Source organism: Musa acuminata, chromosome BXJ3-4 (genome assembly GCF_036884655.1).
Source record: "Musa acuminata AAA Group cultivar baxijiao chromosome BXJ3-4, Cavendish_Baxijiao_AAA, whole genome shotgun sequence".
NCBI lineage: Eukaryota > Viridiplantae > Streptophyta > Magnoliopsida > Zingiberales > Musaceae > Musa > Musa acuminata.
The window spans coordinates 21700939-21771202 of NC_088352.1; the positions used below are offsets into that span (position 1 = coordinate 21700939).

Here is a 70264-nt window from a genome sequence, read left to right on the forward strand (position 1 = left end):
CCGCCTACAGTGTTTTCAGCCCGACTACAGAGTTTTCAGCCACTAGTTGGGCTTCAATCTTGGCTCTCTAGTTCGCTGGTTTAGCTTACTTTTTAGCCTAAACCAACTCTGACTTTGGGCCCAGTTGGCCCCTAACCAAGATATAGGATTATCTCTTAATCCTAATCCTAATTACAAGTGGACTACATAACCAAAACACATCCTAAGCAAATTTTCAACCGCGAACGTCGAGTCTTGTTCTAGCGAGCTTTCCGACGAACTTTCTGCCGACGGGCTTCTAGCAAGCTCCCGAACTTGTGATGACTTTAATGAGTAGCCGAGCCTTCTCGGTGATCTCCATGAACCTCCGACGATCTCTTCGGTGAACTTCCGAAAATTCCGACAGGTTCCCGATTTCTTCTCGGTTGGTTCTGGTAGCATCTCCGACGATTCTTCGGACTCTTAAACGTTCATCGAACTTGACTCAGGTATTCTTGCTTTGTGTTTTCTGGTTATCATAGTTAATCCTGCATACTTAACTCAATAATATGGATTAGATCAAATAACCCATCAATTGATTTTATCATCAAAATCCGAGATTCAACAACATTCTCATCAGCTTCTACACTAGCTTCAGCGGATTCAGTAGTTTTCTTACTAATTGTTTCCTTTTGCTTTAATTTATATTTTAATTTAAAACAATCAGCCTTAATGTTCCCCATTTTATGACAATATCTATATTCCAAATTTCTATGTCTAGATTTAGATCTAGATTTATATCTACTACGGTCAAATTCTCTTTTATCCATTCTACCCCTGACAACCAGACCCTCAACCTAATTCGCTCTACTTTCCCTAGTGATATCTCTGTCTATCTGCTCCTTAGATTTTAGTGCAGATTTAATTTCCTAAAACGAAATTGTTTCTTTTCCATAAATCATAGTATCACGGAAATGCTTAAAAGATTGGGGAAGAGAACACAAAAGTAAGAGGGCCTTATCATCATCATCAATTTATGCATCTATATTCTCCAAATCCATAACCAAGGAATCAAATTTATCAAGATATGCGCGTATAGATGTACCTTCAGTCATCCGAAGCATATACAAATTCTGCTTTATGTAGAGACGATTCTCTACTATCCTCTTCATATACAAGGCTTTAAGCTTATCCCACATGCTCTTAGCAGTAGTCTTCGTAGCTACCTCCCGTAAAACATCATCAGAGAGATTTAGAATAATGCTGGATCAGGCCTTTTTATCCATACCCGCAAGATCTTCCTTTGATGTATCATCTGAAATTTTCTCAACGACCTGTAGTGCCAAATCAACTCCGTCTTGAACCAAAATGGCCTCCATCTTGAGTTGCCACATGCCGAGGTTGACATTTCTATCGAATTTCTCGACAACAATCTTTGATATTGTTATCGTTGCCAAAAGATCCCGAAACCAGGCTCTGATACCAGTTTGTTAGAGCTAGCCCCAGGAAATTTACTAAAGGATAATTTTGGCAACCCAACAAAGACAATAAAGCGAAAAGAATAAAAGCGACAAGAACACCATATTTACGTGGTTCGGTCAATTGACTTTGACCTACATCCAGGGACGAAAGAGGAGCCAATCACTACTATAAAATGGACAATTACAAATACCTTAGGAATATTTTCCTATGCCATAAAACACCCGAAAATACTAAACAAGAAAAAACTCAAACTATAAGCCCAAACTATTTAACTGAGTGTAGACTTAAACCCAAAGCAAACACTTAGTTTTTCTTATAGTGCTACTTGTGGTGCATCTAACTTCAAAGCTCAGTCCCTTATTTTCAGTTCTAATAGGAGATAATAAGCTTGATTTTCCCGATGTGGGACTCTGGGACTTGCCAAACTAACAAATCTCCACCTTGGCATGTCCCAACAAAACTTGCTCCACCTTCTTCACAAAAGCCCCAATGGGCAATCACTAACAATGAACATCAACCAAGTATAAGAACTGCTTAAACTTGTAAACTGAAATAGGCTTTGTAAGCATATCAGTTGGATTGTCCTTCGTATGAATTTTCTGAACAAAGACCTTTCCCGCAGCAATAGTATCCCATTTGCATCCAACAATTTTCTTACCCGAAGGCGGCTTCACAAGATCCAAAGTTCTATTTTGATGAAGAGATTCTATTTCTTCATTCATCGTAATCAACCACTTAGCGGAATTATCATAAGAAACTGCATCTGAAAAGGTAGTAGGCTCATCAACTTTACTTATTTCTTCTGCAACAGACAAAGCATATGCAACCAAATTTGCATATCTTTGTGGTGGTCGAATATTTCTCCGTGGTCTATCCTTAGCTATGGAATATTGCTCTTCCTCTAGATCATCTTTGTCAATAGATTCCGGACCATCTATTGGCATTCTCTGAGAAGAAGAGTTAGACTGAAAAGAATTAGAACTACCAATCTCAAGCTCCACCTACTTCTGCGCACTATCATTTGTACAACTAGTAGATTCTACTTTAGAAGATAACACAGACAATTCATCAAAAGTAACATCTCTACTGATTACAAATTTTGGGGATTTGATATTAGAACACCATAATCTGTATCCTTTCACCCCAGAAGCATACCCAAGGAAAATGTATTTTTTAGCTCGAGGCTCTAATTTTCCTTCATTTATATGCATGTATGCTGGATACCCAAAAAATTTTAAATCAAAGTAATCAGCAGGAGTACCTGACCAAACTTCCTCCGGAGTTTTAAAGTTAAGTATTGCAGATGGAGCGCGGTTGACAACGTAACATGCCATATTAATCGCCTTTATCCAAAAGTCCTTTGTCAACTCTGTATTTGAGATCATACACCTTGCTCTTTTCAAGAGTGTTCTATTCATTCGTTCGGCCACACCATTTTTTTGAGGCGTCATCCTAATAGTGCGATGCCCAACGATTCCTTCATTTTTGCAGAATTCATCAAAGTCACATTCACAAAATTCCATGCCATTATCTTTTTGAAGCCGCTTAATTTGTTTACTTGTTTGCTTCTCAATAAAAGCCTTCCATTGTTTAAATGTTAGAAAAACATCATTTTTATACTTCAAAAAATAAACTCAAACTTTCTTGGAATAATCATCAATGAAAGTCACCCTATACCTAGCACCACCCTTAGATTAAACATAAGTTGGACCCCAAAGGTCTGAATGAATATAGTCAAGAGTACCTTTCTTTTTGTGAACTACCGGAGAATTGAAGCTGACTCTTTTCTACTTTCCAAAAATGTAATGTTCACAAAAATCCAGTGGCCCAGTACACTGTCCGCAAAGTAGACCCCTTTTGCTTAATATGCTCAAACCTTTTTCGCTTATATGACCCAAACGCATATGCCATAATTTGGTGATGTCAGAATCAGACAATGATGATGATAAGACTACAACTGACCCTATGATAGTAGTTCCCTGCAAAATATATAAGCTACCAGACCTACAAGCTTTCATAACAACAAGAGCACTTCTAGAAATTTTCATAACTCCAGCTTCAGCTGTGTATTTACACCCAAGGCCTCTAGGGAGCCTAAAGATATTAAATTCATTTTTAAATTAGAAACATGTCTAACATTAGTGAGCGTCATCACAATACCATCATGCATTTTAATTCGGATTGTTCCCTTACCAACAATATCACATGCTGTATTATTACCCATCAAAACAATTCCACCATTACAAGATTCATATATGGAAAACAAATCTATATTATGACACATGTGATAAGAACAACCTGAATCTAAAATTATTCATTTTTAGACCTCGTCCTATCATCAATAGCAGAGAAAATATTTCCAATATTCTCAACAGCTGCTAAACTAGCTTCAGCGAATTCAGTAGTTTTCTCAATAATTTTTTTCTTTTGCTTTAATTTATTTTTTAATTTAAAGCAATCAGCCTTAATGTGCCCCATTTTACGACAATATTTGTATTCCAAATTTCTATATCTGGATTTAGATCTAGATTTATATCTACTACGGTTAAATTCTCTTTTATCCATTCTACCCTAGACAACTAGACCCTCGGCCTGATTCGCTCTACTTTCCCTAGTGATATCTCTGTCTATCTGCTCCTTAGATTTTAGTGCAGATTTAATTTTCTAAAACGAAATTGTTTCTTTTCCATAAATCATAATATCACGGAAATGCTTAAAAGATTGGGGAAGAGAACACAAAAGTAAGAGGGCCTTATCCTTACCATCAATTTTTGCATCTATATTCTCCAAATCCATAACTAAGGAATCAAATTTATCAAGATGTGCGCGTATAGATGTACCTTCAGTCATCCGAAGCATATACAAATTCTGATTTATGTAGAGACGATTCTCTACTATCCTCTTCATATACAAGGCTTTAAGCTTATCCCACATGCTCTTAGTAGTAGTCTTCGTAGCTACCTCCCGTAAAACCTCGTTAGAGAGATTTAGAATAATGCTGTATCATGCCTTTTTATCCATACCCACAAGATCTTCCTTTGATTTATCATCTTAAATTTTCTCAACGACCTATAGTGCCAAATCAACTCCGTCTTGAACAAAAAAGGCCTCCATCTTGAGTTGCCACATGCCGAGGTTGACATTTCTATCGAATTTCTCGACAACAATCTTTGATATTGTTATCGTTGCAAAAGATCTCGAAACCAGGCTCTGATACCAATTTGTTAGAGCTAGCCCCTGGAAATTTACCAAATGATAATTTTGGCAACACAACAAAGACAATAAAGCGAAAAGAATAAAAGCGACAAGAACACCAGATTTACGTGGTTCGGTCAATTGACTTTGACCTACATCCAGGGTCGAAAGAGGAGCAAATCACTACTATAAAATGGACAATTACAAATACCTTAGGAATATCTTCCTATGCCATAAAACACCCGAAAATACTAAACAAGAAAAAACCTAAACTATAAGCCCAAACTATTTAACTGAGTGTAGACGTAAACCCAAAGCAAACACTTAGTTTTTCTTATAGTGCTACTTGTGGTGCATCTAACTTCAAAGCTCAGTCCCTTATTTACAGTTCTATTAGGAGATAATAAGTCTGATTTTCCTGATGTGGACTCTGGGACTTGCCAAACTAACAAATCTCCACCTTGGCATGCCTCAACAAAACTTGCTACACCTTTTTCACAAAAGCCACAATGGGCAATCACTAATAATGAACATCAACCAAGTACAAGCACTACTTAAACTTGTAAACCGAAAGAGGCTTCGTAAGCATATCAGTTGGATTGTCCTTCGTATGAATTTTCTGAACAAGGACCTATCCCTCAGCAATAGTATCTCATTTGCATCCAACAATTTTCTAACCCGAAGGCGGCTTCACAAGATCCAAAGTTCTATTCTGATGAAGAGATTCTATTTCTTCATTCATCGTAATCAACCACTTAGCGGAATTATCATAAGAAACTTCATCTAAAAAGGTAGTAGGCTCACCAAATTTACTTATTTCTTCTACAACAGACAAAGCATATGCAACTAAATTTGCATATCTTTGTGGTGGTCGAATATTTCTCCGTGGTCTATCCTTAGCTATGGAATATTGCTCTTCCTCTAGATCATCTTTGTCAATAGATTCCGGACCATCTATTGGCATTCTCTGAGAAGAAGAGTTAGACTGAAAAGAATTAGAACTACCAATCTCAAGCTCCACCTACTTCTGCGCACTATCATTTGTACAACTAGTAGATTCTTCTTTAGAAGATAACATAGACAATTCATCAAAAGTAACATCTCTATTGATTACAAATTTTGGGGATTTGATATCAGAACACCATAATCTGTATCCTTTCACCCTAGAAGCATACCCAAGGAAAATACATTTTTTAGCTCGAGGCTCTAATTTTCCTTCATTTATATGCATGTATGCTGGATACCCAAAAAATTTTAAATCAAAGTAATTAGCAGGAGTACATGACCAAACTTTCTCCGGAGTTTTAAAGTTAAGTACTGTAGATGGAGCGCGGTTGACAACGTAACATGCTATATTAATAGACTTTGCCCAAAAGTCCTTTGTCAACTCTGTATTTGAAATCATTCACCTTGCTCTCTCCAAGAGTGTTCTATTCATACGTTCCGCCATTTTGTTGAGGCGTCATCCTAATAGTGCGATGCCGAACGATTCCTTTATTTTTATATAATTCATTAAAGTCACCTTCATAAAATTCCATGCCATTATTTATTTGAAGCCGCTTAATTTGTTTACCTGTTTGCTTCTCAATCAAAGCCTTCCATTGTTTAAAGGTTAGAAAAACATCATTTTTATACTTTAAAAAATAAACTCAAACTTTCATGGAATAATCATCAATGAAAGTCACCATATACCTAGCACCACCCTTAGATTGAACATGAGTTGGACCCCAAAGGTTTGAATGAATATAGTCAAGAGTACCTTTCATTTTGTGAATTGCCGCATAATTGAAGCTGACTCTTTTCAACTTTCCAAAAATGTAATGTTCACAAAAATCCAGTGGCCCAGTACTCTGTCCGCAAAGTAGACCCCTTTTGTTCAATATGCTCAAACCTTTTTCGCTTATATGACCCAAACGCATATGCTATAATTTGGTGATGTCAGAATCAAACAATGATGATGATAAGACTACAACTGAGCCTATGATAGTAGTTCCCTGCAAAATATATAAGCTACCAGACATACATGCTTTCATAACAACAAGAGCACTTCTAGAAATTTTCATAACTCCACCTTCATCTGTGTATTTACACCCAAGGGCCTCTAGGGTGCCTAAAGATATTAGATTCTTTTTTAAATTAGGAACATGTCTAACATTAATCAGCGTCCTCACAATACCATCATGCATTTTAATTCGGATTGTTCCCTTACCAACAACATCACATGCTGCATTATTGCCCATCAAAACAATTCCACCATTACAAGATTCATGTGGAAAACAAATCTATATTATGACACATGTGATAAGAACAACCTGAATCTAAAATCTATTCATTTTTAGACCTCGGCCTGTCATCAATAGCAGAGAAAATATTTCCAACATTCTCATCAGTTCCTACACTAGCTTCAGCGGATTCAGTAGTTTTCTCAATAATTTTTTCCTTTTGCTTTAATTTATTTTTTAATTTAAAGCAATCAGCCTTAATGTGCCCCATTTTATGACAATATCTGCATTCCAAATTTCTATGTCTGGATTTAGATCTAGATTTAGATCTACTACTGTCAAATTCTCTTTTATCCATTCTACCCTTGACAAACCAGACCCTTGATTCGCTCTACTTTACCTAGTGATATCTCTATCTATCTGCTCCTTAGATTTTAGTGCAGATTTAATTTCCTGAAACGAAATTGTTTCTTTTCCATAAATCATAGTATAACGGAAATGCTTAAAAGATGGGGGAAGAGAACACAAAAGTAAGAGGACCTTATCCTCATCATCAATTTTTGCATTTATATTCTCCAAATCTATAACTAAGGAATCAAATTTATCAAGATTTGAGAGTACAGATGTACCATCAATCATCCGAAGCATATACAAATTATGTTTTAAGTAGAGACGATTCTCTACTGTCCTTTTCATATACAAGGCTTTAAGCTTATCCCACATGCTCTTAGCAGTAGTCTTCATAGCTACCTCCCGTAAAACCTCGTCAGATTGATTTAGAATAATGCTGGATCAGGCCTTTTTATCCATACCCACAAGATCTTCCTTTGATGTATCATCTGGAATTTTCTCAACGACCTGTAGTGCCAAATCAACTACGTCTTGAACCAAAATGGCCTCCATCTTGAGTTGCCACATGCCGAAGTTGACATTTCTATCGAATTTCTCGACAATAATCTTAGTTATTGTTATCATTGCCAAAATATCCCGAAACTAGGCTCTGATACCAGTTTGTTAAAGCTAGCCCAGGAAATTTACCAATTTATAATTTTGGCATCCCAACAAAGACAATAAAGCGAAAAGAATAAAAGCGACAAGAACACCAGATTTATGTGTTTCGGTCAATTGACTTTGACCTACATCCACGGACGAAAGAGGAGCAAATCACTACTATAAAAGGGACAATTACAAATACCTTAGGAAGATGTTCCTATGCCATAAAACACCCGAAAATACTAAATAAGAAAAAATCCAAACTATAAGCCCAAACTATTTAACTGAGTGTGGACTTAAACCCAAAGCAAACACTTAGGTTTTTCTTGTAGTACTACTTGTGGTGTATCTAACTTCAAAAGCTCAGTCCCATATTTATAGTTCTAATAGGAGATAACCAGCCTGATTTTCCCGATGTGGGACTCTGGGACTTGCCAAACTAACAAATCTCAACCTTGGCATGTCCCAACAAAACTTGCTCCACCTTCTTCACAAAAGCCCCAATGGGCAATCACTAATAATGAATATCAACCAAGTACAAGCACTGCTTCAACTTGTAAACCGAAAGAGGCTTCGTATGCATATCAGTTGGATTGTCCTTCGTATGAATTTTCTGAACAAGGACCTATCCCTCAGCAATAGTATCCCATTTGCATCCAACAATTTTCTTACCCGAAAGTCGCTTCACAAGATCCAAAGTTCTATTCTGATGAAGAGATTCTATTTCTTCATTCTTCGTAATCAACTACTTAGCGGAATTATCATAAGAAATTGCATCTGAAAAGGTAGTAGGCTCACCAACTTTACTTGTTTCTTCTACAACAGACAAAGCATATACAACCAAATTTGCATATCTTTGTGGTGGTCGAATATTTCTCCGTGGTCTATCCTTAGCTATGGAATATTGCTCTTCCTCTAGATCATCTTTGTCAATAGATTCCGGACCATCTATTGGCATTCTTTGATAAGAAGAGTTAGACTGAAAAGAATTAGAACTACCAATCTCAAGCTCCACCTACTTCTGCGCACTATCATTTGTACAACTAGTAGATTCTACTTTAGAAGATAACACAGACAATTCATCAAAAGTAACATCTCTACTGATTACAAATTTTGGGGATTTGATATCAGAACACCATAATCTGTATCCTTTCACCCTAGAAGCATACCAAAGGATAATACATTTTTTAGCTCGAGGCTCTAATTTTCCTTCATTTATATGCATGTATGCTGGATACCCAAAAATTTTTAAATCAAAGTAATCAGCAGGAGTACCTGACCAAACTTCCTCCGTAGTTTTAAAAGTAAGTACTGCAGATGGAGCGCGGTTGATAATGTAACATGTCATATTAATCGCCTTTGCCCAAAAGTCCTTTGTCAACTCTGTATTTGAGATCATATACCTTGCTCTCTCCAAGAGTATTCTATTCATACGTTCGGCCACACCATTTTTTTGAGGCGTCATCCTAATAGTGCGATGCCGAACGATTCCTTCATTTCTGCAGAATTCATCAAAATCACCTTCATAAAATTCGATGTCATTATCTGTTTGAAGCCGCTTAATTTGTTTACCTGTTTGCTTCTCAATCAAAGCCTTCCATTGTTTAAAGGTTAGAAAAACATCATTTTTATACTTTAAAAAATAAACTCAAACTTTCTTGGAATAATCATCAATGAAAGTCACCATATACCTAGCACCACCCTTAGATTGAACATGAGTGGGACCCCAAAGGTCTGAATGAATATAGTCAAGAGCACCTTTCGTTTTGAGAATTGCTGCAAAATTGAAGCTGACTCTTTTCTACTTTCCAAAAATGTAATGTTCACAAAAATCCAGTGGCCTAGTACTCTATCCGCAAACTAGACCCCTTTTGCTCAATATGCTCAAACCTTTTTCGCTTATATGACCCAAACGTATATGCCATAATTTGGTGATGTCAGAATCAGACAATGATGATGATAAGACTACAACTGAGCCTATGATACTAGTTCCATGCAAAATATATAAGCTACCAGACCTACAAGCTTTCATAACAACAAGAGCACTTCTAGAAATTTTCATAACTCCACCTTCAGCTGTGTATTTACACCCAAGGGCCTCTAGGGTGCCTAACGATATTAGATTCTTTTTTAGATTAGGAACATGTCTAACATTAGTGAGCGTCCTCACAATATCATCATGCATTTTAATTCGGATTGTTCCCTTACCAACAACATCACATGCTGCATTATTGCCCATCAAAACAATTCCACCATTACAAGATTCATATGTGGAAAACAAATCTCTATTATGACACATGTGATAAGAACAACCTGAATCTAAAATCCATTCATTTTTAGACCTCGTCCTGTCATCAATAGCAGAGAAAATATTTCCAACATTCTCATCACCTGCTACACTAGCTTCAGCGGATTCAGTAGTTTTCTCAATAATTTTTTCCTTTTGCTTTAATTTATTTTTTAATTTAAAGCAATCAGCCTTAATGTGTCCTATTTTATGACAATATCTGCATTCCAAATTTCTATGTCTGGATTTAGATCTAGATTTAGATCTACTACTATCAAATTCTCTTTTATCCATTCTACCCCTGACAACCAGACCCTCAACCTGATTCACTCTACTTTCCCTAGTGATATCTCTGTCTATCTGCTCCTTAGATTTTAGTACAGATTTAATTTCCTAATACGAAATTATTTCTTTTCCATAAATCATAGTATCACAGAAATGCTTAAAAGATTGGGGAAGAGAACACAAAAGTCAGAGGGCCTTCTCCTCATCATCAATTTTTGCATCTATATTCTCTAAATCCATAACTAATGAATCAAATTTATCAAGATATGAGAGTATATATGTACCTTCAATCATCCAAATCATATACAAACTCTGCTTTCTCTATTGTCCTCTTCATATACAAGGCTTTAAGCTTGTCCCACATGCTCTTAGTCGTAGTCTCCGTAGCTACCTCCCGTAAAACCTTGTCTGAGAGATTTAGAATAATGCTGGATTAGGCCTTTTTATCCATACCCACAAGATCTTCCTTTGACGTACCATCTGGAATGTTCTCAGCTCCCTGTAGTGCCAAATCAACTCCGTCTTGAACCAGAATGGCCTCCATCTTGAGTTGCCACATGTCGAAGTTGACATTTCTATCGAATTTCTCGACAACAATCTTTGTTATTGTCATCGTTGCCAAAAGATCCCGAAACCAGGCTCTAATACCAGTTTGTTAGAGCTAGCCTTAGGAAATTTACCAAAGGATAATTTTGGCAACCCAACAAAGACAATAAAGCGAAAAGAATAAAAGCGACAAGAACACCAGATTTACGTGGTTCGGTCAATTGACTTTGACCTACATCCACGGACGAAAGAGGAGCAAATCACTACTATAAAAGGGACAATTACAAATACCTTAGGAAGATGTTCCTATGCCATAAAACACTCGAAAATACTAAATAAGAAAAAACCCAAACTATAAGCTCAAACTATTTAACTAAGTGTGGACTTAAACCCAAAGCAAACACTTAGGTTTTTCTTGTAGTACTACTTGTGGTGTATCTAACTTCAAAGCTCAGTCCCATATTTGCAGTTCTAATAGGAGATAACAAGCTTGATTTTCCCAATGTGGGACTTTGAGACTTTCCAAACTAACAAATCTCCACCTTGGCATGTCCTAACAAAACTTGCTCCACCTTCTTCACAAAAGCCCCAATGGGCAATCACCAACAATGAACATCAACCAAGTACAAGCACTGCTTAAACTTGTAAACCGAAAGAGGCTTCGTAAGCATATCAGTTGGATTGTCCTTCGTATAAATTTTCTGAACAAGGATCTTTCCCTCAGCAATAGTATCCCATTTGCATCCAACAATTTTCTTACCCGAAGGCGGCTTCACAAGATCCAAAGTTCTATTCTGATGAAGAGATTCTATTTCTTCATTCATCGCAATCAACCATTTAGCGGAATTATCATAAGAAACTGCATCTGAATAGGTAGTAGGCTCACCAACTTTACTTGTTTATTCTGCAACAGACAAAGCATATGCAACCAAATTTGCATATCTTTGTGGTGGTCGAATATTTCTCCGTGGTCTATCCTTAGCTATGGAATATTGCTCTTCCTCTAGATCATCTTTGTCAGTAGATTCCGGACCATCTATTGGCATTCTTTGATAAGAAGAGTTAGACTGAAAAAAATTAGAACTACCAATCTCAAGCTCCACCTGCTTCTGTGCACTATCATTTGTACAACTAGTAGATTTTTCTTTAGAAGATAACAAAGACAATTCATCAAAAGTAACATCTCTACTGATTACAAATTTTGGGGATTTGATATTAGAACACCATAATCTGTATCCTTTCACCCTAGAAGCATACCCAAGGAAAATGTATTTTTTAGCTCAATGCTCTAATTTTCCTTCATTTATATGCATGTATGCTTGATACCCAAAAAATTTTAAATCATAGTAATTAGTAGGAGTACCTGACCAAACTTCCTCCGGAATTTTAATGTTAAGTGCTGCAGACGGAGCGCAGTTGATAACGTAACAGGCCATATTAATCGCCTCTGCCCAAAAGTCCTTTGTCAACCCTTCATTTGAGATCATATACCTTGCTCTCTCCAAGAGTGTTTTGTTCATACGTTTGGCCACACCATTTTGTTGAGGAATCGTTCGACATCACACAGGTAACAGTGTGATGTCGAACGATTCCTTCATTTTTATAGAATTCATCAAAGTCACATTCACAAAATTACATGCCATTATCTATTCGAAGCCGCTTAATTTGTTTACCTGTTTGCTTCTCAATCAAAGCCTTCCATTGTTTAAAGGTTAAAAAAATATCATTTTTATGCTTCAAAAAATAAACTCAAACTTTCTTGGAATAATCATCAACGAAAGTCAACATATATCTAGCACCACCCTTAGACTAAACATGAGTTGGACCCCAAAGGTCTGAATGAATATAGTTAAGAGTACCTTTCGTTTTGTGAACTGTCGGAGAATTGAAGCTGACTCTTTTCTGCTTTCCAAAAATGTAATGTTCACAAAAATCCAATGGCCCAGTACTCTGTTCACAATGTATACCCCTTTTGCTCAATATGCTCAAACATTTTTTGCTTATATGACCCAAACGCATATACCATAATTTGATGATGTCAGAATCAGACAATAATGATGATGAGACTACAACTGAGCCTGTGACAGTAGTTCCCTGCAAAATATATAAGCTACCAGACCTACAAGTTTTTATAACAACAAGAGCACTTCTATAAATTTTTATAACTCCACCTTCAGCTGTGTATTTACACCCAAGGGCCTCTAGGGTACCTAAAGATATGAAATTCTTTTTTAAATTAAGAAAATATCTAATATTAGTGAGCATCCTCATAATACCATCATACATTTTAATTAGGATTATTCCTCTACCAACAACATCACATGCTGCATTATTGCCCATCAAAACAATTCCACCATTACAAGATTCATATGTGGAAAACAAATCTCTATTATGACACATGTGATAAGAACAACCTGGATCTAAAATCCATTCATTTTTAGACCTCGTCCTGTCATCAATAGCAGAGAAAATATTTCCAACATTCTCATCAGCTGCTACACTAGCTTCAGCGGATTCAGTAGTTTTCTCAATAATTTTTTCCTTTTGCTTTAATTTATTTTTTAATTTAAAGCAATCAGCCTTAATGTGTTCTATTTTATGACAATATCTGCATTCCAAATTTCTATCTCTGGATTTATATCTAGATTTAGATCTACTACTGTCAAATTCTCTTTTATCCATTCTACCCCTGACAACCAGACCCTCAACCTGATTCACTCTACTTTCCCTAGTGATATCTCTGTCTATCTGCTCCTTAGATTTTAGTACATATTTAATTTCCTAATACGAAATTGTTTCTTTTCCATAAATCATAGTATCACGGAAATGCTTAAAAGATTGGGGAAGAGAACACAAAAGTCAGAGGACCTTCTCCTCATCATCAATTTTTGCATCTATATTCTCCAAATCCATAACTAATGAATCAAATTTATCAAGATATGAGAGTATAGATGTACCTTCAGTCATCCGAAGCATATACAAACTCTGCTTTCTCTACTGTCCTCTTCATATACAAGGCTTTAAGCTTGTCCCACATGCTCTTAGGCCTTTTTATCCATACCCACAAGATCTTCCTTTGACGTATCATCTGGAATGTTCTCAGCTCCCTGTAGTGCCAAATCAACTCCGTCTTGAACCAGAATGGCCTCCATCTTGAGTTGCCACATGTCGAAGTTGATATTTCTATCGAATTTCTCGACAACAATCTTTGTTATTGTCATCATTACCAAAAGATCCCGAAACTAGGCTCTGATACCAGTTTGTTAGAGCTAGCCTTAGGAAATTTACCAAAGGATAATTTTGGCAACCCAACAAAGACAATAAAGCGAAAAGAATAAAAGCGACAAGAACACCAGATTTACGTAGTTCGATCAATTAACTTTGACCTACATCCACGGACGAAAGAGGAGCAAATCACTACTATAAAATTGACAATTAAAAATGACTTAAGAAGATGTTCCTAGACCATAAAACACTCGAAAATACTAAACAAGAAAAAACTCAAACTATAAGCCCAAACTATTTAACTGAGTATGGACTTAAACCCAAAGCAAACACATAGGTTTTTCTTGTAGTGCTACTTGTGGTGCATTGACTTCAAAGCTTATACCCATATTTATAGTTCTAATAGGAGATAACAAACCTGATTTTTCCGATGTGAGACTATGAGACTTGCCAAACTAACAGAATAAATTATCTTTTGATTATAGGAAAATATTATTTTTATTTTCTAAGATATCAGTTTAGCTTTGATATGTTAAACGTAAGAATTAATCGATGTGAGTTCAGTTTGAAAAGCAGCATAATAAGAGTGCCACACACACACACACATCTACATAAAGATTGGCATATCCGAAAAGAGTATCATATATGCATTAGAGCATCTGTCATTTCGTCCTTGTTGAGGATAGAAACTTACGTTTGTCTTGTATTTTCATTTCACTTCACTCTCGCTCTTAATCATGTGGTATGACTTAATGTGAACTCGATACTTGACATTCTATTATGTAGTTTCTTAAATTTCTAACTAGTCTGTTTTTGTGTGTATAATTTGGTAGAAGCTTCTAAGAAATAGATTATGTGTAAATATTAGACTTTGTTTCTTCTCGACAGCATCAGCAGAAGCTTGTAATATAACTTGTCATGCTGTTGTTACAACACATGCTGTGTGAGGAGGAAGCTACAGAAAATGTTCAACATTAGGGTAACTTCGATTGTTCTTGTTTCTAGAATGCTCTCTTATTTGGTAGTTAATAATTTTAGTTTTTTTAATCTATTTTTTGAACTTGGAAAACCAACATACGCTTTACTGATTTTATTTTATGGGTGGGTGCCTGTGGACACCTTAAACAAGTGACTTCACATTTGTTTTTCCGATGTTTCATGTTTTTGTGCTTGTCTGTAGCTTAGCTAGATCAGGTAAATGTGGTAGTATCTGCTGCAATGTAAATTGATATATAAGAAAGTAACAAAATTGATCAAATTTGTTTCGTATATTTGATAAAGAGATTTCTCAACTGCATAGTTGAGAAAATCTCACTGCTTCGTTGAGAAAAATTCTTTTTTTTCACCATGTATAAATATACAACACCATATAACACTAATTGAAGTGTGCATTTCTTGTTTTTACAATTTTATTCTTCATTCTATTAATATTAAATTATAAATGATAAAAAAAATATAGAAACTATAAAAGTTATAAATAGTATATTTTTACTAGCTACAAAAAAGAGCTTGTGGAACTAGATTTATAAAAAAATATCCTTCTTCTTATACTGAATTCAATTTCATGGTCAAGCTTTCAAGGGTTTTGTATCCTTATTTAAGGGACCTATTCTCATATATCTTCCTAATTTAGAAAAGCCTGTTTCAAAGTAAAAGATTTTAGATGCGGTGAACATGTCCGGTCCATTAATTTGTGTGCACCAAAAGGTATTGGCATCTATGGGTACGCAAGTGGTTGACAGGGTTTATTTCTGTCATCTTTTCTTGAATAGTATTGGCATTTTTGTTTTTTGTTCCATTTTCCAGTCAGCTTTTTGTAATTTAGTGCTTTCTTTTTTGTTTTTAATCCTCAAAGAGTTCACTGTACAACTGTCACAAAAATTTGATTCATTCCAAACAATCTTTTTGGTTTTTGGAGTTTGCTGATTTATTGCTACTTTTCCTGTACAACTTCTCTGACTTCCTTCGACTTACTTGGGTCTTTCAGATCATTGATACTACCCGAGTCAATAAGAGTTACTCGCGCATGTTGTGTCCAACATCCACACGCTATTTATTGAGCATTTAACTTGACATCAGCTTGAGATTTCTGTGCAAAATGCTCAAAGAAGAACAGTGATGAAGTTCCGAGTCTACAGTGTCAACAACAAAAGTGGAGATCCATCCAGAAATGCCATTATCTACATCACTGGATGCAGATTTCATTTCTCACAAAATCATCAGATCCATTATTAAAAACGAAGGTAAGATAAGATTGCGTACATTCATTCTCCTCCTCGTACAAATCAACCTCGTCCTCCTTCCTTTTTTCTATATCTAGTGCTCGAGGAGAGATTCAACTCAATCCCCTTCCAACATCTGGTCTAACAAAGAACGAATCAAACTCAGGCCGCGTACTACTTCTTCGGGACGCACTTGGCCTGCACTGCAAGAGTGGCCATCGTCTCCGGACACCCAACGTCCGCACCGTATGCCTCCGGCGCCACCGGCAACACGCAGGACTCCTTCCCCAAGCAGGCCTACCATGGCAGAACAAGATGAGTCAGCTCAGTATCGCAGAAGCCGTGCAGGTATCAATGTCAGCAGAGAGCCTTACCTTCTCGGCTACAGCCTTGGCCTGCGGAGTATGGCAGCTCCCTGTGGTGAAGTTGCCGCACATGCCGCCGGGGTTCCCAAAGCTTGCGAAATCAATGGACTGGATCACCTTCTTCCCCGTGCACTTCAACCGAGCCTCCGGCTTCGCGTCGTCATCGACGCTTCGGATCTTGCTGTTCTCCCTCGACCATGACCTGACGTGTGCGGGGTGGAGATCGGAGACGACGGTGCAGATGTCGTCCCTCTTCACCGTCATGATCTGTATGTCCTCCGGCTTCCCGCCGTGCTCCTCGAAGACGACCATGAGGTTGTCCTTCGGCTTCAAGAAGGACCGCGGCACGTGATACCTGAAACCTTGGTTGCAAAGTTCTCAGAACTGCACTCTTCCAAGGCGGCCGCAGTTTTAGGACGACACTGCCACATTACTCACACTGATTGAGAAGCCTTCCCGAGAGGATTGAGGTAGGAGATCCAGTAACGACCGATGCTTTCGCCGTTGATCCACACCAGTCCTTTCCCCATCGAGTTCATTTCCAAAGCAACTGGATCATGTCCGGATGGAGCATCGAAGTATCTCTGGAACGAAGCTTATTGCAATCAGCATCAGAACACATGGAACAAAGATGACTTCCTCCTCACCTTGTACCACATGACTGGGGTATCACTCTTAGCCTCCTCCCACTTGACAGCATTCACTCCCTTCTCAGAGAAGATGCCCAACGTCTCCCCGGTCAATCCAACCTGTGGGGATGAGAAATGTTCTTATGTCGTTACAGGACCGTCCAGTTCTTCTCTGTGACAAAACAACAAGCACCTGGTGCCCCCACACGCTGTGCGACAAATCCAACGTTCCGGCGTTGAGACCTTGGATGACGACGGTATGAACGCCGGCAAGTCTGTGTTCCAAGTACGCTCCACTATCCTTCATGGCGGAAGGATCAAAGTTGAATCATTATAACACACAGGAGTACAATCTCTACGGCGATTCAAGTTCTTACCGGCAATCCAACAGTCAAGCCTAAGATTGCGATGTGGTTGGTTCCTGCATTTAGATCCATTGGCTTCTGGAAGACAAAACTTTTCTCGATCTTAGTTCCATGCCCAGATCCTGCAGCAAGTACCGGACACGAACACCACTGGGACGCATCATGCTGTGGCTTCGGATGAACCGACCAGTGGAATCGAACACTGTAAAGATAAGATACCTATGTATTTGCCATTGACGAACGCATGCATTGCATGGCCGAGGTTTGAAACTTGAAGCACAGGTCGGATGTCCTGTCGCCGAGGTAGATCGTCAGCATCCAACTTGAAGCTTCATTTGCATGGAAAGGGGAAGCAACAATGAGTGCCAATTCAAGTAGAATTTAGCCAGCAATCAAGCCCGACGGCATTTCATCAAACACCTACCTTGTTGTGTACCACAGATAGTCCGTGGTGTCCTTGGTCAAGTTCATCAACTCCAGGGGCCCTTTGGATATAACCGAGGCATGGCGAAGCGTCGGGATGAGGTCGCTCGTCATCTGCCATTGGTTCTTCATGCTGGATTCCTTCGCTACATCGAACGTCCTCGCATTGTGCTGAGCGTTGACCTGTGGCAAACGAGCACGAGTTACAACACCTGCAACATCCTCTGTTCTCCAACGAAGAAGGGGTAGAAGTTATACTTAACTCTCTGGCTATTGAACACCACAGTCTTACAGTCCGGCAGAATGCTGATGGAGCGGCGGGGGAGATAGTACTCCTCGCCTCGGAAGCTCACCGTGCCGTCTTCTTTCCTGTTGGTGTTGGTCAAGAAGGCAACGCATACATGGCTCTCCGGTATCTCATACAATCTGGCCTGCAACTCCACAAACTCATCTCATCTTCGAAGGTGATCTCTTGAACTGGATGCTGACAGTGTTTGATCTTCTTCTTACCTCAAAACCCTTGTCAAAGGCTTGGACGGACGGCGTCCCCCAGAGCAGACCCTTCCTGCACAGCTTCAGTGCATGGTGCAGGTCCCTCAGATGCCCCCATTTGGGCTCCTTCTCCATCCCTGGATCAGCATGAAGAACGGATGTCAGTGCGATGACGAGAAACCCAGATCGAAGCTTCCGAGGAGTCTGCCTACCGTATTCATCCAGGGGAGCTTCGTCGTAGTATCTCGTCATCATAAAAGCCGCGCCGGTTCTTCCAAAGTTGGTTCCTCCGTGATACTGAACAGGAGAAGCGAAGGTTAGAAGATCGCGCTGCCTTCCGACATGTCCTCAGGGAAGCAGCAGTTCCATACCATGTAGTAGTTCGTGAGGGTGCCGTTCTTTGAGAAGAAGCGTGCTACGGAGTATGCAATATCCTCTGCTGACCTCTGAGATGGTGGATCACCGAAGACCCTGTACCTGAAACAACCAGAGAGCGTTTGGTAGTGCCATGAAAGCCTCAAACTTCCAAAGGGACGATTTGCTACTCACTGAGCAGTCCAGTTCTCAGTCCACAGCGAAGGCTTGCTCGGATGGTTCGGCCCTGTAAAGGTATCGCCGCAGTTCCTCCCGTTGCATGCATTGATCTACGTGTGAAACAATGGCGATCGGATCAGCATATTATGACTGTTGTTGTCCGGTATCAATCTAATAAGTTTCATGCAGCTGAATCCAACGTAACAATACCACGGGACCGGGAGCGTCGTTCTGCTTGCACATCACCCACGGCACGCCGGCGCCGAGCCCCACGGCCATGTTGCCTGCCCACTGAATGTATTTTGAGCCGCCCTCGAATGCTCGCGCCACGTTGTTGTACTCGTTCTCGATCTGTCGCAAGAACAGCAAGGTTAGCACTTTGAGGCAAAGAGACACGAGCTTCTTCTTCTTCTTCTTCTTCTTCTTCTTCTTCTTCTTCTTCTTCCTGATATGATATATGCAGCAGGGACTGCAGGGAACAATATGGGTGAACCTGTAATAGGATGATGGGACCTCCTTGAGAGGCAAATAGCTTCTCGTCCTTCATCATCTGCACAATCGTCCTGGCAAACCTTTCCATATGATGCTGCATGAACCCACAAAACTACCACATTAAGTGTCTTGCTGGAGCAGAAGAGACCATGACCAGGGTTTCCAGTCTACCTTGAAGGGTTCGTTGTCTGTTCGGAAGGTGATGTTGGCGACCTCCCGAAGCCAGAACGGGAACCCTCTGCCATGATCAGAGAAGCACGTCAAAAAACAAGATGCGGAAAACCAGAGCTAGAGCTCCCTGTTACACACCCATGATTCCATTCCGCTTGGATGAAGGGACCGAGTCGGAGGGTCACATACATCCCATTCTTCTGCACCAGCTTTATGAACCCCACCAAGTCATATCTCCCTTGGAAATTGAACTGTGGTAAGCAGCATTCAACTCTCAGCGCTTCCCTTCGATGTTTGAAACCTTCTTTTTGCTACAGGAACGACACCTTACCTGCCCGTAGAGAGGCTCGTGGATGTTCCAGAAGACGTAGGTTTGGATCACGTTCAGTCCCCCATGCTGAGCCTTCTGGATGATGTCCGGCCACATCTGGTCACCAAAATATCAAGAGAAGAACGAACTCTCGTCAGCGCTTCAAAGTTAACCCATGCGAGTCGATGCAGACGGTTCGTCACCTCGGGTGTGCTTCGAGGGTAATGGACCGACCCCGAGAAGAGAAGCTCTCTCCTTCCGTTTATGATCAGTGACCGGCTATCATAAGTCACTCCTTGTACGCTGCCGCCACCGTGGGCCGCGCCGGTGCTGGCGATGGCGGCGAGGAGGAAGAGACTGACGAGAGTCCGCGCCGTGGTCTCCGGTGACACCGCCATGGTTCTTCAGCTCTTCTTTCTGCTCCAGGAATGGGATCGATGGTGTAACCCGATCTCTGACCGACGCAGATGCAGATGCAGATGCGATGACAGACTGATAGCTGGATGGGCGTGCTCCTCGTGTTGCTGTTGAGTGTGAGAGGGATGAGATCAAGAGACACGGTTTCCCACTCCAGGGAGAGAGGGGGAGCGGATATTATAGAAGGTTTCGGTTGCCTGTGGCCATGGGGAGCCCCCGAGAAGGCAGGCAAAGGCTTACAGGAATAGCCATTTGCCATTGCATGGGCGTGTTTCGGTCCGAGGGAGAGGGGAGGAGGGTGCGGTGGTGCATTCCGCTGCCTCCTCTTTTCTCTCCCGCCCGCTCCTCTCTCTCTCTCTCTCTCTCTCTCCCCCCATCTTCTTGCAGAGGGAAGGCAACGGATTTGTCAACGCATTGGGATGAGCTGGACCTTTTGTTGACCAAGTCTCAAATCCTCTCGTCTCTTTTAGTTAACTCAAGACAAACCATGATTAAATCATTGCATCTTACAAAAATTAAAAACAATTGTTTTTATATGAGTACATAAACAAGTCATAGTGCAAACAAGAAATGAAAACAAATAGATAAAAGCATTTGCATCTAGACACCCTTTGTTATATATAAATCTTTCTTAGTAATCCATCATCTAGAGAATATAAATATAAATATATATTAATATTATAAAAAAAATCCATGCTTAAGTTGTTATCTAATTGATAGATTAAACAAAAAAGTAAAGATAAGAAGAAAAAACTATATCCAAGAGGTATCAATGGACTTACCAGAGTTTCTGAATGCATGATTTTAATTCGATAATAGTTTCTGAATGCATGATTTTAATTCTATCGAATTTAGAATCGGAATCGAATCGATCCAAAACAGTTATAGTTCTAGTTTCAAAATCAATAATTATGATTATGGATATGGTTTTGAACCAAAATTACTTATTTTAAATATTTTTAAATTCACTCTAATTAATCATTTATTAAACTATTATAAAAGAGAAATTCGTCAACAAGGGTGTTTAGGATTTTAAAATTATTTTTTATCGGTTCATAACTCAATCGAAACCATTGGTTCTAGTTTCGATTTCAAATTCTAATCGTTATAACCTAATTTTTGCTTGGATCAAAACCTTTGATTTGAATCGGAATCGCGGTAGTATCATTATTCTTTGATGATCTATTTATACTAAATCTGCTTTCTCTTTCTATTTAGATCCGAGAATAGAACTTGAAGAATTATAAGGTTAGATCAATGTTAAGATTTATTGATAAATTTATTCTAAAACATAAAATGAGGGGAAAAAAAAAAGTACATAAGCTTCATCTTAAGACTTTTTCTCCACTCCTAATCCCAAGAAATGAACTTGAAGAGACTAACTTCTTTCGGCCTCAACAGCAGCTGAAGAAAGAGAAAAAATAAAAAAGAACAGATCGATAGATAAAGAAAGGTTGGTTTTAGCAGCCAACCTTTTTTTGAATAGAGAGAGAAGAGAGCAAGAGAACCAATTTATTTTCCCTTTTTTTGCATGCTAATTAAAAGTTTTAAATGTTAAAGAAACAAATCAATATATAAGAAAAGAAAAAAAAAAAGAAGACAAACATATTCCATAGCATTTAGCTAATTACCTAACAAATAGTTGAGAAAAGTAGGAAAGATAAAAGACTCTAAATCAGTTTCCATCCATGTAGAAAATAATAAAAAATACTTTTCATTTCACAATTCCAAATCAATAATTCTTTTCAACAATAAAGTGATCAGAAAATTTGCAACAGGAACATGTTTTTAGTCTATCACATGCCACGTGGCAAACGATCCGTGCTTCTTACATTTTTCGAAAAAATAAATATTAGAATTTAAAGACAAAGCAAAAAAACACAACAGATACAGTAGTCAATGCAGTAGATAGTAGATTTTATGAGCTCAGACGATGCACTCCGTTTTCACCCTCTCAAGCGTAACGTGGTGACTCTACAGAGACCGTCCAATCACAGTGGCGGTAGAGTTTGAGGGTACGAATAGTTATTTGTTTTCGGCATCTGAAACTTCGGGGACGTGTCCCGACGAGACATCGAGACACGTCGTCGTCACGATCAACGTTTTTTGCTTGGACGGTGATCTCGACGCTCCCCCGTTCTTATTATTCTCCCTCCCTCTTCCTTCCTCTCGAGTCCTAAACAAGTGGAAGACGAGCCGAGCACTCGATCCCATCTTCCAAACCCAAACAAACGCGTCGCATCATTCCACCCAACTCTCTCAATTAGCAGGAAGTAAAGAACACCTCAAGATCAAGACAGGAATCCGCGCTTTCCAGGCAAGGTAATCTTCGCTCTCTCTTTCTATTAATTTCCCATCTTAATCTCATCTTAACCCTTTATTCCGTCAGGAAGACTGCTTGTAAGAAATCTATTGTGATTGTTATTATTGCTACGGATATCTTTTTGGTATTTGATGATGTGGTTGTTGTTGATGTGAAGGGGGTGGGGGATGGGGTTTGTGAGCACGGCGTTGGGGCTCTGTGGGTTCGGCGTGGGGCTGTCGGCGGGGATCGTCATCGGATACTTCCTCTTCATCTACTTCCAGCCCTCCGATGTCAAGGTACGGCGCCGCTTGGCTGATCTTGTGTCTGGTGGTGGCCTGTTTGATCTAGGTTTTTACCTGCTCTTGCTGTGAGACTTGGTCTTGTTGTTCGTGATGCTGCATTTGACTTGGCATGACTTGCAATGAGATCTTGTTTTGCTGAGTTTCGAGGATTTGAGAAGTTAGTGGGACTTGTTGATCCGTCGTTCTGACTGCAGTCCAAGTGTTCTTTAGTTAATTTAATGGAAGGAATGTTCGACGATCAATTTGTGTTGAAGTTTTCTGAATGTAGGAAGCAAAAGTTGGATCTGACATTTCTATGTATCTTAGTTGATTATGGCATGCTCGTCAAACATCTGCATAAACAATACCAGCTATTTCTGTTGGGCGAGAGTATCTTGACATCAAAACTTTACGATGATGATTTGGGTTTATGATGTTTTTTTCTTGAAGGTTTAGAAATTGCTGTGATGTTAAATCAAGGTTGTTATTGACTGGACAGTGTAGAAAAACAAGGATCAACTTTAGGACCCCAATTAACTTTTGGACCAAGTCATATGGACGATAAGTGTGTTTGCCGTTTGCAAGATATAAATATATATAATATCTTTTGTTATCTCATTGTGGAATTTGCATGCATAAACAGTGAGGAACTTTAGAATTGGAAGCTGGATGTTGCAAATTAGTTAAAAGTTATTAACTAAACTTATTATGAAAAGGAGAGAAGAAAGGAGAAGTTATTATCCTCTATTGCTAGATATTTTTCTGTCAATGGTGGTTTTTACTGCCCAATGTCAATGCATTTATTTTCTCATTCTTCCCAACTGCTACTTCTTCATGTCAATAAAGACAAGATTGTAGTTGATTATCTCCAGGCAAGTATCTAGGTGTATAACATCTCAGTCTCTTGTATATATTGGGTTATGTCATGGATATTGGAGAACCTGGTCCACCGTCTGACTAAACAGTTCGACAGATCACCTAGATCTTGCATATAGTGTTTAATCTTCACACTTTCTCAGTTGTGAAGGGGGCTACCTGTCTCAGGTGACTGTCCAGTTAATCTAGGCAGCTGATGTTCAAAGATAATGGTTCTATGCTTCCTTGCTTATTAAAACATGAAGTTTTTGTAATTCACTTTGATGCCTTCTACATTTTTATTGGTTCTAAATACAATTTAGAAATCAAAATCTGATGACGTGTGGTTACTCTCTTACAAAATTTTGCTTGATCAGGATCCTAAAATCCGTCCACTTGTTGAACATGATTCGAAATCATTGGAACGGATGCTTCCTGAAATTCCCCTGTGGGTGAAGAATCCAGACTATGATCGAGTAACGTATCGTGCTTATTTTAACTGATACTGTGGACTCGAGTACTAGAAACTGTAGTTCTTATTTTTACCTCTTAATAAATAACTTCTATTTTGCTGTTTGAAGATTGATTGGTTAAATAAGTTTCTAGAAATGATGTGGCCTTATCTCAATAAGGTATGTCTTCATTCTGAGTCCTGATTGATGTCCGAGAATGAAGTACCAAACAGTGCCTTTTTTTGCTGCCATATTAATGTTTTTTGCTCTACAAGGCTATCTGCAGAACTGCAAAACAAATTGCAGATCCAATAATTGCTGACAATACCATAAAGTATAAACTCGATTCAGTTGAATTTGAAACCTTCACTCTTGGTTCACTGCCACCTACTTTTCAAGGTAAGCACTTGTGTGAATCTTATATATGATTTTGGTACATCTATTTGCTGATGAATTTTGTGATGCACATTATTTATTGAGATTTCCAATATTTTTCTCTTTTATGCTCTCCAATAGTTTTTGCTTACTGCATGATTCAAGTTGTATTCCTGGTTTTGTGCATCTACTGATTTTCTGTAATGTTGTCCAATAATGTGCATCTACGTTTGAACCTGTGCCAGGAATGAAAGTGTACATTACAGAAGAGAAGGAGCTCATTATGGAACCATCACTGAAGTGGGCTGGGAACCCTAATGTCGTCGTTGTTGTGAAAGCCTATGGATTAAAATTGACTGCACAGGTCATTAATGTATACCTTTTTGTTGGTAGATCCATCATGCAGTTTATGTTTTGCAACAGAGGGTGATGTTGAAGTCACAAGCACAGTTAGCCAATTTGTTAACATTTTGGCAGTTTGAGATTTTCAGGTGGTGGATTTGCAAATCTTTGCCACTCCACGCATTACATTAAAGCCGTTGGTCCCTAGCTTTCCTTGTTTTGCAAAAATCTTGGTGTCTCTCATGGACAAGGTGTGTGAGAAAATAAAAACAAACTTTTCACTTGACGTACTTCATGAATCTCTCATTGGTAAGCTATTGGCAAGATGTGTAACCATTCAGAATGTTTTCTTTTGCAGCCACATGTTGACTTTGGTCTAAAACTTTTGGGGGCTGATCTTATGGCAATTCCTGGCCTTTATAGATTTGTTCAGGTTGTTTACACCTTACACTTTCTTTTTTTCTTGAGCATTCATGACATGATAACTTTTTGGCTTTAGAAATTGTCAATATGCATATTTGTTTGAGGCTGTTTGGAATAAACTTTAAAATAACCTATTAACTTTATAGAACAGTTTAAAAACTGAATGAAAATTTCATTGCATTTGAGATCAAGATAACATGAGTTAGAGGTTAGTCCCACATTGCTAAGGAATGAAAGAGTCGGGAGACATCTATTGGTTTTTGCCCACAACTTGAGCCTTTGGGTTGTCTACTCACATTTATGGTAACCCTGACCTGGTTCTACTAAAAGAATTCCAACAACAATGTCTTTGTAGGTAGTCATCCACCACCAAGGGCAGGAGGAAACAAGTGCTTCCAATGCCATAGGGTTTTCAAACTAGCAACCTGTCAACCACCCAAGCTATTGGGCATTAGCGGATCTTTCTTATTTTATCTGCAATTGCATATGATATGACACAAGGTAAGCAATACCGAATAATACCACCCGGTATGGGCGGTACGTACTGGTCCGATGGTATACTGGTACGCGGACCGCCCATTACCAAGCGGAACGAATAATAATAATAAATAAATATATATATAATAGAAAACGGCTCGGCGATTATATATATATATATATATATATATATATAATTTAAATAAATGAGGCGATGTTGCCCCGCATGGGGAAGGAAAAGGCGACGTCGCCGAGGCGATGCGACATCGGCTTTTAAATAAATAATATATATATATATAATCTTATATAAATATATATATATATATATTATTTAAATAAACGAGGCGATGTCGCCCCGCGTGGGGAAGGAAAAGGCGACGTCGCCGAGGCGATGCGACATCGGCTTTTAAATAATAAAAAAAAAATATATATATAATATACCGAACGGTATACCACTCAGTATACCGAGCGGTATACCGTACCGTACCGAGCGATCGTCGAAACTTCGGTACGGTACGAAATTTCAAACCTTGATATGACATGCCATTGAAGATTTTGGATTCACATCCGCTGTATGCCTAGCCACAGATGTCCAAGAATACATGTGGTACATACGTATCTGAAAACACTTCTATTGTGGAGTTAGAAAAAGGGTCTTGGTATGATGATTGTTTTTCTTTGAATTTGTTATCTTTTTTTAGTATTTTTTTAATATCATATGCTGCCAAAAGCGCCTAGGAATTCCTTGGTTTAGAATTCATTTGAACTCATAGTTTTTATGATCCGATCATCATCTCTTGTTTGACTACTTACTTACCAGAAACAGTGAAGCACTTTGTACGGTTTAAATTCTCAATTCTTTTCCTCTGATGCTGTATGATGGACTATCTGCAGGAAACAATAAAAAATCAGGTTGCAAATATGTACCTGTGGCCTAAAACACTAGAAGTGCCAGTTCTGGATGTTTCAAAGTAATTTGATGCCTATATGTAACATTTAAGAAGCATAATTTTTTTATTCCAAAAAAAGGGGATACCAACTCCAGCATCTGTATCAATGATCCTGTTTATTATTGCAGAGCCTCAAGGAAGCCTGTTGGAATTCTTCATTTGAAGGTTATCAGAGCATATAAGTTAAAAAAGAAAGACCTATTGGGGAAATCAGACCCATATGTCAAACTGAAGCTTGGAGACGATAAGCTTCCATCAAAAAAGACAAGAGTGAAGCATAGCAATCTTAATCCTGAGTGGAACGAGGAATTTAAGTTTGTTATCAGAGATCCAGAAAATCAATTTGTTGAACTTAATGTCTATGACTGGGAACAGGCATGTGATTTTCTGGGTACAATTATTTCCTTTCACATCAGTCATATGGTCTTTGTTGTTTGCTAGTTTTTCCTTCATTGAATGTCTATTATGCTTACTATGTAGGTGGGGAAACATGAAAAGATGGGCATGAACGTCATTCGACTGAATGAACTTGCCCCCGATGAGCCAAAAACTCTGACACTCGACTTGCTTAAGAATCTTGAGAGTAGAGATGTTCAGAGTGACAAATCACGTGGACAGATTGTTGTGGAAGCATTGTACAAACCTTTCAAGGAAAAAGAGGTACCAAAAGATGTCGGTGAGAATGCAGATGAAGTAGAAAAAGCTCCTGATGGTACACCATCAGGCGGCGGTTTGCTTGTTGTTATTGTTCATGAAGCTAAAGATCTTGAGGGCAAGCACCATACAAACCCTTATGTGCGTGTCACCTTTCGAGGAGAGGAGAAGAAAACTAAAGTATCTTGTGAACTAAATATTGATTTCCGCTGCATTCTGTAAAGTTTCTTTTACATATGACCCACTAATGGATTCTTATTAATTTATGGATGCAGCACATAAAGAAAAACAGAGATCCAAGATGGGAGGAAGAGTTTCAGTTTGTATGTGAGGAGCCTCCTATCAATGATAAAATGCATGTGGAAGTACTCAGTAGGGCACCAAGTATTGGCATACACCCTAAGGTACTCCTTGACATGGCATTTTTGCAAGAAATCTGTTAGTATGTAAATAGGCCAACTAGGAGAGATTCTTAGTGATTAGTGGTGCCTGATTCAAGTTTGCTTAGTTAAGTGTGCTCATCTGCATTTTATAGACACTTGGATCATGTCTGATGATTGAATTACAGTTCTTAATTTGACTGTCGTTCCTTGAAAAATATACATGTATCTTTGAATTTGATTGGTTTGAGCTGTTGTATCAGGCATGCTCATATTATGCTTAAATCTTTTGTTCAAAGTCCATAAACAGGTTTCACTCTGAAAAGCTAAGGAAATGATCTAATATATTTCTGTGTGTTTCATCTGTTATGATTCATCCTGCTTGCTCAGAAGGCATCGACTATGCAGGTTGATAACTTAGTCTGATAAACAATTTGATAAACCTTTGTAATTTACTGGTTTGGTAACACCTGCTACTGCAAAGACACACACGCCATAAGTACAAGCATCACAAAAAAAGAAGGTTTGTTTTAGATGTAATTAATTGGGCATCATGTTGTAATTTGGATGTGATGTTGATTTCCTTTTTTATTTATTTATTTATTTATTTTTGGTTTACAATGATTGAAATTTGTGATATCGTGTTGGTTGTTTTGTACAAATCAGTAGTTTCGAGGTCTTTACATTAGCTGAGACATTCCTTTTTCTTTCAGGAAAGTTTGGGATATGTTACCATTAGCCTCACAGATGTGGTGAACAACAAGAGAACCAATGAGACATATCATCTCATCGACTCCAAAAATGGTCGAATTCAAATAGAACTGCAGTGGAGGACTTCTTAGAGCTATCGAATGAACGAATCCCAGCATGGGAAGAGATTGTACTTACTGAATCAGATGCAACAATGATAAAGGTGGAAACCTGTTTGATATTTCATAAAAGAATCTCTGTTCTTACAAAGTTGCTTTCTTTTCAATACATAATAATGTTTGAATTTTTGTGGTATAAGATTTAAAGATAGAAAATCATCTTTGGATTATATGGAAGAAGAAGAAGAAGAAGAAGAAGAAGAAGAAGAAAAATCATCTTTACAGGTAGAAAGTGTTTTTCAATTTTCCTTCTTCTTTCTTTGCCTCTTTCTGAAGTGAGGTTTCATAGATTTTACCGGTTAAATGTAAGTTACCGAGTCTCAACTGGAATTATGAGCAAGCTTACAAGTTCTAAGGCTTGTATCACTGCTTAGATCCTCTTGCTTCGTTTCCCATGGATAGAGTAAACCTTTTGCACTTGTGAATATAAAAATTACCAGAGGGAGATTATTTTTCTTGTACTAAAGTGAGAACACTAATTGGTTAAAAGACATTCTGGCAACAGTAAGAGAGGATTTTTTTTTTTGACTTGGTAACCATTTCGGAGGAGGGAGGTCCAAACACTCGTTCGCGTGGTTTATTATTTGTACCACGTGTGGCTTTGTTTAAGACTTAGATTATCTTAAGTACAGGTGTTAATTATTTTTTGATGGGTGTCAACAGTGTTCCAATTTTTGATGTTTGTATCAGAGAGTGATGATGGATGGATTTCACACAAAATTCAAAGTAGAATGGTGCCGAGGAGCTGTCGTGCAGATTTGTGACTTTGGGAATCCTGTGGGTGGGTGTCTTTTTTTTTATTTTTTTCTTTTTGTTGTCTGTTTTGACTGCCTACACATTTCGTTTGCGTGTGGTTTCCGCCGTCGACCTCGCCTTTCGTTTTCGAACTGGATGGGAAGGAAAGGGACTTTTTTTTTTTTGGGTGTCGATTAAGTTGTCGTCATGATCCTCGACGTGACCCGGGAATCTTTAGTTTTTCCTCGTCGAGATTCGTGCAGATTTATGATCATACAATAAATACTTATTATTATATATATATATATATATATATATATACTAGTGTTATCTCCAACACCTAAAATCCTCTAAATAATGAATGGATCGGGATCACAAACCAACGTCCCACAAATACATTTTCTAATCATCTTAACACCAAGGATATCTATTTCTATTTCTGTAGCTCTCAGATGAAGAACAAGAGTTACAAATGCATCATCGGAATGACAGAACAAGTTCTACGCAAAACTGAACTGTATTAGTCTAATTGAAATCAGCTTTATACTATGTAGAGTGTAGCTCGTACAGATTCAGGCAATACCAGGTAAAATTTTGCATGGAGCAGCCACAACTCATTTGCTGGTGCTTTGATCTGTACCATTGTCCAAAGCTTCGGTTACACCCACTTCAGCTGGACGAATGACTCGATCATATAACAAGTATCCCGACTGCAACCACATGCAAAATAAAATGAACCCAATCACACCAACTAAAAAAAGCAAAGACCCATCATCACCAGGATTTCAATGATGAGTTCGCCAAACTGATGCAGGCAAAACAATTCCCGACAATAATGGTGGCATTACTTGTTAAAAAGGTAAAATTGAAGGCACAGAATCCCAACAACATTTACATTCTTCATTACATGACACACAGAGTGGTTAATAATGTTAAATCATCAAAATTAATATATATTTAGCTATATTTAGCTTCATCAAAATTAATATATGTCAGATATCTAGATGAAGAACAAATTATATAGTATGTCTTTGGTAAGTAGAGATATATAAATGTCTCACTCTTGATCACTTCTATTCAAGTCCATCTAATTAATGAATGCTGAACATACAAGACAAATCTTTAGGCAAAATGACTGTATTATATCAGCTTCACTTATGCTACAAACTTTTTGCTCCATCCTAGTAAGGCAAACTTGGACAAGTGCTTTGCATAGAAACCTAAGAGTAATCGTATTGAACTACTACGCTTCTGCGTCTTGGCAATAAACTACAGCCTTCTGTCCATTTGTAGAAACTAATTACTATAATGATATCCCGATGAAAATGAATCTATATACTGCTACTGCATACCTTGAGAACAACAGCCACAGTGCCTGGTGGTTTGGAAGAGTCCGGTATTTGGAAAGCTGCAAGATGCCTGTGTGGATCAAACTGCTCATCCAAAGGATCAAACTTCTCGACTCCAAATTTCCTGAACACCTAAAAGCCAAAACAGTTGTCTTTTCAGCAACAAACCATGCATGTATGCCAAGAAAATCACATTAAAAATAGTGAAGCAAGGAAAATTGAGTACTAGTTATACAAGTTACAGTCAGATATACATTTTAGTACAAAAGATGTGTGGCTATCACTTTGTCAATCCATAACCATTAGTAGTAAAAACATAATTTAGCCGAAGCTAGCACAAACAAATACAGAAAGGTGTTGAGTATACACAAGATCAAAAGGATGACACAAAGGACCTATTTTTGTGAATCGAACCCCCAGTCCAAAATCTCACCATCCAACCCAGAAGAAAATTTTGATCCTAATATCTCATTTTAATACAAGTAACAAATTTGTACATATAATTCTGGCAGTACAAATCCAGACAACAAATGATCCCTCTGTACTGTACTAACAAGTTGCAATCTTGCCCAACGGTCATGTCCCAGAACTTCTCCAATTTACCTAACTCCCACGAGACTAGTGTACAAGGTTACAAGGCAGAACTTGGAGCAAGCCTTGCATGGAGACAGGCTACCTCTTCAATATGTTCACTAAATTGTGAAATGCAGGTTCCTAACAGTATTGGTCAAAAGATTACTGCATTCATCGGAATGCCAAGATTCTGAAAATGAAATTTTTGTCCATGAGATCAATATCTACAGACATGTTGTAAGAGAATGTAGTCATCAAAGGGTATTACTGCTGAAAACTCCCACATCAAATCTAAATGACCAAAAAACAGTAGAAAATTCTTTATTACATGTCAATAACCCTTAACTTTTAGACCCTCTAGCCATTCATGCAAGAAAGGATGGTATAACCATGGTTGCAGCAAATGAAAAAAAAAAGCATTTGGTTAACAGTGACAGTTACTTGCTCACAGTTTTGCTTTTTAGTTCTTGTTCTTTTTAACTTGTAAATCGAGGTTCGTCTGAAATTTTTCCTTCTTTTTGATACATGATTTAATTATCTAGACTTACTTCACAAAAGAAAGTCAACGCCCTGCTTTACTCCATATTTCCAATATGATCGCCAAAAGCAACTATTATATATTCTACACAAATTAGCCCACCACATCTAGTCCCAGTACATCTTCGTCTCTTATTTCAGTATAACTTGTTACCTTTGATGCACTAGGCAAACACTCTTTGCTTTGTGTACCATTGTGCTTTGTCAAAAATCAATTAGTCCAGAGTCAGCTTGCTTCCATCATGTCTTGCTCTCAACATAAAGCAATACCTTGTTCCATAGAAAAAGAAAGGAAAAGTAGGCATACATTTAGCCTACTCCTCTATAGACAGCTTAATATATATATATATGTGTGTGTGTGTGTGTGTGTGTGTATGTATATATATATATGTATATATATATGTATATATATACATATACATATTTATATATATATGCTTATTTTTCTATCATATGAGCTGTAACCTTAATTTGATAAGTAAAAGCAAATATGGGAGAAGGGCCACCGTATAAGAGTAAGATTTTTTCAAAAATACATTAGAAAATCCTACTTCAAGCTCAATCTCCCCTCTTGACCAATCTAGTAATAGAGGATCTCAAGACCTGTGGTCATAAGAAAGAGGAACTTCACCAAAACAGAAAAGATGCCCAACTCATTTTCATTAAACTGGGACCTCATTGGCCAAAAGAGGAAAATACAATCTATTGTTTAACCACCGAATACGAAACTATGGAGTAAGACATAGATTTCTTAATACAATCAATTATGTTCATTCTGAGTCAACCAGTCAATTTGCTTTCACTCTCTTTCACTTAATAGGGAAGTCAGAAAGCCAAACATCCAATCTCACTAGCACAAAATTTTTCAGTTTAGCTAGTTGGGTCCTATTATCCTTCACATTCACTTATCAGACAGAATACCCACAGACAGAATGACTTGCACAACTTTTAAAAGGCATATGATCACCCCCAGAACCATCAACAAAACAAGCATCTTAGTTCCTAGACATGCCAAAAGCTCACACATCTGTCTTTCACTACCCCAGATACAAAGACATGCAATGCCTTAAAATGATACTTTCCTGAGTCAACTACAAAAGAAAGCTCTATCAATTTTAGACAGGATATTACATTTTCATATCACATTAGCAAATGCAAGTTAAAATTTTGTGATCCAAAAGATTTACCAATAAATTACCACTATTGCAAAACGATTGGGACTTGTCTGTTTCTACAAACATTTCACAAAGCCAGAGAGTCAAATATGAAGCATAATTAACTGAGGCCAGTCATGCCATTTACCTCTACAAGTTGTTTATCAGTCATTTCAACACCCTCAAGCAAGGTTTTTATAAGTGGCACAGCTCCAACAGAGTCTTTGGATTCATCTATCTTTGAAAATCTTTCTTTGACAACAGATGAAGCCCTTCCAAGATTGTCAGCAACATCTAGTAGGCTCTTGGCAAAACTCTGCACAAAATCATATCATATACATAAATTTTAAGATCCAAATTCACCAAAAAGGTCCTGTGCACTGCCAAAGGAAGAATCAGGGAAAAAAGAAGAGGGGAGGGGTGGGGAACCTGTATTGCAAATTTTTTTGAGTTTTCTGCCTCACGTTTTGTCCTGTCAATAACATTTTCAACTTCAGCATAACTGCGAAGAACTTTATCTTGCATTTTTTCAATCTCCTTGTGCTTCAATTTCAGCAACTCTTCCTTCTCTGCAACAAGCTTGACTAGATCATCAATTGATAAATCAGCCTCTGCATCCGAATCAGAAAATTCAGTTCTTCTTGGACTCTTCATTCTTTTACTAGATTGAGACTTGGAATCTAAACTAAAATCTGCTTCATGTGACTGTCCTGTTATGGTAGAACCACTGCCAGTTTTCTCAGCCTCATTACTATTTCTAACCTCCGATGAACTTCCTGGAACATCATCATTGTTCCCAGATTGATTTGCCTCCTTATCAGTATGATTAGGGGACACAGAAGATGAGAAGCTAAAACGATGAGACCTCGCAGTCAAAAAAGCTGAATGCCGTGGTAACAGATCCATCTGGCAAGGAGACCACTGGAAAGTGAAATGCATTATGAGTTGCTAACACAGGAATGACAATGTTTTCCATCAATAAACTTTGCGCATGAAACGCATTACATAAATAAAAACACTGATGCATGAACCATAAAAGTCTACAAAATACATCATCTTGTTTCTTGTCTAAAATATTGATCCATCCATGACATAGACGTCTTTATCATGACCATATCATATCCCAATCCAAGAAGAGAATCAGATACTCTGAGACACTGACGTTAAGATCCTGACAACATTGACATAGCAATAGTTATGGAAACAGATGGAGGTGGGGATGGGGGAAGTGATGAGCAACAGTGATGGTGGCCGTTTAGGAAGGATGAAGATGGCAGTGGTGGCGGAAACGGCAGAAACAGCGGCATAATGATGGCGGCACCAGTGGTAGCGAGGAGGTGCCAAACAAGAACAGTATCGACATGGGATCAAGCTGTAATGCTGATGCGACGGAGGTAATGCTGAACGGTGGCGGTGGCACTAGATTTGTCGCTCGACAAAAAGGATCAGAAGAACATACAGAAGCCCAACTCTTAAAGCCCGCAGCCAAAGAAAGATCAAAGCATTCGACAGTTCACGATACGAGTGAATCAGAACAACCGTCTGACTGAAACCCTTCGATCCATCATCCCCAAAGGATTACAACAAAGCAAGACAAGAAACACTACGAACGCATCTACATAAAACCATATGTGTCTGAGTTCGAGAGCATGTAGAAATCTCCACCTTCACCAACGAGATCGTGGCGGGATCCGCAGGCGACTCCCTCAGGGAACGGAAGCCATCGCCGACCGGCTGCCACCGACAGGACACTGACATCAACCGGTGGGCGATTCCGCTCCTAGCGACACGAGATAAAACCCTAGAAGCCATCGTCACGAGACCACCACCGGGGATCGAGGAAACGAGTTTTCTGGAAGCGGGCGTTAAGCCAAGCGATCGGAGAAGAAGATAGCTTTCGTTGAGGATATTTCCCGTGTTGACTATTATACCCCTGACGCTGGTTTGGATTTTACGAAGAATTGCTCGGCATTGTAGTGTAATTTATGGTAAGTTCAAAGGGTTCATCTGTCTAAATGAAATTTGGGGGTGGGGGGTTGGGGTTGGGCATTGGACTTTGGTCCGGATTTAGCCCAACCAATTAATTGGGCCGAGCCAGAGACCGCGACGTTCGAGCCGCAAAAAGACGCTCGAAGAATCCACATCTTCCTGCGCCAAGGCCGAATCCCTAAAGCAGTGAACCCTAATAAGAACGGCTCCGCCTCTCGACTCTTCGGATCGCTCAACCCATCTCTTCCCCTGCCGCCCTCGTCTCGAAGGTTTGCCCCGCAGTGGATCGATCATGCTTTTCCATTCCAGTAGTTGTGTGAAATTCCACTTTCTCTGAATCAATTATTTCATCGTCATTTTACTACTAGTGAAATCCATCGAAATGATGTTTTACCGGAACTATCGGGGCATTGCCTTGATCTTTCCCGTGCTATTTACATCCCCGCTTTTCTCTTTCTGCGAGCCTTGGGTGTTTGATGATTGTACTGGCCCTCAGCGACCTTTTAGTTGGAGCGGATAAGGAGATGCTCACCACATACTTCGATCACGACACTTACTGTAATGAAGTAGCGACTGGCTACTAGATCTTAAGTTTCATCTGCTCTGGAACAATCGAGAGCAGCATGTGTGTCATCTCATGATGCGTGTAACCTAATTTTTTGTGCTTCTAAATGGTTTGTCTAAGGAGCTTCTCTTAGCATAGTCTCAGAGAGGAACAATGATTTGAACAGGAACAACTACTACTCTTAATCGTGTCTCTTTTTCGCATGGCTGGTTGTCTGGGTAGTGTATACTGGACTTAGATAACAATAAATTTTCTTTTATCCTATGATTTGGACATAATAAAGGATGCCATTGATTCATATTTCACTACCTACGTGTTGGATTTTGTTATTCCTAGCTTAATTGTTGTTGTTTCATCACCACCTTGTTCGAGTAGACAGCAGGTCTGCTTTCTATTATTGATTTGATGATGATGATGATGATGATGATGGTATGTGAAGAATGTGAATCAAACTCTAAATTCATGCAAGTATTTGTTATGTTGCAGAAGGATTAGGTTTTCAGCACATGATCATGGAATATTAACTGATTATTGAAACATTTACACATGGTTGTGCAGAGAATGGATACATCGAGTCCTGCAGTTTTTGTTAATGCCGAGATTCTGAAAATGTATCTGGGTAGGAGAGTTCGGGCGGTGATTCAAGTGATGAGAAATGACGCTGGGGTTATTGTGGGACAATCAACTGATGGGAATCAAATAACCGTTAAGGGCGCTCAGGCCGTCCCTCCGTCTCATTTTGTGGAGGTCATTGGAATTGCTGATGGAAGTCAGTCGATTAGAGCTGAAATTTGTACTGACTTTGGCCAATCATTTGGTAACTTTGACCTCAGTTTTGGACTTATATCGTAATGATTTACTTCCGTGGTCCCTTCTCTGTTTTTGCATTGCCAGATTTTGTTTATAATCCTATATATATATATATATATTTATTTATTTATATATTCATTAATCCTGAGAAGAGATTTTTTTCTTTCTTTAGTTATTTGCAGATCATGAAATCCTGGTTAAAGCTGCTGCCTAATTATCACCTATATTTGTAGTTTATACTTTACACATTGACCTTTGTTTTAGATAAGCAAACTTAACAATCTTCCATTGACTAGTATTGGTCTTCGACATGTATGGATTTTCTTCACATTAACTTTCCACTTGATGTTAGACGATACAAATTCTTATTTGTTGTTGGTGCTCAGACCGATGATATTTGTCATCCAGTTCAGCTGGTTTATTCTTTATCAGATTATCTTGAATGGATTTTCTTCTGCTAGATGTATGTCATTGGTAAATCGGTCTCTGAGCTAACGTATAAGGAGACCGACAAGGTTCCTTTTTTTTTTTTTTTTTCTTTTCAACGTTTTATTTGCATTACGTTCTGTTTCTTTGTATTAATTAGATTGGTCTGAGCTTGAAAGTACAAAAATCTTCTTACTTCCCTCTACTTCATCAGTGAACTACTTATGTGCATGCTTTTATGAAGAGTGAGTTTATAGTGCATGTAATCTTGCTGTGGAAATAGAAACAAACAAATTCAACGCGGAATCATCCTCTACATTTGTCTTGTAATTTCCTTGTGCTGTTTTCACTTATCCTGTAAAAGTTTCTTTCTTTCCCACAGATATGTCAGCTTACAATGGGCTCTGCCAGCTTGCAAATGGCAAATTCAAGAATCTATTCCTTTAGTGCAGTGCTGGATGTTATTCAACTGTGCTGCAAACCCAAATTGATAGACTTGTGAGGAAGGATCAGATCCTTTTATGTTGATGCTTCTTTCTTGTAATGTAGGCTCTGTCATCAGAACCTATTGTGAACTCCTATTGTCTTGTGAATTTGGAGAGTTGAGTATTCATACTTTTACAGTAACATATTCTTCATCTTAGGGATCAAAGGTTTTGTCTGGTGAGAGTAGTGTGTGGTCAATGAAACATTATGCTAATGCATTGCACTCAAAATTCTTTTGCAACTTCAAAGTGCCAACATCTGCACTGCAGAAGCCACTGTGATTTTAGTGGACATATGTGTGGATACAGAAAGACGAAAACCCTGTGCAGGCTACATATATCGTAATGGAGATAACCATTCAAGTGTGTTCACGAGAAATCGACAACTACTTCATCAACTAGGGAATTAAAGACCCTTCGTTCCATCTCAACTCCGGCTTCGAATGCTTCAATTTCAAAGCGAGTCCAGCAACCCAGATGAGTGTTCATGCTTTCATTCACTAGTTCATCAACAATCCCATCTCCAGTGCCATTCCATCCTGAAATCTCCTTGTACAGTTCCTCGGCCAACTCTTTCACGGCAACAACCACCCCTTGTGCCCATGAATGATATCCTGCCCGGAAGTAGCGGCTGCACTTGCTGTCCAAACATTCATTCACGGAATCAAACAGCATCTTCCTTCTCATCTTGAGCTTTTTCACCTCTCCTACATTGTGTGCAGTGGAGGTTCTAGTCTCTTCCAACTTGTCGAAAAGAATAGGATCAAGTATCTCGAAAGAATGGTCGATCGCACAAGGTATCAAATCCTGGAATGTAAAGCCTGTGTTGGTTAATATCTCCCTCACAAACCCAAGTTCCTGGCTGCATGCATTAGAATGACAACTTATGCCAATTTCTGTGAGCATTTGTCCATCTCCATTATGAACAAATGGTGACACCAAGTTGGATAATTTCGAACTGGAGCCCATCTTGCTTCCTGCAGAGTATCAGATTGCATAAATGTTAGGGCAGAAAAATCAAAACGTAAAGTGCTTGTAAAGCAATCTGATCCTACCATGAGCAGTATCCCAGCTCTCAGTTGAGTAGCAGGAAAGAGGACTCCGATCTTGATGACAACACTTTTCATCCACACCGCTACTATTACAGTCCACCATTTTCACTTCCTAATAAAATGATAAAACAAGGGTCACTTGGTTAGCAAAAAAATGATTCTGTATAAAAAAAAGACTTGAGGTAGGTAGACATGTAGAAGATTATTATTCAGAAATCTTACATACTGAGACTTGCAAATCTACCCCCAGTAGATATCGTTGCATTATCAACATAAGAGTTTCATATTTTCTCTTGAAAGAAGCTGCATGCAATTTATGAACTCTGCCCCAGGAGTTATTCATTCCATATCGTTCTTGCTTAATGTGCTCTATACATATCTAGTCAATTATGATACAGTTGCAACATATGCAATCAGCTTGTAGTGGCCAATGATAGTAATCCCATCGAGTACGTATGAACTTCTACAACCATTATGTTTATACATGATAGCGTCATAATCAGAAACATGAAAAAAGGAATAGGTTTGAGTATGCTGTTTTTTCTTTTCTATTTTAATTTCAAAAGTAGTGTACAACAGGCACAGCTTTGCCACTAATTCAATCCTGCACAATTTCCTAATTCTCCGAAAGGACAACTGATAATGAGACTACACAAAATAGACTCCAAAAGTATGCTTAAAAATGATGCCACCCAAAAGGATCTAGCAGTGGAAGTATCTGATGTGAAGTTCATACAACTCACTGCAGATTGAGATACAGTCAGAGAAATCCTAAACTTTGACCATTTCATATAACTCATAACAGACAGCAAACATCTGCACAAGCTTTATAATGTTTTTTTTTAAATGATTCTAATAAAAACTGGTAGTTAAAACTTCAAATAAGAAAGCTAGTCAATTATAAAGCCTCACTAGGTTTCTTACTCTGAATAAGTGGAAGCCAATTGTTGCCAAATTACAAGCTACTATGTTTTGTATGTATCTGTAGTGTGTATAAGTTATTCTACATCGCAGCCATGAACTTCAAGGCTGCGGTGGGTTTTGTCAAAACATTGCAATCGTACCATTCTGTCACAATAATTGTTAGCCCATCTTCATGTTCAAACGCAATAAGCATTTCTGATCAAATTATTGCCAAGAGACTAATAGTGCACTCTTTGTTGTCTTTAAGTGTTTGAACAACATTTATATAGTTTGTAGATATCACGATGTACAGTACCATCTCTCAGCAAGCCCAGACAGTGAAAAGAGCAACAGGTGGAGAATGAAGACATTACAAAACATAAAGGTACCACTTAACGTATGCAGTTAAAGTGGGAAACCTATTTAATATTTATCATGATTTCATACTTCTGTTTGTAGATGACAAGCACACTGGGAAAATGTTTATTGACAAAAATATGATGACTCCAAATTAACTAGTTCCATGGAAACAAAGGATATAATTGTCAACTTTGAAATCTATTAGAAGCCTCTACTTCCTCCATGTAAAATATTGATGCCACAGAATGAAAAGGCCATCTCCATCATCATCCCATCTTCATATAATTTTACCACATGCATACTGAAATAACGTTGTGTAGCTGTAACAACAACATAAGAACCTCTCAAGGTATCAGAAGCTGTAGACTACTTCTGTTGCATTAGAATAACAACATGCACAACTTTTAAATGACAAACCCTTCATCATGTCATAAACCGACGAATACTTATGACCTAATGTGATAAAGACAACAGCTATCCTTCATAGGAAATAACTTTTAGCTAACAAGTGATTGTCATTCTTTATATGAAGTTACTGTAGCTGATGAGAATGCCGAGGTGGACATCCAAGGTTCCTAAAAGAATGAAAAATGTTTTCACTGATGAACAATAGGTAATAAGCCCTAACAGAAGATAAAATGACAGGGAAGTGCTTTAAAAAGTATGGAGATGTTCGAAGGAGATCTGTAAATACCCCAGTTAGACATGATGAGCCAACTAGAATTAGTAATGATAGGAAAAGTATAGCAAGGCCTAAAAAAAATTTCTAGAAAAAAAAAGAGATTTAATTTTTCTTAGTTATTATCCTATACTGGACTCCACTATGAGAAAAGGTTTTCGTACTCAACCCAAAAGGTCAGGACATTGCAGTTTGTTGTTGTTTTGTTATGATAGTTATTGTCCTTTCAGGCCATGCATTGATAATTTTGCTGAAGTTACTACAGGAACAAATTTGGAGATTGCATGAAATTGAAGCACTCCAACAAGAACATAGGTAAGAACAAACTACCTGCAGCTTATAGCTAATGCTTTCTGCCTGATCACTAGATAATGAGTCTGATTCAAAGCTACCAGATAGTTCATCATCATAGGACCTCAATAATAAATCCATTTTGTGTTCGGCAGGTGCAATACTTGGTTCAGTAAAAGCAGAAATTGAATCACCCAAAACAGATGCATACGCTGGAACACCACCTCCATTAACTAATTTACAATAAGGTGACTGAACCCTTGATGTTAATTCCCACATCTTTCTTTCTAAAATAATACCCAAACAATCAACATCTGCCTCATGCAGTTTGAGATGGGACGATGTCTCCCTGTCTGAACATTCAGCAGCATCACAAGGATTCTCAGAATGCCCATAATTTTTGTCCTGCATCTCCATCTCAAGACTGGAAGCCTGTGATGCAAGCATTGGCTTTCTTATAGGAGCTGTAAATGTAAAGGATACAACATCCACAGAGTTTTGTGTGTTGTCATAGTGCCATCTTAAATGCTCATCCATCACAACATTATGCTGAACCTGTTTTCCATGTCTATCTAGCGATATGTCATGATAGAACATGTTCCTTTGGGAGCAGGAGCTCTGCTTTACCAAACTTTTTTTTCGTGTAATGTTCTTGTAACCTGCTGGCAATCTATCCTTGTTAATGTCAGGAAGTTCTGTATCTTTCTTTGGGTAGCCAACTTTAGCATTGCCAGAATGTTCATTTGCAATCTTGTTCTTTTTAAAAGAGGCATCTCCAGGGACAGATTTCGTCCCATTTAGCATGCCTTTAGCAGCAAAAGGATGGGCTTCATTAGTATTTGGAAAGGCTTGACCAATTGTACTATCTTTTAACCCCTTCAAACTTCTTCTCAAGGCCCATTCTTGAAGAGATCCAGGAGCATCTGGCTCGGTAATTCCTTCAGATGATTCTGTAGACATCAATATCTTTCTAGGTAGTGCTATGATCCCATTCAAATTATGATCTTTAGAAGGATTCAAAGGTGCCTTGAAAGACTGAATGCCACCCATGCTACCACCATGAAGTTCTGACTCGAGAACATTTGCTGCTGCTTCAATTATGTAAGATGCACTGTCAGAAGAGATGAAACTAGGATTTTTAACAGGAGAAAGCAATTTTTGGTGAGTGATTGCAACAGTTTTAGCTACTCTGCAAGGCATCAAATCTGTTTGGAATTCCTCGATCGGGCCGCCTGGCATATTTTGGGACTTCAACTCTGGTCTTCCAGAACAGATAACCCTTCTTGTAACCTCATGGTAGAAATCATCATTACCATACATTACAGTTCTACTATTGTCATCCCGAATCGAGCTCAAGTCGTGTAAGGGTGTAGAATAAGGCTCAGAAATGCCTGAAGCTGGTATATAATCCAAACCCATAAGCCTGGCTATAACCCCAGGAGTTCTTAATCCACTTCCCTCTTCATTAGTTACCGAAGAAGCACCAGCAGAGCGACTGCCTGCCTTAGTGCTTGCTACTCTCTCAAACTGATTCTGGTCAATCTGCAAAACCAAAAATGTGAGCATCAAAATATAGGAAATTGACACGAAAGTGAGGGTTAAGGAGGTACCAGATGAAACCGTGAGGTTGGCATATTATCATCATGCTTATTCCCTTGGATTGTTTTCTCTGTAACAGAGAGGGTTTACTAAGTCATAACAATTTAACTTCACCAGAAGAAAGGAATAGGATAGATCGATAAGGAGGAAGAAAGAAAAGGGCTTACCAGACGAAGCATTTCCATCAGGGAACAATTTCTTGCGTGACTTCCGGTTCCAACCAAACAGATGAAACAAACCTCCACCTCCACCTCCACCCTCAGAACCCATTTTGCATCATGAGATCAGCATGGTTCCAAAGCTAGAACAGCAACTCACTTCCTGTTCACATCAGCTGCACCCGGTGGTCCACAGCCTAAATCAAGAGTAATCGTCATCTAACCCCAAAAGGGTGTTCGATAATGCACAAAACAGACACATATATCCGAAACAGCAGAGTCAAATTATACGCATCATCCAAATGGTATAGAAGAAGACAGACGAATTGGACAGATGAAACTTCGATCGAACTACCACGGTAACCAATAGCTTGCAAAAGGGCATTGCCAGAAAGGAACACGCAAGAAAGCCACCCGGTCGCAGAGGAAGAATCTACGTTCTGCTCTCGTCGAAAGAATCAGCGGATTGTGGAGTAAAACCATCTCGGGAACCGAGTGGGAGGGGAGAGAGAACACGGACCGTGAATCGCGAGTGAAGTAAGCGAGAGAGATGCGAGGCTCCGAATCCCGTCGACCTTTCTCTTGGAGTTCGCCTTATCCTTAGGGCTTGGGGAGGAGCAGAGGAAGGAGAGAAGGGCGAGGAAGAACCGAGCGGGACGTCATTAATGGGGGCTGCAATGAAGACAGACGGGGACTATAAATGAGTCGAGTGGACGTCATAAATGTAGCAGTAGCAGAAATGGATTACGCTGCCTAAAAATAAGAGAATTAAGCTTAACCTTGTGTAAATTTTAATAATAATAATAATAATAAAGTGTATAGAGACCATAAACGGCTCTTTATAATTGCTATGGTGTGTGCTCTTTGAGTGCAATCCCCAATAATGTTAAACAATAATTGAAACTTGACAAGTTAAATGATTGGAATATTAACTTTGCGAGAGATAACTAAGACTCCTCTCTTTATAATTAATTAGCTTGCGACACAAACTAATTAATTATAAGGTTACTTCAAGCACGTGATACTTGTTTTTATACTAAGCTACAACGATGAGATTGAGCGAGTCCAATGCATTGCTTGGTATAATATGATTGTTGAAGGTTGGAAGTCAATGGTTCGGACACTAGCTAAGACTAAATGCAGCAATTTAATACATATGGTCACATAAATAAGTGGGAAATCCAACCTATTCTTTAGTGGTGGAGACTGCTATGGATTTAATCTGATAAAGCTGGGCCATGTGGCTTCAACAACCTCAAACAGATGATCGAATAAAAGATGAGACTCATGTATTATAATATCAACAAAGGGAACTATGAGAACTATAATATCATTATATAACAGGAGATTGATTATAGGGTGCAGGATTCAGACCTCGTCATTCAACCTCAAAATGGACTGCTTCAACTCACAGCTCCATTCATGACTCCAGGATTCAATATATAGAATTGTCAGCAACAAAGACTTGTAGATGCTTTATTTGTAGGATAACTTTCAGGAAAATAGATGTTTCACTTTGTTGTGAATATTTCACTTCCCTGGCCCTGGCTCTGGCATAATAGCTGTTCTAAGGGCAAATCCCTTGTAAAGGCACTTTGAAGGCCAAATCAATTCAATCTCCTGACCGGACCAAAGTAGATTTATTTACTCAGATTCATAACATTTTAAGCAGTTATCACAGGGACTCGGACCAGTCATGCAGCCATCCCTGCTAAAAGTCTCTCCAAAATGTTCCAAAAGTGTTTGCCTCCTGCATTCCTTCTAAAATATCCACAATTATTTCATATAGTTAGCTTCACAGACCAATATTATCAGCGCTGCTATACAACAAAGAAATTAATTATTGAGTGCACAATATGGAGTAAGACCGGAAACAAGCACCCACAAATCAGTCTGATTTCAAAATAAGACAATGTCTAAATAATTAGCATAGATATACAAATAAGAATCTTAACAAATTAAATGATCTAACCATCTAAATGCCAAACTCGCAAGTACAAGGATGTATCTGATTTCACATTCTTATCAAGTAAGTAAGATGGACATAACAACTAGGCTTTCTCCTATCAAGGTGAGGTTAATCTAAACACAGGACATAAATCTAAGAAATGATTAAAGATCGGTATGAGTGTGCTTGTAGGATGCAACTCGATCTCAACATAAAATTTTCCTACTCTGTAAAGAACTGAAGGACAGAAGATGCCAAGTAATGACAGTGGAAACTACAGTTGAGAAACAAATGATAAGCTAAGGGTTGAACAGAAAATTTCTAAATAAATGTTCTAAACAAATGATAAGCTAAGAAAATGAATTTCTCATTAAAAGTTCATCAGCTTTTAGCTTCTTGGCTTGTCAGCTATGTATAGTTCATCAGAGATTATGATAAAGTCTGCTAACATCAAATGGAAAACAAATATTTCCAACATGCAAACCAAATTCAGGACCAAATCAGGGGCAAATGTTTTATTCTCTTATTCAGCTTCCTGGAAAAATCATGACAAACTTGGGAGAATAAAAATACCTTCAGTTCACAATATTCTCGCATTTTCTTCGCTTGAGCCATTGCTGTCTTAAACCTTTCACTCTTAAAACCTTCTCCACTTCGCAACATGCACACAACTCGACTGAAGTCCTTTTTTTGGTAAAAAGCAATGCATGTTGCTCGAAGATTATCTCGTCCTGCCCTACCTGATTCCTGGTAGTAACTTTCAATTGATTTTGACATGGTATGGTGAATTACAAAACGCTGCCAAATCAACACATCAGTTCCACCAAGTACGATTATAAAATTGAAATCGGCATAACCAAATTCAGAACTTCACAACATGTGTTCAATGTATATACTTGTTAGTAGACTTACCACATCTGCTTTGTCTATGCCCATGCCAAATGCAATTGTTGCGCAGACAACTTTACCCTCTCCAGTATGCCATTTCCTCTGAACAGCAACTCTCTGACGAGCAGCTAAACCAGCATGGTAGTACACTGTTCTTATTTTACATTTTTCATTTAAATATTTGGAAACTTCAACACATTCATTTTTTGATAGACAATATACAATTCCAGACATATTGTTAAAACGATCTTTCACTAGCTGCCCAAGCTGCTTTAGTGAATCTTTGCTTTTAAATACTACTTCATACTTCAAGTTAGATCTATCAAAGCTTGTCTCGAGAACTAAAGCATCAGGTATTCTTAAAGTGTCCAAAATGTCCTGCAAACCCCATCATCATTGTTCAATCTATTATTTCTGAATATACATAATGAAGAATACCTAACTTCACAATTACCTTTCGGACCGGCCGAGTTGCAGTTGCAGTTAATGCCATAAGAGGAACCCTGGGGAAATTTTGTTTAAGACATCCTAATCCCCTATAATCTGGGCGAAAGTCATGTCCCCATTGGCTAGAAAACAGGAAAAATAGGAAACATAAGTATATACAGAAAACTATCTTCCTTTTACATATCAAAATCTGTTCCAGACATACACAATGATTCATTATATGAACATCACCTTACACAATGTGCTTCATCTACAACGAATCTTGCAAGTAGGTGCTGTCATACAGCATAAGCTATGTTATTTTTGGAACCATTTCAACCAAACGAAGTGAAAAAACAATATGACATGATAGCAGTTGGCCACACTACATTTATACAATAAATTGACTACCTTTTGGTATAAGCATCGCAGTATATCCATAAATGACAGGTTTCCAGCTATTCTTTCAGGAGTGACATATAAGAGTTTGCATGAAGGCTTGCCACTTCTGCAAAGAAAAAAGTAATAGGCAAGTGTGACGTTTGATCATTTTAAAACAACTAATTGACTAATCATTAGTACTGATAATGCATTAGACATAAGTTGATGCTTTCCAGTTTCAGCCCCCTTAACTAAAAGGGTATATCACCTGAACTTGACTAGCATATTTGTGGTTATTAAACAATTTTCAAGAGTCATTTTATCACTTAATTTGTGATGGTCAAAGCTTATTGCAGTTTCAAAAGCCATGTGTTAAAAGATGCTTGGTTTATCACAAAGTGCACATAAGTATCATCTAGTTATTCTATGATGAGTGCGAGTCTTGGCATCATGGTGAGATTACTCCAATATAAGCCGGTGATCAGGGTTCAAGTCACAGAAAGAGTTACTATGTTAAGGCAAAAATTGGATCATAAGAAATTAATGAGAATGATATCATGTTTAAGCAGACGTAATACTTGATCATGCAGAACTCATTGTGAGTTCTCAGATTCTGTTGATCTTGTTAGTCAGCTCTATCCATTTCAGTTATACATCCACTGCAGTGTTTATATGACATCTTTAACTTGAAAGGAGGTTGATACATAATATTTCAAACACTTAAAAGAGTAAAATAAATATCAGAACCAAGGAATCAAATATCTGTCAAACTGATACTTACCAACAAGATTTCCTGATTTGAACAAGAACCAGTAATAGCTCATCTATGTTAGTTCCAGTTGCTATTTAATTTTTTATAGTTCTTATGATGATATGGGGTGGTATGGGTCTGACCACTTACCAAAACTAGTAGTGAACCGACATTTAAATCTTTGATCAATACTAAAGTTCTCATAGTTCAGAGCTGAAACAGAACCTGACCTAAGTTCTTGGATGACCGCCATTGCCTGCGAAGCAGTTTGCTGCGAATTCAGAAAGGTTGCAGGCACTCCATATTTGATGTTGAGTGTAGTGATTTGGTCTTGTATCAATGACAGTAAGGGGCATATAACGACTGTAACGCCTGGATGAAGAGTAGCTGGGAGCTGTAAATACATGCCAGACTCAGCAAAATTTTTCAGATATTTGAGCATAAAAAATGACACAAGACGGCTTAATGATATAGTGGCAAGAAGTGTCAATTGTGTTCTATGACAGACAGGTTTTCCCTGATCCTGAAGCTAGACCTCCATTAGTCCTTCAAAATTATTAGAAAACTCAGAAGACCTCAGTTTTTCATTATGAGATATCCAGCTGCTTCGCTATTATGTATCTATCATAAAAACATTTTATATTTTAAATCTATATATTTCCTGAACTTGCTTTTAGCAGATGAGCTGTTCTCCTTGTCCTAACTTTTCTTATCACTGAGGAAAAATGCCTTCAGAATCTAGTTGTCACAATTACCAAGTGGTTAAAAACCAATACTTTCCACGTAAGCTTGAGCACCCAATAGGATGTTCATCATGACTGCCAAACCTTTAAAACCATAAATTAGAAATGGAGAGTTCAACAAGATTATCTGATAAATTGTCCTAAAAATATATGTATGGTAGTTACCAACTGGATATGTATAATTCTTCAATCTCTAGTTTTTTTATCTGTTAAAGCACTAATTATGGCCACAAAACCAAAACTTCCAGTTACCCTGGTTGACTAAGGCAGTAATACAAGAACCTAAAAATTGCTTGCCTACATAACATTGGAAAGATAATAGAACCAGACTGCCTTATCCTAACTAAAATGTGCAAAGAGAATTGTGAGTACCATTAACACCATAATATATATATATATATATAAAAGGCAAAATTCCTTTCAAAGATAACAACGTTGTCTCCTTAATATGTGTTAAACCTTTCCACAAAAATCATTCAAAAGCATAGATCTGTAATTATTGAACATACAGAAAAGCAAAAAACATGTAAAATTGTCTGAAGCTCAAAAAAATCAGAAGAGGAAACAGGATACCTGGTAACATAGACTTTTACCACCACCAGTGGGCATAAGGACAAAGCAATCTTTGTTCTCCAATGCTGCCTTACAACCTTGATACTGCAGAGCCCGAAATGTTTTATTACCAAAAATCACGACATTTGCCAATAAAATATCATCCATAGACTGCAATTCTTCATAACTTAGACTTTCATGTCTGTTTTGTGTTGCATATGAGCATGTCCTTCCATTGGCATAGGATGAATCTTCTTCACATGTATTAGTGTCTTCAGAAACCTTCAAAGGTGAGACAGAATAAGTAAATGTATAAGTGAAAGTAAGACAACTCTAAGCAGATCCTGGCCATTGATATCTGAAATCAGGAACAATTGGCAACAACAAAAATAGAAGTACAACATACAACTGACATATATTGGGATGGAGAAATCAGTGACTTGGTAATGTAGTATCAAAATATTTCTGTGAGAACTTACAATGAGAGTAATCCACTAAAAGGCGGCCTGATTAGGACATTTCAAATCATTAAGAGATCAAATAGCTGAGACATTTCAGAGACAGTTACCTAAGTTAGAATTGTGAACCAACTTCTGAAAGGTTAAAATGTACTAGTACAGACATCTACTGCCACTATCATGTGGCACTAACTTGTATGACAATTAACAACTGGGCACATCACCATTGTCTTTTTTAACAATATCATTCTATTTTTTACTCATCCGGATATATAATTCTAACCTAGTGAACAAGGATAGCAAGCCAAGGGAACAAAAAGAAAGAAAAATCTTGCAAAAAATAAATTGTAGGAAACAGGCATAGCTTACTGTTGATTTTGAAGGTTGCTGAATTGTATAATCTTCATTCTTGTCAAAGCCGAAAGATGGATCATGCTTGATATCATTTTGGCTGATTACTTCCAAATCTGAATCTTCACTGCTTAAAGAACAAAACCTCTCAATATTTTCATGGTCTGGGTCTCGGAGTGAGTTCCGTTTTCCTAAATCTCGAGTTTCGAAAACAATGGCATTCCCTGCTTCTTCATTATTTGGAATTGTATTTACAAATATGTCATTTAAAGCTCCACAAGCTTCAGATTCAATAGCTTGTAGATCATCCCAGTCTTCCTTGTCTTGGATGGAATCGGCCAGTGCAGCAAGAAAATCATCACCACAGTGTTCCACGGTGACAAAGTCTCTACCATCCTCCCCTGCACCACAAAAGAAGGAATAATGTATCTCCAGAAAATTTCCAAAGCCTGCACTTATGAAGATAACTTCAAACACCAAAAATATAAACAGTTGCCTCTTCCAAAATATCTGCATCTTTGTATTTACATTTAGTTGTAAATTTTCATTTGGTAGTTAGGTATGATTGTGTATATTTAATTTTGAAACTAAAGGTGACATCTATGACTGAAAAGTTTGATTTTTTTGAAGTATTGATAATAAATATGTTAGGACACTTTTTCTGAGCTTTTGAATAATGTTTATTGAGTCTGTTTAGTTCAGTTAGAGTCAGGTAGAGGTTTATTTAATATTTATTTATTATTAAGAGTCCAAGTCTTGGACTCTAAGTGAAACTCTATAAATAGTGATGTAACCCTTTCTTTTGAGAATCAATCAATCAATGAAATGTTATTCCACTATATGGACAAACCCTAGGAGGCCGATCCCCTCGAAGTGATCAAGGAGGGCCGATCCCCTCGAAGCGATCAAAGAGGCCGATCCTCTCGAAGCGAAGAAGAAGAAAGAAGAAGAAGAAGAAGAAGCCGCGGCCACCCCTGCTTTCCCTGCCGGACCCCTGCTTCCGGCTAGCCCACCCGCCGCTGCTGCTTCCCGGCCGACGAACCACCACCGTCGCCGCTGCTGCCCAGCCAACCGCCGTCGCTGTTGCCCAACCAACCGTCGCTGTTTATTGAGTCTATTTAGTTCAGTTATTTATTGAGTTCAGTTAGAGTCAGGTAGAGGTTTATTTAATATTTATTTATTATTAAGAGTCCAATTCCTGGACTCCAGGTGGAACTCTATAAATAGTGATGTAACCCTTTCTTTTGAGAATCAATCAATCAATGAAATGTTATTCCACTCTGTGGACAAACCCTAGGAGGCTGATCCCCTCGAAGTGATCAAGGAGGACCGATCCCCTTGAAGTGATCAAGGAGGGCTGATCCCCTCGAAGCGATTAAAGAGATCGATCCCCTCGAAGCGATCATTATCATTCCCTTTTCTCCCCTTTCTTCCACGATAAGACTTTAGGGTCTTATCAATTGGTATGAGAGCAACGATAAGACTTTAGGGTCTTATCAAAATATTAATAATGTAGCAACTCTATGTAATCATCTAACCACGGGTTCCTCCATGCAATTTCACATGAACCAGAAACCTATCCAGCCTTGAAAGCAAACCAGCTAATTGTATCATAAATTAACTCTTTTGGAAAAATTTCACTAAGCAAAGAAGTAATCACCCACCAACGGAAGAACCCAAAGCCCACATCTCCTCTTCCCTAGGGACCGACCATATGGAGTACTAATGTAACACATCCATCTACTCATCTAAACATACATTCTCCCCGTCACTCAACGTGAACCAAAAGCCTCAGAAGCAAGCCAGCTAATTGTATCAAAATGAGCTCTTTCTGAAAAATTTCACTAAGCAAAGAAGTAACAACAAAAGGATGAGATTATAGAATTGCATCAGAAGTCAAAGACTAGCTTGCCAGTGAAAAACATAGTCTAGGAAAAAAAAAATTAAGAACTTAGTCTACAAACTTCAGTCTTCTAAATAGTCATTACTGAAGATATAAATTTCCACTGTATGACACAAAGACTTCCAAACCACTACCAAGGACCGCCTTAATGTCTATAGGATTCTTTCTAAAAGATTAACGAACACAATTTTCTTGCAATAAGGCCTCTCAGTACTTTATAAAAATATTTGTTAATAAATTTGTGTCAAACTTACAACGTCCGCTAATCATCTAAGAGCTTAAGTTTATAGATGAGTCAGAGATTACTAATTTTATAATAAAATATATATTCACTTTGTTGACGGCAATCTACAACATCATGTCGCGAAGGCCTACATATTGTTTAAATGGTGATCATGCAGACAGCGGTCCGAGAGTAATAGTGTCAAAATCTTGGAACGGGCAACAAATAGAAAATCAATATCATTCAGCAAAAACCCTACTCGAGTATCACCGGTCGCATTAATGCAAGACCAATTAAATAACTAAGAGAAAATTTGTTCTTAGATCAGATCTTATGGCCATTAAGAAAAATGAATTCTTCAATCAGAATAAAAGCGAACATAATATGTCAATTCAAAAAGCACAGAACTAATAAAGATAGAAATTTTAACAAAAGAATTATTAACCAAAATACGCCACCATAGCCCTAATTTGCCGTATCAAATATATATATTACATCTCGGATTCCCAGGCCTCGGTTAGGCCAATGTGACTAAGGATCGAGCCAAAGGGAACAAGAAAGAAACAAACAACGGATCAGATTGTGTGAGCAATTCTGCCTCTGAGGTCAAAAGATAGGATCCGAATCCTCTGAGGACAGAAAGAAAAGGCATCGGATGGAAGGGGGAATTAAACACAAGGGTTCGACAGAAAATCTCACCGTAGAGATCGAGGAGGCGATCCAAGCACCGATTCGCGGCAGCTTCGTCGAACCCAAACTCCAACGCTAGGCTCAGAAGCCGCGCCCTCTGCACCTCCATGTCGCACCCTCCCCGCTTTCCCTCTCCGTCGCTGCCCCCGCTCGCCCGGACGACGGGGATAAATGCGTGCAAATTTGCACGCGACTGGGCGGGAAGGTTTAGATTTGGGCGCTGCCATCGAACAAGAAACCCTAACCGTACCTATGATTGATTGATTGATCGATTGATTGATTGATCGATTGATTGATTGAGCGCTACGGAACGAAACCTCGTACGAAGGAAAAATAAGTGGGAAGCATGAGAATAGTTAATCCAAACAAATATACTAAATTTTAAATAATTAGATTTTAAAGTTTTAAAATATGAAGAAAAAAAATAATAATAATAATAATTTAATGATTTTATTTGGATAGGTGTCGAGCCCCTGACTTTGACTTATGAGATTCGATCTTTCAATCGGTAACTGAGGTCACTAAGCATTCTCGATGACCTATACTTATAATAGTATGGAAAATAATCGTCCCTCACTCCTCTTATAGTATTTCTTTTTTCTCCACTCTCTCTCTCTCTCTCTCTCTCTCTCTTTATAAGCATAAGAATTTTTTATTTTTTTTAATTTAGTATAAAATTTATATGTTATTTTTTCTTATTATTTTAAAATTATTTCATAGTATATAGCCCTATATTATTTAGACAGTCCAATGAGACTCAAGAAGCCAAATAAATTTAATATATTTTTATGTCGCTAGATATTAAGAAAATGGAGCATCATCACGTTTCGTTTATTGATCAAGATTTGGGAGCACTATAATTCATTCAATGTCCAACGTAAAATATATGACTAAAAGATATTATAAAACAGTAAGTGTTCAGTAGAATCATTTTTAGACTTTTGTTTCCATAAACAAACTCAATGACGATGTTGTAGGTGAAAACATTGAAAAATTATTGTATCCCGAAATTACGCTAATTATCAAATCAAAGGCATCGTCGCAAAAAATTATAATTTGTCTGAACAAGTTGCATCGTAAGTTACTATAAATATTATGAAATCCCATAATCAATCTATCATTGATTAATTAATCAATTAATGACTTTTGCATATTTGAAAATTTTTGATATTTTAAAATTATATAGATGATTAAAGGTTTGGCCATGTAAAGAGTATTTTTGTGTATCATACATACTATATAAATAGAATTGTATAAATCATGGACATATTCCGATGTTTTGAGATAGTAAAGAACAATTTCTCTGATATTATACTCTCTAATATGTATAACTGTGAATGAGTAAATATTGTTGAAAAATTAGATAATTTGAGTATGCCATGTTTTTATTTGTAATAGTAAAATGGATAATAATAATACATTGACTTTCTTCATTTAGAGCTAAAACATCATATACTCATGCATTGTTTTTTAACATTCCACCTTCGACTTATATCCCAAACACATAGTACAAATTTAAGCCTCAAAAAATATTTCATGTGATGTACTGTTTTTCATTTTTTGGCTAAAACCCAAAAAACAGTGCATGGCATAGAAAAATTACTTGAAATTTAGAAGATACCTTTGAATTGGATCCATATCGGCATATTCTAGTGTTTTTAGATTTTAGAAAAAAAAAATTCAATATTTTTTGAATTATTTAGTTTTGTGCTATTTTATATATTTTTTATTTTTATTAAAAGATTATATACTATTTTTTTACATTTGAGCTTCTAATTAAGTCACAAATATTTGGTAAAAATTTGGCCCTCAAAATATATTTTCTTATATGAGATACACTATTTTTGCGCCCCCCCCCAAAAACAGTATATAGCATAGCAAAACTGTATGTATCTAGTCAAAATTGTACATACGACCTTGTAAATCCTATGCAATATAAAATATCAATATTTTATGAAAAATATAATTCGTCAAAAATTTTGATATTTTAAAATTATCTAAATGATTAAAGTTTTGGTCATGTAAAGAACATATTTGTAATATGTATGGTACTTATAAATAGAATCGTATAAACATTGGACATATTCTAATATTTTGAGATAGTAAAAAGCATTTATGTAATAGTATTGAGTATGCCATTTTAAATAGATAATTTGAGTATGCCATTTTAAATTTTTAATAGTAAAATGGATAATAATACATTGACTTTTTTTTTTTCATTTAGAGCTAAATATCATATCCTCATGTTTTTTTTTTTTTTTTGTCATTCAACCATTTACTTTTGTCCCAAACACATAGTAAAATTTTAGCCCTCAAAAAATATTTTTAAAAAATATTTTTTAACACTCAAAGACAATACATAGCATAGCAAGACTTTAAAAATTACTTCAAATTTAGAAGATACCTTTGAATTGGATCGGTATGAACATATTCTAGTATCTTTTTTTTTATGTTAGAAAAAAAATTCAATATTTTTTTTTCTGAATTATTCAGTTATATTTTAAAATTTTCATAAAAATTCATATACTATTTTTTTGACGTTTGAAGTTTCCAATTAAGTCACAAACACTTGTAAAAATATGAATCTTTAAAATTAATTTTTTATATACCATACATTATTTTTGACTAAAAATAAAAAAAAAACCCTACGGTCACATAGCAATCAAAATGTTCTGAAATTTTAAAGATACATTTGCGAATCCACATCAACTTATTTCGATATTTTTATTTAAAAAAATTGTTTGATATTTTCAGTTATTTAGTTCCCACTTAATGTATTATTTTTTTTAATTAAAAAAATTCGTGCACTCGTAATATTTTTGATATTGGAACTTCTAATTACATAAAAGGAATAAACTTTACAAATATATTTCTTGCATCGCACAACCGAAATTATCAAAATAACATTTAAACTCTAAAACTACTTTAAATTAGATGAACTTGAAAATATTCAAAAAGTATCAATTACAAAACATACAAAATTATCAGGCAAATATAAGAAATATTTTAAAGCTTTATCTATTATCGGGCACAATTTAATGGACAATAATTCTCCGAAAAATTTTACGATTTGCCTTGGCAGGGGCCGCGCGTACGCGTACCCCCTCTACCACAAATTATGACGTCCACTCTCCCACTTGGGGAGATGGTAAACCAGCGCGCCTCCCAAGTGCAATGGAAGCCGCTGACCTAGGCCATGAGCCTTCTTGATCGCCCATCGACCCCGTCCAGGTAAGTATGGAAAACAGCCATACCTCGCTCTTCTCTTATAACGCTCCCTCCTCTGTTCCCTCTGTACCGTGGCGATGTGGGACTAAAACCCTCCTCACTTGGATCACGTGCTCGCCTGCCCGCAGTACCTCATCAACTCCATCTTCTTCACGTGGAAACTTCAACAATACTTGTGCATGGAGTAATGATGATGAATGACCAACTCCTAATTGTGGAGTTCCTGTGATTTTATATTTGAATCAGAAGAACATCAATTTGTCAGACCGATGCGTATTGCTTGAATCAGAAGCCACTTAGATCATTGAGCAATACCTTACATACACATTGACTGTTCAAGGTTGCTTGATTGATGTTCTTAGCTTGACCGAACTGCTATTTGATCATATGCAACCTGCACCGATCAACTTAGTTCAGACAAGTTAGCTAAAAGAACATATTACAAAAACCTCAGTCCAATATCCAGGACGAATATGTCTTCAGAAACGAGACAGCAAGCAGCTATTTATATTCTATCATACACAAGAATGCTTGAAAACACCCTACTTCGGTCCCCTAATATGGGTGATAAAATAGATACTACAACCATTTATAAGACATTCCATGCTTGAATCTTGTATATATCATGTATAAGAAGCCTCCCCGTCCCTCGAAGAAGAATCTCTTGTTCAATTTTGGTATCAACATGGCAGCAACCACCAACCAACTCGAGATTTTTGCACCATCTGCTGCTCATTCCATCATGAGTGTTAGGTATCTTCATAATGCATCTTCGTCGAATTCGGTGGAGATCACAATCTGCCTCACAAACTCACTCCTTCGAGTACTCTCTACCTGATCTTTGTATATCGGAGATGGCACAACGCTGCAAACAAGGATTAGAAACGTTAGTCAAGGGCAGATAACATGAGCTTAAAAGATCACTAAAACATCTCCACGGAGGTGCCATGCATTAAGACTTAATATTCTCTTCAAACTCCAATATACCAACAAAAACCATGCAAAGCTTACTTTTGCCAAAGTCATTATGGTAATTTAGAACATACATTTTAGATCATCATAAAAGATAGTAAATAATTGATAAACACCACCGTATGCCCAAGATGGGAACTGGGAAGCTTAATTTCAAATATCTCTAACATTCCCAACAGCATCAAACAGGGCTAAGCGATTTCTGATATCAAAATATGACTAACACAGAGAAATAAAATTACCTCATTGTTCAAAGCATATGAAGTTAGCATGCATGAACTTTTTGCCAAATGTACTTGTGGCCCATAAATCTCACATTGTTTTGGTCTTTTCAGCAATATTTTATAGATAGTAGAAGAAGAATCTTTTTTTTTTTTATCACATTTCACTTAACATGTGGCCTGAGATGTGTCCAGGTTATTCGCTAATTCCATCAATCTTAAGAGGCTAATATAAGTTTTCCTATACAGTAACCTAGCAGATTGTGTTTCCTGCATAGAAGTCCATTAACAGCCTACGATTTATGTTGGTCACTGTTTTCTTCAGAAGTCGGAACTTTGAAGCATTAACAAGACTCTATCATCTCTCTGAATACTCACATAACAAATAACTGGCCTCAGCCGACTTTCTGCAGGGAGTATTAGCCTATTATAATGATAGTTAACCTATGCCCAAGCTAATGTCCAGGAAATCAACAAAGATCAAAGATCTGTCACTAAAACTCCTAGTTCCTTAAGCAAATGATTATATCATTAATTTGAGATATTGGTTATCATCCTCACTCTTCTGAATACCCAATAATAAAGCTCAGATGTCCCGAATAAAGAAAGCATGGTGGCACCAAATTGAAATATGACAAATAGTAGCCAATTGATTGCAGATAAATGGCAAATATAGTGGTAATAGAAGATAAATGACAAATCATTGTCATGATCAGATATTTATCCATGTAAACTTTTATTGCTGCATAAAAAAAAAGAGTCTTTCTGACATCAGGTTCAAACCAGGATATATATTTGACTGTTTGACAACAAATGGCAATATAAACATTTAGATCTAAAATAGCATCCTAGGAAAGTTCAAACAATGAATTATAATGGAGATGAAGAGCACGGGTTGGGGATAATGATACAAAATTGCTCTGGTTGGTCACTTTGCCACTGGGAAATCAAATTTGTAAGCTAGATTTGTTGGAATGAGATCAACCCAAGTGCAAACATAACTATAATGGAACTTGTTCAGCACACTTCAAAACTAAAAAAGAATCGCTGAAGAAACCAAATAACCCAGTCATCTTATCAAACCAAAGATCTAACTTGACCAATGGAAAATGGCCAACTAATGATGAGTTCAGTCTACAACTGTAATCACGGATGATTTTTTCTCCCTTAAGATAAATCAAATTACCATAAATAACGTATTACCTTATTTAAATTATTGACTTCCTTGTTTGTGTAGTATTATAGTTAAGGAAATGGTTGATATTGATTTTCTTAACCAAATGAACAAGTTAGGAATTTTTTCAAACAATTAAATTATTAATTGATTAATTTCCTAATGAATGATGAGATTTTTAAAAAGTAAATAGTTGAAATTTTATTTTTGTGTGTGAACCATAAAAAATAAATATTATAATTCTATCTTTATGTGTAAAAACAAGATAAAAATAAAAATAAAATTATTGCTTATCTTTCGGAGAGAGCTCATCTTCTCCTTATATAAAGAGGGCTCTCATTCTTTCATTCCTTACTAAACCTCGTAGTAGAAGGATTGAGGAGAGGATTCCCAATGAGAGGATCCCTGAGGAGAGGTAGAATCCTCTATTCTTTTCTTATCAATTTTTATTTATATTTTTAAAATTTTTGATGTTAGAATTATTATAATTTGTATGATGCATAATAATATTTTAATTTTAAAATATTATGATTAATAAATAATGATCATTGAATTATGATGTTAGATTGAATAATTCAAATTCATTAAATTAGACATATTTATGTTTCAAGAAATTAAGCATGAATTTTATGATTTAATTAGTTTTAATTTTGGAATCATGAATCTAAATTAGTTAATTTATGAAAAAGAATATATTTGAGGTTAATTGTTATTTTATAATATTTTAAAGTACTTATGAAAATATTAAAATTTAATTTAATAAGAGAGGTCAATACGGGGTCTGACTTGAGCTAAGTTGATTGACCAGAACAACACATGTGAACAGGTATGGTCCAACCCATATGGTTATATATAACCTAGCCCATATGATCAGGTATAGCTTAGCTCACGTGGTCAGGTATGATGTAACTCATAAGGCCAAACATGACCTAGCTCATGTGACCAAACACAATTCAGCTCATGTGACCAGGCATGACCCAACCTATATGGTCAAGCATGACCCAAGTCACCTTGCGAACTAAGTGTGGCTCAGCCCAACTCATAAGTAAGGCTAAGCCTAGCCCATAAAGCTAGGCCTGCCCAATTATGCGACTAACAAGAGACACATTGTCGCCTATCTATCCAGCCTATTGTACCTCAGCCCAACCTGCTACTTTGGACAGACATGTGCAGCGCACGTGACCCGTCCAAGGCTCAAGTGAGTCGGTTCGACTTGGGCTAGCACTATGTGACATAATCTAATTTCTTCTCATTTTATTGGTTTGAGCTTATTAGTTGACTGAATTAAACTTATTTGATAAGTTCAAGCCTATTCAGGGTGATTCTAGACCAACTTGACTGGTTCTATCAATCAAATTTAAATTATATCAATCTAGGGTGATTCCAGATAGGTTCTATAAGGATTTGAAGTTAGTTCTATTATGTCCTAACTAAATTGAGTTTGGTTCAAGTTAATTGGGCTATTCCAATTAGGGTTCTGGTTGATTGAAGACTATTGAAAGATTGATGTCTCATATCTTTATGATTTAATGAATATAAAAGTTTTATCTAAAGGTGTCATTTGGAAATGATTATTGGTTTTCTCTTTTTTTTAGATTAAATTGATGATATTTATGTAATTGTCACCATGTAATATATGTATATGAATATACTGAGTGGTCCACATTAGAACTACAACATATGAAAGAAGCTACAGATCCATCATGGTGCGAAGCCACTAATGGACATAGTCTAGTAGGTCATACATCAAGCATGGTTCCTTATAATATTTTATCATACTACTTTTTCACTGCATAAATGAATGAATTGATAAATATAAATGAATGGTCATGGTTGACTATATATCTCTACTAGGGGCAAGTAGGGTAATTCCCTTCAGAGATTAGCGAGCCGTCAGACGTGACGATTAAAGAGTTCCTCCATCTGCTGTTGGAAGGAACATATCCCCACTTGGGTGGGTGAGGGATACCACTTCATCTACTGTTAGTGGTGCGATATAGGTTTTCTTTATCTGTTGTTGGAAGGAATCCATCCTGTAAAGTGTACCTTTCCATTCGTTGTTGGGAGAGTGCATCATCGGGTGTGATGTACACCTTTGTTATTTGACTGTTATGTATGTCATCGAGATGTATTGCATGTGACTGATGCATGATTTTATTTACTACATGATGGTGTCAAGAATACTGTTGATTGATGAGTCAGTACGGTTGGTCCACTACCAAAGGTGCAAGCTCCTCGGTGCCTCTTCCTGGTTAACGTGGGAGACTTGGTGAGGTGAGACCACATAGGTTGCTCAGTCGGAAGCCATTCTATTAGTGAGGACCCGGTTCAGGATGGTCGGGTAGGCGGACTGAGATCTTCCTGATTGCGAGGTTCCTCCTTGGGGACTGGGTCGTCCGAGTGTTTTCGGGCGGCCAATGATTCTACATGACAGGCCGATGTCGAGGGTTACCCGACGTGGCCCCTCCAATGCTTAAGTCAACAAAGGGGAGAAGAACAGTATGAGATGTATAATTGAGTTAGTGTGTAGCGAGCCCTCCTTCAGCGTGAGTTGATGGGTTCCTTTTTATACCTGATCCCTAGGCCTTCTTACTAGCTGGCCTAGGATAAGATTAGGTGAACCGCCTGATTATTCTCTGATCTTGATAAGATAGGGTAGTTATTGCCAGTCATTGATGCAGGGCACATTGGGATGCATTTTGGCGCCATTTTGGGGTTAACGACTTGGAATCCTACTTAGGTGTCGGCCTCGGTGGCAGATGAGCTGGCATGGGGAAAAATCATCCTCGGGGGCTGAGTCGTTCGGGTGTCTTCGGGCGGCCGACAATCTTGCATGATAGGTCGGCACCGGGGGTTACCCAGTGTGACCCCTTCGATGCTTAAGTCGGCAAAGGGGAGAAGAAAGCAATATGAGCTGTATGACTGAGTTAATATGTAGAGAGACCCCCTTCAGTATGAGCTGATAGGTTCCTTTTTATACATGATCCCTGAGCCTTCTTACTGGCTGGCCTGAGATAAAATTAGGTGAACTGTCTAATCATTCTCTGATCTTGACAAGGTAGGGCAGTTATTGCTAGTCATTGATATGGGGCAAGCATATCGGGATGCACTGCGGTGTTATTTTAGGGCTGGCGACTTGGAGCCCTACTTAGGTGTCGGCCTCGGTGGCAGATGAGCTGGCATGAGGTAAAATCTGTTGAATCTCGTATTTTGATGATGAAACTACTTGATATATGTTTATGATTTAATCTGCGTTTTGAGTGACGCATGATGCTTCGATCAGGATGAGACAATTAAAGTAGGAAAATCATGTTGTGCCGAAGGAACATGTCAGAAGATTGGACGTCGGGCCGGTGGATCGGTCGACGTATCGACAGAAGGCTTCGGGCTGTGAACTCGGGCATCGGGCCAAGAAGAGCGGGTATTGTGCCAAGGATATCGGAGTTGCGGAATCAACTGGCCGATTGGGCAATAGGCTGTAGGAGAGGACGATGCGCCGAAGAATCGGACGAAGCGTCGAGGGACCAATGACATGTCGGACAACTTGGTTAATTGCTTAGGATTAATTGTCTCGATCGAAGTTTTGTTTTGTTGTGCAGGATTAACTACGATGAGAGTAAGACAAGCAGCAGGTGTTGCGCCGGAGTTAAGATCATGATCACGTTGGGAGTTCGAGAGTTCGACGGAAGTTCGGACGGTCGTCGGAGGTTCAGCGAGAACAGATCCGAGAAGTCCAGAAGCTTGCCAAGCGAAGCTCGTCGGAACTCGCCAAGTGGATCATCGCAAAGTCTAGGAGTATGCCGGATGTCCGCAGAAGGATCACCGAGGGTTTATCGGATGATCGACGGAAGTTCGCCGGAAACTCGCCGGAAGAAGCGATTGACGCATCGGAGCATAGCTGCAGAAGTTGTCTTAGAGTTAATCGTAGTTAGCACGATGATTAAGCTTGAAAATGGGAGGTGATCCCATTAGCTTAATCTTGGGGCAATTGGGCCCCTGAAAAGATTCAAATTGGGCCGAATGGAGCGAACCATTTGGACCCTGATTGCACCAGGCGGTGCAACCGCCTAGGCCAGGAGGTGCAACCGCCTAGGCCAGGAGGTGCAACCGCCTGGGCTGCGGGACTGGGCGGTGCAACCGCCCCAGCCAGGCGGTGCAACCGCCCAGGCCATGTCTTCCAGCGGGACTGGGCGGTGCAACCGCCCCAGCCAAGAGGTGCAACCGCCCAGGGCTCAGTCTCCAAGCGAGACTGGGCGGTGCAACCTCCTCTGTCAAGAGGTAGCACCGCCAGAGCTCAAGTTTCGAGCTCTGCCAAGAGGTGCAACCACCGAGCTCGGTCTTCGAGCTCTGGAAGAGAGGTGCAACCTCTTTGGACAGGAGATGCATCGCCTGAGCTCGGTCTTCGAGCTCTGGCAGAGAGGTGCAACCACCTCTGGCAGAGAGGTGCATCAGCCTTAGCTCAGTTTCGAGCTCTGCCAGGTGATGCAACCACCGAGCTCAGACTTCGAGCTCTGCCAGGCGATGCAACCACTGAGCTCAGTCTTCGAGCTCTGGCAGAGAGGTGCAATCGCCTGAGCTCAGTCTTCGAGCTCTGCCAGGCGGTGCCACCTCTCCAGTCAAGAGGTGCAACCGCCTGATCCCGGAATTCCGGGATTTGATCGTTTTGAGCTCCAAATTCGAATTGGGTTGGGGCCTATAAATACCCCACCCATTCAGCACTGAAAGGTAACAGATCCACACCGAATTCTTGATCTTTTCAGTGATTCTAAGAGCTCAAATTTGTGTAAAGTCCTAAAGTTCTCCTCCTTCTGTTCTTCAAGTCTTGAGTTGTAAAGAGAGGAGAGAAAGGATCTGTAAAGGTTGTCTCCTGAGCCTGTCAAAAGGAGAGAAACTGTAAAAGGGCAGTTAGCCTTCGCCCATTGAAGGAAGGCAGCTAGTTGACGTCGGTGACCTCGTCGGAGGAGGAAGCCAAAAGTGGAGTAGGTCAAGACTGACCGAACCACTCTAAATCTCTGGTTTGCTTTTACCTTGAGCACTTTATTATTACTGCAAACCTCCTACACTGCTACTGCCCTCTGCGCCTTTACGAAAGAGTTCCTAAGCTCTGATCTTTCAGAATCTGCATTCAAACGTAAATCTTGTTTTCGTACGATCTTCACACTGCAGTTTTCGCTTACATTCGGATTCCATTTATAACTGCAAATTGTTTTCTACGTAAAACGCTTTTCAAGGTTCAAAACTGCTTTTAGACGCAAAACTACATTTAGACGTAAAATTACGTTTAGACGTAAAACTGCGTTTAGACGCAAAACTGCGTTTAGATGCAAAACTACGTTTAGACGTAAAACTGCGTTTAGACGTAAAACTGCGTTTAGACGTAAAACTGCGTTTAGACGCAAAACTGTGTTTAGACGTAAAACTGTGTTTAGACGTAAAACTGCGTTTAGACGTAAAACTGCGTTTGAACGTAAAACTGAGTTTAGACGCAAACTACGCTTAGACGCAAACTGTGCTTAGACGCAAACTGCGCTTAGACGCAAACTGTGTTTAGACGCAAACTGCGCTTAGACGCAAAACTGCGCTTAGACGCAAACTGCACTGTGATTCTGCTTTTATATCGAAATCGGTTTTTATCAGACGAACACAGCTTTCATTTTTAAAATAGCTGTAAGATTTCCGCTGCACTAATTCACCCCCCCCTCTTAGTGCTCTCGATCCTAACAATTGGTATCAGAGCGGGGTATTTCTCATTTCGGATTTACACCCGAGAGAAATGGCTCTTCAAGAGGGTTTGTCGGTCTTTCGTCCACCGTTCTTTAACGGATTGGACTACACTTATTGGAAAACTCGAATGAGAGTTTTCTTGATTTCTCTAAATCTGGATTTATGGAATATCGTTGAAAACGGTTTTCAATTTCCCTCTAAACCGATGAACGAATGGTCGGTTTTAGAGAAGAAGTATTTTTCTTTAAACGCAAAGGCTATGAATGCCTTATTTTGCGCTTTGGACAAAAATGAGTTCAATCGGGTTTTTTTGTGCGAAACGGCTTTCGATATTTGGCGCACTCTTGAAATCACACACGAGGGAACTAGTAGAGTCAAAGACTCGAAAGTTAATATTTTACTGCATGATTTCGAGCTTTTTCATATGAAACCAAGCGAAACCGTTGTTGACATGTACACCCGTTTTACGGATGTCGTCAATGGTTTAAAATCACTTGGTAAAAGCTTTTCGGATTTTGAACTCATTAACAAAGTTTTGCGCTCACTTTCTAAACCTTGGGATTCAAAAGTAACTGCTATTCAAGAATCGAAAAACTTGAACCAATTTCCACTTGAAGAACTAATTGGTTCATTGATCACATATGAAATGACGTGCAATGCACGTGAAGAACTTGAGAACCACCTTCCAAAGAACAGGAAGGATTTGGGACATAGAACATTTGAAGACCACTCGAGCATAAGCTCAAGTGATGGTGAACTTAAACTACAAATGAAACGAAAATTAAAAAGCAAAAAGAATGGAACTACTTGCTTTAAACGCAAGAAGAAGAACAAAAATTGGGATGAATCGAGCTCATCTGAAGACGAGAAAGTCAACAAAAGCGAGGCGACAAAATACGCCTTACCAGCCTACGACGTTGAGGTAATTAAAATGCCTTTGGTTTATTTTGAAATTACTTGATGCTTTCATGATATATTTTCTTTTTTAGTTTAGAATTAATTTTCTTGAAAATTACATGTTTAAAAATAAAAATACAAAAATTATGATCATGCTGATAATTTCGAAAATAATATTGCATATTTTATGATAAACAAACAAAATGATTTTGATCATGGTTAAGAAGTAATAATGTGTATCATGTTTGATTAACATTGTTGAATGAAATCACGTTTGATTTAAAGTAATGCATAAAGATGTAATATGAAATGGTTATTAACAATTTTATGCATGTGATTTTAAGTTATCCATGATCATGAGCTTGTTTGATCTTCTTGACTTAATTTCAAGATCTATAGAAAAAATCATGTTTGAATATATGAAAGTGTTAATTTCATTTTCGGATTCGCTTAACAATTGGTATCCTAACAATCGGATTTTCTCATACACTTATGAAAAATATTTTTCTAAAATGGATTTGATGAAATGATTCATGCTTATAAACTCCATCTTGAAATATGAATGATAGTGTTTTTGCTTGCAAAGATTTGTTTCACATTCATATCTCCTATGATTCGTGTGCAGAAAAAGAATTTATAAATCATAACACAATGTGATTTCTTATGCAAAAATAAAGTGCTTTTGTGATTCTTTGCTAAAGAGAATAATTATTAAAATCATGATCTTGATAACATAAAGCTCTTTATAAATCAAGATCGTTCATTATGCTCCCTACATTTATCAAAAAGGAGTTCTTCAAATGAAATGCAATTCAATGAAGTGTCATATTGATATCTTGAAACTTGGAATATTTTAAAATGTGATCTTGATAAGAATGTTTCAAGTTGCTCTTTGTACTATATCTTTTCGAATGAATCATGAGCCTTGATATCATATATTTCATAATACAAGATTTCTTTGCCTTATGTCTTGAACTTTAATGCTTATCTTAATTTGGCATATAAAGACTAAGGCATGCTTAGATGAAAAAGAATCTCTTAAAAAATGCTTTTCCCATCTGATCGAGATTAATGATTTCATGATATTTTGTGAATCTCGAAATTAATTTTAATGACTAGATTATGAATTTCAAATTAATAATTTGATTTGAATAAGTTTTATCTAAATCATAATCTTGATCTTGCAAAATTGAAGTCACAAATAATATCTTGTGGTATTCATGAATTGATACTCACAATATGAAAGCATTGATATTCATGACTTGAATTGGATTGAAACATTGTATGCTTAATTTAATCATTCTCCTATGTTTCAAAAATTCCTTAAATGCCTTATGTGATGATTGAAAACTAATCTGCTTTATGATGAATTACGAATCATGACTTGATCTATGATATAAATGCCTTGAAATGATTGAAATATTTAACACTTTTATGCTCTACCCCCTACTTTCTTCTTGTTTTCAATGATAAAATGGGGAGAAGTTTTGATCATGCATGGTAGGATATAATTTGACAAAATTGATACCATCATGATATGAAACATTAATGTAATTATGAATGGTGATATGATATCATGCATGTAATACTTCAACTTATGATAATGATGCATGTAATGATAAAATATTCATGATGAAAAATTGTCTTGACATTCATAACTTGATTATCCATCATTTGTCATGATTTTGAAATCGTTCTAAAAGGAAAAGAGAACTACAAAACTGTATTCTCTCTTTCATTTTTACAATGACAAAGGGGGAGATAGCTAGCTTGTACAAGTCAAGAAGATGCAAAAACTTGATTGCGAGCTTGCCTATTTTAAGAAGCAAAGATTGCTAACTTGCTTATTTCAAGAAGAAAAATTATCTTCTTGAACATCACTATCTTGAATATCTCAAGAAGCAAAACTTGCAATTTGCACATTGCAATAGGAAGCAAGAATCATGAGCTTACACAAGAAATTTATCTTGCATTTGCTTTCGAAATTTTTGCTAGCTTATATATTGTGAAACTTGTATATCATAAAAATTGCTAGCTTGTTGGTCTAAAGAGAAGCAAAAAGTTGCTATCTCAAAAGAAGAAAATGTGCTATCTTGCCTATCTCAAGAGGCAAAAATGCTAACTTGCGCATCTAGCAAAATGAGCAAAATTTTCAAGAAGCAAGAGTTGTCTTCTTGAACATCTCTAATTTGCTAGCTTGCATAATATAGAACTTGCTATCTTGAACATTACCAAAAGTGCTATCTTATATGCTATAAAACTTGCATATCTAAAACTTGATAGCATGAATGTTCTAAGCATGATGTAACACTTGCTAAATCTTCTAGCTCCAAGATTGCATGATGATAAAACTTGATATTATGATTTTCATGCAATGAGTTGAATCAATATCACAAACACTTGATTGTGATACTTCTTCTTTTTGTTGATGACAAAGGGGGAGAAGTATATTGATGAAAGTATGTTGATGACATGACATGTGATGCATAAGTTTATGCATATGTTCATGTTGACGTGTTGCAAGTATTCATGATGAATATTGCAATAACTTGAATTCAGTTTGAATTCAAGGTTCTATCAATATGGCATATTGATAGGGGGAGTTTGTTTAAACTCTGGGAGTTAAGGTTAACTCCGTTTATGATGACATGTTGCTTAGATTTTTGAATCTAAGAGTTTCTATCAATATGGCATATTGATAGGGGGAGTTTGTTTAAACTCCGGGAGTTAAGTTTAACTCCGTCATCAAGTAGTTGTCATCATCAAAAAGGGGGAGATTGTTGAATCTCGTATTTTGATGATGAAACTACTTGATATATGTTTATGATTTAATCTGCGTTTTGAGTGATGCAGGATGCTTCGATCAGGATGAGACAATTAAAGTAGGAAAATCATGTTGTGCCGAAGGAACATGTCAGAAGATTGGACGTCGGGCCGGTGGATCGGTCGACGTATCGACAGAAGGCTTCGGGCCGTGAACTCGGGCATCGGGCCAAGAAGAGCGGGTATTGTGCCAAGGATATCGGAGTTGCGGAATCAACTGGCCGATTGGGCAATAGGCTGCAGGAGAGGACGATGCGCCGAAGAATCGGACGAAGCGTCGAGGGACCAATGACATGTCGGACAACTTGGTTAATTGCTTAGGATTAATTGTCTCGATCGAAGTTTTGTTTTGTTGTGCAGGATTAACTACGATGAGAGTAAGACAAGCAGCAGGTGTTGCGCCGGAGTCAAGATCATGATCACGTTGGGAGTTCGAGAGTTCGACGGAAGTTCGGACGGTCGTCGGAGGTTCAGCGAGAACAGATCCGAGAAGTCCAGAAGCTTGCCAAGCGAAGCTCGTCGGAACTCGCCAAGTGGATCATCGCAAAGTCCAGGAGTATGCCGGATGTCCGCAGAAGGATCACCGAGGGTTTATCGGATGATCGACGGAAGTTCGCCGGAAACTCGCCGGAAGAAGCGATTGACGCATCGGAGCATAGCTGCAGAAGTTGTCTTAGAGTTAATCGTAGTTAGCACGATGATTAAGCTTGAAAATGGGAGGTGATCCCATTAGCTTAATCTTAGGGCAATTGGGCCCCTGAAAAGATTCAAATTGGGCCGAATGGAGCGAACCATTCGGACCCTGATTGCACCAGGCGGTGCAACCGCCTAGGCCAGGAGGTGCAACCGCCTGGGCTGCGGGACTGGGCGGTGCAACCGCCCAGGCCATGTCTTCCAGCAGGACTGGGCGGTGCAACCGCCCCAGCCAAGAGGTGCAACCGCCCAGGGCTCAGTCTCCAAGCGAGACTGGGCGGTGCAACCTCCTCTGTCAAGAGGTAGCACCGCCAGAGCTCAAGTTTCGAGCTCTGCCAAGAGGTGCAACCACCGAGCTCGGTCTTCGAGCTCTGGCAGAGAGGTGCAACCTCTTTGGACAGGAGATGCATCGCCTGAGCTCGGTCTTCGAGCTCTGGCAGAGAGGTGCAACCACCTCTAGCAGAGAGGTGCATCAGCCTGAGCTCAGTTTCGAGCTCTGCCAGGTGATGCAACCACCGAGCTCAGACTTCGAGCTCTGCCAGGCGATGCAACCACTGAGCTCAGTCTTCGAGCTCTGGCAGAGAGGTGCAATCGCCTGAGCTCAGTCTTCGAGCTCTGCCAGACGGTGCCACCTCTCCAGTCAAGAGGTGCAACCGCTTGATCCCGGAATTCCGGGATTTGATCGTTTTGAGCTCCAAATTCGAATTGGGTTGGGGCCTATAAATACCCCACCCATTCAGCACTGAAAGGTAACAGATCCACACCGAATTCTTGATCTTTTCAGTGATTCTAAGAGCTCAAATTTGTGTAAAGTCCTAAAGTTCTCCTCCTTCTGTTCTTCAAGTCTTGAGTTGTAAAGAGAGGAGAGAAAGGATCTGTAAAGGTTGTCTCCTGAGCCTGTCAAAAGGAGAGAAACTGTAAAAGGGCAGTTAGCCTTCGCCCATTGAAGTAAGGCAGCTAGTTGACGTCGGTGACCTCGTCGGAGGAGGAAGCCAAAAGTGGAGTAGGTCAAGACTGACCGAACCACTCTAAATCTCTGGTTTGCTTTTACCTTGAGCACTTTATTATTACTGCAAACCTCCTACACTGCTACTGCCCTCTGCGCCTTTACGAAAGAGTTCCTAAGCTCTGATCTTTCAGAATCTGCATTCAAACGTAAATCTTGTTTTCGTACGATCTTCACACTGCAGTTTTCGCTTACATTCGGATTCCATTTATAACTGCAAATTGCTTTCTACGTAAAACGCTTTTCAAGGTTCAAAACTGCCTTTAGACGCAAAACTACATTTAGACGTAAAATTACGTTTAGACGTAAAACTGCGTTTAGACGCAAAACTGCGTTTAGACGCAAAACTGCGTTTAGACGTAAAACTGCGTTTAGACGTAAAACTACGTTTAGACGCAAAACTGCGTTTAGACGTAAAACTGTGTTTAGACGTAAAACTGCGTTTAGACGTAAAACTGCGTTTGAACGTAAAACTGAGTTTAGACGCAAACTGCGCTTAGACGCAAACTGCGCTTAGACGCAAACTGTGTTTAGACGCAAACTGCGCTTAGACGCAAAACTGCGCTTAGACGCAAACTGCACTGTGATTCTGCTTTTATATCGAAATCGGTTTTTATCAGACGAACGCAGCTTTCGTTTTTAAAATAGCTGTAAGATTTCCGCTGCACTAATTCACCCCCCCCCTCTTAGTGCTCTCGATCCTAACAAAATCGTCCCTATCACTACATAAGTGTTAGGAACGAGTCGGCACTAAGAGGGGGGGGGGGGGTGGTGAATTAGTGCAGCGGTAAAATACGTCTTCAAATCGGTTCCGAAAAATCTCTTCGTACGATAAAACCGATTTCGGAAATACTTAACTTTGAAAGCGAAGTAAGAGAGTATTGAATGTAAAGCAAGTAAGGAGGTAAAGTGGTTTGCAGTAAAGATAAATAGCTCAAAATAAAATGCAAACCAGATTTTAAAGTGGTTCGGTCGCCGTGACCTATATCCACTTCGCTGATTCCTCTTCCGTCGAGGCCACTAGCATCCATTATCGATCTTCCTTTAATAGACAAAGATCAATCTCCTTCTTACACCCCTCTTCTCCTTTTACCGGGTTTATGAGACAACCCTTACAAGCACTCGCTCATCTCTCAAACTATTCTAACACTTAGACTAGAAGAGGAGGATTCTCAAGAGATTACAACGGAGTTTTTCCCTCTTAAATTCTCTATGCTTGTGTATGTTAACCAGGGATGAGAGGGGTATTTATAAGCTTCAAGTTGATTCAAACTTAGAGCCTAAAAAGGTCTCATCCCAGGTTTCCTGGGTACTAGCGGTACCACCGCAATTCTTGGGCGGTACTACTGCCGCAGGATCTGGTACTGGGCGGTACCACCGTTGGTAGCATTGCTGCCGGTGGTACCACCACCCAGGAATCCTAGGGTGTTGTTCCCCTAGCGGTGCCACCGTCGGCCAGGGTTTCAGTACCCTGGTTGGGCCTTGAATCTGACCTAAACCAGTCCAACTTCGGGCCCAGTTGGCCCATAACAGAGTTGATAGGATTACCTCCCAATCCCAACTCCAATTAT

General features: G+C 38.3%; 5 protein-coding genes, 1 long non-coding RNA gene and 1 other non-coding gene across 13 annotated transcripts; 2 read left to right on the forward strand and 5 right to left on the reverse strand.

The window, feature by feature from the left end:
• Positions 1-16405: 16405 nt before the first annotated feature.
• On the reverse strand, positions 16406-20757 carry LOC103973829 (beta-galactosidase 11-like). Of its 2 annotated transcripts, XM_009388492.3 has the most exons (19): positions 20400-20756; positions 20218-20313; positions 20025-20137; positions 19887-19953; positions 19717-19809; positions 19434-19574; positions 19239-19333; positions 19061-19166; positions 18902-18986; positions 18708-18826; positions 18461-18628; positions 18199-18380; positions 17994-18103; positions 17787-17896; positions 17603-17710; positions 17428-17529; positions 17219-17364; positions 16790-17135; positions 16407-16712 (listed from the first exon to the last, which is right to left on the reverse strand). In XM_009388492.3, the coding sequence occupies exons 1-19, from the start codon at positions 20592-20594 to the stop codon at positions 16590-16592; spliced, it is 2505 nt and encodes an 834-aa protein (XP_009386767.2). In that variant the 5' UTR covers positions 20595-20756; the 3' UTR covers positions 16407-16589. The 2 variants fall into 2 exon arrangements, with proteins under 2 accessions (XP_065001719.1, XP_009386767.2); XM_065145647.1 differs by having other exon boundaries at positions 16406-16712; positions 18708-18986; positions 20400-20757.
• A 2021-nt stretch (positions 20758-22778) lies between these two features.
• On the forward strand, positions 22779-29682 carry LOC135582344 (synaptotagmin-2-like). Of its 4 annotated transcripts, XR_010496144.1 has the most exons (15): positions 22780-22935; positions 23094-23214; positions 24432-24530; positions 24636-24686; positions 24782-24905; positions 25127-25245; positions 25373-25474; positions 25582-25656; positions 27018-27094; positions 27202-27448; positions 27554-27907; positions 28003-28131; positions 28821-29020; positions 29117-29201; positions 29667-29682. XR_010496144.1 is itself a non-coding variant. In XM_065149408.1 (13 exons), the coding sequence occupies exons 2-13, from the start codon at positions 23104-23106 to the stop codon at positions 28947-28949; spliced, it is 1443 nt and encodes a 480-aa protein (XP_065005480.1). In that variant the 5' UTR covers positions 22779-22935; positions 23094-23103; the 3' UTR covers positions 28950-29101. The 4 variants fall into 4 exon arrangements, 2 of the variants coding, with proteins under 2 accessions (XP_065005480.1, XP_065005479.1); XR_010496143.1 differs by lacking the exon at positions 29667-29682 and having other exon boundaries at positions 29117-29433; XM_065149408.1 differs by lacking the exons at positions 29117-29201; positions 29667-29682 and having other exon boundaries at positions 22779-22935; positions 27554-27733; positions 28821-29101.
• Positions 29683-30122: 440 nt separating this feature from the next.
• LOC103973827 (grpE protein homolog 2, mitochondrial) lies at positions 30123-35214 on the reverse strand. Its single transcript, XM_009388487.3, has 5 exons — positions 34990-35214; positions 33754-34245; positions 33473-33640; positions 31064-31192; positions 30123-30421 (listed from the first exon to the last, which is right to left on the reverse strand). The coding sequence occupies exons 1-5, from the start codon at positions 35134-35136 to the stop codon at positions 30326-30328; spliced, it is 1032 nt and encodes a 343-aa protein (XP_009386762.2). The 5' UTR covers positions 35137-35214; the 3' UTR covers positions 30123-30325.
• A 128-nt stretch (positions 35215-35342) lies between these two features.
• LOC135637055 (uncharacterized) lies at positions 35343-37741 on the forward strand. Its single transcript, XR_010496146.1, has 2 exons — positions 35343-35582; positions 37497-37741. It is a non-coding gene; the product is annotated as an uncharacterized LOC135637055 (long non-coding RNA).
• Positions 37742-37791: 50 nt separating this feature from the next.
• On the reverse strand, positions 37792-44156 carry LOC103973823 (uncharacterized). 3 transcript variants are annotated; one of them, XM_065149404.1, is made up of 7 exons: positions 44016-44156; positions 43162-43313; positions 42651-42817; positions 42495-42553; positions 40924-42426; positions 38655-38763; positions 37792-38576 (listed from the first exon to the last, which is right to left on the reverse strand). In XM_065149404.1, exons 3-7 carry the CDS (start codon positions 42751-42753, stop codon positions 37969-37971), a joined length of 2382 nt encoding a protein of 793 aa, XP_065005476.1. In that variant the 5' UTR covers positions 42754-42817; positions 43162-43313; positions 44016-44156; the 3' UTR covers positions 37792-37968. The 3 variants fall into 3 exon arrangements, with proteins under 3 accessions (XP_065005476.1, XP_065005474.1, XP_065005475.1); XM_065149402.1 differs by having other exon boundaries at positions 42651-42838; XM_065149403.1 differs by having other exon boundaries at positions 42651-42838; positions 42997-43313.
• Positions 43912-52248, reverse strand: LOC135637054 (ATP-dependent DNA helicase Q-like 1). Its single transcript, XM_065149406.1, has 10 exons — positions 51965-52248; positions 49158-49540; positions 48352-48612; positions 47266-47429; positions 46315-46411; positions 46156-46199; positions 45932-46046; positions 45502-45855; positions 45163-45387; positions 43912-44402 (listed from the first exon to the last, which is right to left on the reverse strand). Exons 1-10 carry the CDS (start codon positions 52062-52064, stop codon positions 44286-44288), a joined length of 1860 nt encoding a protein of 619 aa, XP_065005478.1. The 5' UTR covers positions 52065-52248; the 3' UTR covers positions 43912-44285.
• A 2786-nt stretch (positions 52249-55034) lies between these two features.
• LOC135637406 (U1 spliceosomal RNA) lies at positions 55035-55194 on the reverse strand. The gene has a single exon (XR_010496259.1). It is a non-coding gene; the product is annotated as a U1 spliceosomal RNA (small nuclear RNA).
• Between the last annotated feature and the right edge of the window lie 15070 nt (positions 55195-70264).

What these genes read in the sequence shown, in the direction of transcription:
- LOC103973829 (XM_065145647.1), bottom strand. Translation starts at nt 20,594, where the DNA reads ATGGCGGTGTCACCGGAGACCACGGCGCGGACTCTCGTCAGTCTCTTC. An exon ending in ACGACGCTCCCGGTCCCGTG is followed by an intron (nt 19,334 to 19,433) that starts GTATTGTTACGT and finishes TTTCACACGTAG; the next exon opens with ATCAATGCATGCAACGGGAG. An exon ending in TGGTGTTCAATAGCCAGAGA is followed by an intron (nt 18,381 to 18,460) that starts GTTAAGTATAAC and finishes CGTTTGCCACAG; the next exon opens with GTCAACGCTCAGCACAATGC.
- LOC135582344 (XM_065149407.1), top strand. Translation starts at nt 23,104, where the DNA reads ATGGGGTTTGTGAGCACGGCGTTGGGGCTCTGTGGGTTCGGCGTGGGG. An exon ending in ACTGCCACCTACTTTTCAAG is followed by an intron (nt 24,906 to 25,126) that starts GTAAGCACTTGT and finishes AACCTGTGCCAG; the next exon opens with GAATGAAAGTGTACATTACA. An exon ending in GCCTTTATAGATTTGTTCAG is followed by an intron (nt 25,657 to 27,017) that starts GTTGTTTACACC and finishes GACTATCTGCAG; the next exon opens with GAAACAATAAAAAATCAGGT.
- LOC103973827 (XM_009388487.3), bottom strand. Translation starts at nt 35,136, where the DNA reads ATGGCTTCTAGGGTTTTATCTCGTGTCGCTAGGAGCGGAATCGCCCAC. An exon ending in CAAAAAAATTTGCAATACAG is followed by an intron (nt 33,641 to 33,753) that starts GTTCCCCACCCC and finishes GATTTTGTGCAG; the next exon opens with AGTTTTGCCAAGAGCCTACT. An exon ending in CTGATAAACAACTTGTAGAG is followed by an intron (nt 31,193 to 33,472) that starts GTAAATGGCATG and finishes TTTGGCTTTTAG; the next exon opens with GTGTTCAGGAAATTTGGAGT.
- LOC103973823 (XM_065149404.1), bottom strand. Translation starts at nt 42,753, where the DNA reads ATGGGTTCTGAGGGTGGAGGTGGAGGTGGAGGTTTGTTTCATCTGTTT. An exon ending in TGATGGAAATGCTTCGTCTG is followed by an intron (nt 42,554 to 42,650) that starts GTAAGCCCTTTT and finishes TCTCTGTTACAG; the next exon opens with AGAAAACAATCCAAGGGAAT. An exon ending in CAACCTCACGGTTTCATCTG is followed by an intron (nt 42,427 to 42,494) that starts GTACCTCCTTAA and finishes TTGGTTTTGCAG; the next exon opens with ATTGACCAGAATCAGTTTGA.
- LOC135637054 (XM_065149406.1), bottom strand. Translation starts at nt 52,064, where the DNA reads ATGGAGGTGCAGAGGGCGCGGCTTCTGAGCCTAGCGTTGGAGTTTGGG. An exon ending in TCGCCTCCTCGATCTCTACG is followed by an intron (nt 49,541 to 51,964) that starts GTGAGATTTTCT and finishes TTTGTGGTGCAG; the next exon opens with GGGAGGATGGTAGAGACTTT. An exon ending in GCATAGACAAAGCAGATGTG is followed by an intron (nt 45,388 to 45,501) that starts GTAAGTCTACTA and finishes TTGATTTGGCAG; the next exon opens with CGTTTTGTAATTCACCATAC.